The 72,089-nt window shown below is 49.0% G+C and overlaps 1 protein-coding gene across 1 annotated transcript; it reads left to right on the top strand.

Moving 5' to 3' along the window:
* Positions 1-40,126: 40,126 nt before the first annotated feature.
* LOC135568457 (cAMP-dependent protein kinase type I-beta regulatory subunit-like) lies at positions 40,127-67,179 on the top strand (the record flags this gene model as incomplete). Its single annotated transcript, XM_065015241.1, has 3 exons — positions 40,127-40,226; positions 51,638-51,684; positions 67,021-67,179. Coding segments are annotated over exons 1-3 (252 nt in total), but the record flags the coding sequence as incomplete, so codon positions are not given.
* Positions 67,180-72,089: the final 4,910 nt, after the last annotated feature.

Raw genomic sequence — 72,089 nt, 5'->3', positions numbered from 1 at the left:
GGAAACTAACCAGGTGAGAGGACAGTGGGTTGTAGTGTGTGAAAACTAACCAGGTGAGAGGACAGTGGGTTGTAGTGCGTGGAAACTAACCAGGTGAGAGGACAGTGGTTGTAGTGTGTGGAAACTAACCAGAGAGGACAGTGGGTTGTAGTGTGTGGAAACTAACCAGGTGAGAGGACAGTGGGTTGTAGTGTGGAAACTAACCAGGTGAGAGGACAGTGGGTTGTAGTGTGTGGAAACTAACCAGGTGAGAGGACAGTGGGTTGTAGTGTGTGGAAACTAACCAGGTGAGAGGACAGTGGGTTGTAGTGTGTGGAAACTAACCAGGTGAGAGGACAGTGGGTTGTAGTGTGTGGAAACTAACCAGGTGAGAGGACAGTGGGTTGTAGTGTGTGGAAACTAACCAGGTGAGAGGACAGTGGGTTGTAGTGTGTGGAAACTAACCAGGTGAGAGGACAGTGGGTTGTAGTGTGTGGAAACTAACCAGGTGAGAGGACAGTGGGTTGTAGTGTGGAAACAACCAGGTGAGAGGACAGTTTGTAGTGTGTGGAAACTAACCAGGTGAGAGGACAGTGGGTTGTAGACAGTGGGTTGTAGTGTGTGGAAACTAACCAGGTGGAGGACAGTGGGTTGTAGTGTGTGGAAACTAACCAGGTGAGAGGACAGTGGGTTGTAGTGTGTGGAAACTAACCAGGTGAGAGGACAGTGGGTTGTAGTGTGTGGAAACTAACCAGGTGAGAGGACAGTGGGTTGTAGTGTGTGGAAACTAACCAGGTGAGAGGACAGTGGGTTGTAGTGTGTGGAAACTAACCAGGTGAGAGGACAGTGGGTTGTAAAAACTAACCAGGTGAGAGGACAGTGGGTTGTACAAACTAACCAGGTGAGAGGACAGTGGGTTGTAGTGTGTGGTGAGAAACTAACCAGGTGAGAGGACAGTGGGTTGTAGTGTGTGGAAACTAACCAGGTGGGACAGTGGGTTGTAGTGTGTGGAAACTAACCAGGTGAGAGGACAGTGGGTTGTAGTGTGTGGAAACTAACCAGGTGAGAGGACAGTGGGTTGTAGTGTGTGGAAACTAACCAGGTGAGAGGACAGTGGGTTGTAGTGTGTGGAAACTAACCAGGTGAAACTAACCAGGTGAGAGGACAGTGTGGGTTGTAGGACAGTGGGTTGTAGTGTGTGGAAACTAACCAGGTGTGAGAGAGTGTGTGGAAACAACCAGTGAGGACAGTTTGTAGTGTGTGGAAACTAACCAGGTGAGAGGACAGTGGGTTGTAGTGTGTGGAAACTAACCAGGTGAGAGGACAGTGGGTTGTAGTGCGTGGAAACTAACCAGGTGAGAGGACAGTGGGTTGTAGTGTGTGGAAACTAACCAGGTGAGAGGACAGTGGGTTGTAGTGTGGGAACTAACCAGGTGAGAGGACAGTGGGTTGTAGTGTGTGGAAACTAACCAGGTGAGAGGACAGTGGGTTGTAGTGTGTGGAAACTAACCAGGTGAGAGGACAGTGGGTGCGTGTAGTGAGGACAGTGGAAACTAACCAGGTGAGAGGACAGTGGGTTGTAGTGTGTGGAAACTAACCAGGTGAGAGGACAGTGGGTTGTAGTGTGTGGAAACTAACCAACCAGGTGAGAGGACAGTGGGTTGTAGTGTGTGGAAACTAACCAGGTGAGAGGACAGTGGGTTGTAAAACTAACCAGGTGAGAGGACAGTGGGTTGTAGTGTGTGGAAACTAACCAGGTGAGAGGACAGTGGGTTGTAGTGTGTGGAAACTAACCAGGTGAGAGGACAGTGGGTTGTAGTGTGTGGAAACTAACCAGGTGAGAGGACAGTGGGTTGTAGTGTGTGGAAACTAACCAGGTGAGAGGACAGTGGGTTGTAGTGTGTGAAACAACCAGTGGGTTGTAGTGTGTGGAAACTAACCAGGTGAGAGGACAGTGGGTTGTAGTGTGTGGAAACTAACCAGGTGAGAGGACAGTGGGTTGTAGTGGTGTGAAACTAACCAGGTGAGAGGACAGTGGGTTGTAGTGTGTGGAAACTAACCAGGTGACAGTAACCAGGTGAGAGGACAGTGGGTTGTAGTGTGTGGAAACTAACCAGGTGAGAGGACAGTGGGTTGTAGTGTGTGGAAACTAACCAGGTTGAGACAGTGGGTTGTAGTGTGTGGAAACTAACCAGGTGAGAGGACAGTGGGTTGTAGTGTGTGGAAACTAAAACTAACCAGGTGAGAGGACAGTGGGTTGTAGTGTGTGGGAAACTAACCAGGTGAGAGGACAGTGGGTTGTAAAACTAACAGGTGAGAGGACAGTGGGTTGTAGTGTGTGGAAACTAACCAGGTGAGAGGACAGTGGGTTGTAGTGTGTGGAAACTAACCAGGTGAGAGGACAGTGGGTTGTAGAAACTAACCAGGTGAGAGGACAGTGGGTTGTAGTGTGTGGAAACTAACCAGGTGAGAGGACAGTGGGTTGTAGTGTGTGGAAACTAACCAGGTGAGAGGACAGTGGGTTGTAGTGTGTGGAAACTAACCAGGTGAGAGGACAGTGGGTTGTAGTGGTGTTGAGAGGACAGTGGGTTGTAGTGTGTGAAACTAACCAGGTGAGAGGACAGTGGGTTGTAGTGTGTGGAAACTAACCAGGTGAGAGGACAGTGGGTTGTAGTGTGTGGAAACTAACCAGGTGAGAGGACAGTGGGTTGTAGTGTGTGGAAACTAACCAGGTGAGAGGACAGTGGGTTGTAGTGTGTGGAAACTAACCAGGTGAGAGGACAGTGGGTTGTAGTGTGTGGAAACTAACCAGGTGAGAGGACAGTGGGTTGTAGTGTGTCGTGGAAACTAACCAGGTGAGAGGACAGTGGGTTGTAGTGTGTGGAAACTAACCAGGTGGGGTTGAGTGTGGAAGGTGAGAGGACAGTGGGTTGTAGTGTGTGGAAACTAACCAGGTGAGAGGACAGTGGGTTGTAGTGTGTGGAAACTAACCAGGTGAGAGGACCAGGTGAGAGGACAGTGGGTGGGTTGTAGTGTGTGGAAACTAACCAGGTGAGAGGACAGTGGGTTGTAGTGTGTGGAAACTAACCAGGTGAGAGGACAGTGGGTTGTAGTGTGTGGAAACTAACCAGGTGAAACAGTGGGTTGTAGTGTGTGGAAACTAACCAGGTGAGAGGACAGTGGGTTGTAGTGTGTGGAAACTAACCAGGTGAGAGGACAGTGGGTTGTAGTGTGTGGGTTGTAAACTAACCAGGTGAGAGGACAGTGGGTTGTAGTGTGTGGAAACTAACCAGGTGAGAGGACAGTGGGTTGTAGTGTGTGGAAACTAACCAGGTGAGAGGACAACTAACCAGGTGAGAGGACAGTGGGTTGTAGTGGACAGTGTGGAAACTAACCAGGTGAGAGGACAGTGGGTTGTAGTGTGTGGAAACTAACCAGGTGAGAGGACAGTGGGTTGTAGTGTGTGGAAACTAACCAGGTGAGAGGACAGTGGGTTGTAGTGTGTGGAAACTAACCAGGTGAGAGGACAGGTGAGAGGACAGTGGGTTGTAGTGCGTGGAAACTAACCAGGTGAGAGGACAGTGGGTTGTAGTGTGTGGAAACTAACCAGTGTTGTAGAGGAAACAGTGGGTTGTAGTGTGTGGTACTAACCAGGTGAGAGGACAGTGGGTTGTAGTGCGTGGAAACAACCAGGTGAGAGGACAGTGGGTTGTAGTAGGTGTGGAAACTAACCAGGTGAGAGGACAGTGGGTTGTAGCGAAACTAACCAGGTGAGAGGACAGTGGGTTGTAGTGTGTGGAAACTAGGTGAGAGGACAGTGGGTTGTAGTGTGTGGAAACCAGGAGAGGACAGTGAGAGGACAGTGGGTTGTAGTGTGTGGAAACTAGTGAGAGGACAGTGGGTGTGGAAACTAACCAGGTGAGAGGACAGTGGGTTGTAGCTAACCAGGTGAGAGGACAGTGGGTTGTACTGTGTGGAAACTAACCAGTGAGAAAGTGGGTTGTAGTGTGTGAAACTGGGTTGTAAAACTAAGTGTTCCCCTGGGATTTCACTCTGCACATTTTTTTCTCTAATTGTCTAAAAATATCAAATGTTTGTGTGTCCTTGTTTTCCCGAGAAAGAGTGTGTGAGACTGAGACAATCTGTTTTTGTTTCTGTACGCAAATATGTGTTTATATGCATTGAGTGTGTTGGTAAATGTGTGTGTTCAGTGAGTGACAGGCCCCAGTCATGTGAAGAGGCTGGACACAGTGTTCCATGCTCCAGTGTGTCCATGCAGCCCAGCGTTAGCCCACACACAGGAACACACAACATGAACACACTCATTTAGCAGTCATTAACCTAGCATAGAACTGAATAGCCCTGCACTCAGCCCTTCCTGTAGCTATCTGTTGTATACATTCCTGTGTTGTGTTTGGTCTATTCTACTGTGATGGGATCCAGCAGACTATGTATAGCACGTCTTTCAGTACCTTCCATTACTCTTCTCATGCAGTTCCCCTTCACTCTCTCTCTCTTCCCATGCATACCCTCTGTGTTCTCTCTCTCCGTGTTCCCTCTTTCTTTCCCTCCTCTCCTTTCTCTCTTTCCCTCCCTCCCTCTTCCATTCTCTTCTCCCTACTTCTTTTCGTATACCTTCTCTCTCTCTTTCCCTTCCTCTTCCCTCTTTCCCTTCATTCCTCTTCTCCTTCTTATCTTGACATACCTCCCTCCCTTCCTTTCTCCCTCCTCTCTCTTTCCCTTCCTCTTCCCTCTTTCCCTTCATTCCTCTTCTCCTTCTTATCTTGACATACCTCCCTCCCTTCCTTTCTCCCTCCTCCCTCTTTCCCTCCATTCCCAGCAGTGTTTCTGAGCTCTGACTAGGACAGTTTAACTAAGCTGTGTGTTTACAGAGCTGGAAGTGTTGCGTCAGTCAAATGTCAACTAGAGTTATCTCTACGCTGCTCCACTCTGCGCCACGCTGCTCCACACTGCTCCACACTGCTCCACTCTGCTCCACTCTGCTCCACTCTGCTCCACACTGCTCCACTCTGCTCCACACTGCTCCACTCTGCTCCACTCTGCTCCACACTGCTCCACTCTGCTCCACACTGCTCCACTCTGCTCCACTCTGCTCCACACTGCTCCACTCTGCTCCACTCTGCTCCACTCTGCTCCACTCTGCTCCACACTGCTCCACTCTGCTCCACACTGCTCCTGCTCCACTCTGCTCCACACTGCTCCACTCTGCTCCACACTGCTCCACACTGCTCCACTCTGCTCCACACTGCTCCACACTGCTCCACTCTGCTCCACTCTGCTCCACACTGCTCCACACTGCTCCACTCTGCTCCACACTGCTCCACACTGCTCCACTCTGCTCCACTCTGCTCCACACTGCTCCACTCTGCTCCACTCTGCTCCACACTGCTCCACACTGCTCCACTCTGCTCCACACTGCTCCACACTGCTCCACACTGCTCCACACTGCTCCACACTGCTCCACACTGCTCCACACTGCTCCACACTGCTCCACACTGCTCCACTCTGCTCCACACTGCTCCACTCTGCTCCACACTGCTCCACTCTGCTCCACACTGCTCCACACTGCTCCACACTGCTCCACTTTTTTTTTACAACATTAACAATGTCTACACTGTATTTCTGATCAATTTTATGTTATTTTCCTGTCAAAAACAAGGACATTTCTAAGTGACCCCAAACTTTAGAACGGTAGTGTATATCATACTGTCTACCTTATATACCTCCTACTGTATATCCCTTATATACCATATATACCTTATACGGTGGCTTGCGAAAGTGTTCACCCCCCTTGACATTTTTCCTATTTTGTTGCCTGGAATTCAAATCAACCTGGAATTGTATCATTTGATTTACACAACATGCCTATCACTTCAAAGATGCAAATATTTTTTCTTTTGAAACAAACAAGAAATAAGACCAAAAAAAACTGAAAACTGAGCTTGCATAACTATTCACCCTCCCAAAGTCAAAACTTTGTGGAGACACCTTTTGCAGCAAATACAGCTGCAAGTCTTTCTGGGTATGTCTCTATAAGCTTGGCACATCTAGCCACTGGGGTTGTTGCCCATTCTTCAAGGCAAAACTGCTCCAGCTCCTTCAAGTTGGATGGGTTCCGCTGGTGTACAACAATCTTTAAGTCATACCACAGATTCTCAATTGGATTGAGGTCTGGGCTTTGACTAGGCACTTCCAAGACATTTAAATGTTTCCCTTAAACCACTCGAGTGTTGCTTTAGCAGTATGCTTAGGGTCATTGTCCTGCTGGAAGGTCCTAGTCTCCAATCTGTGGAAGACTGAAACAGGTTTCCCTCAATACTTTCCCTCTATTTAGCGCCATCCATCATTTCTTCATTTCTGACCAGTTTCCCTGCAGATGACAAACATCCCCACAGCATGATGCTGCCACCACCATGTGGATGGTGTCTCGGGGTGATGAGACATGTTGGCCAAAAAGCTCAATTTTAGTCTCGTCTGACCAGAGTACCTTCTTCCATACAGTGGGGCAAAACAGTATTTAGTCAGCCACCAATTGTACAAGTTCTCCCACTTAAAAATATGAGAGAGGCCTGTAATTTTCATCATAGGTACACTATTCATCATAGGTACACTATTCACCAATTTGGACTATTTTGTGTATGTCCATTACATGAAATCCCAATAAAAATCTATTTAAATTACAGGTTGTAATGCAACAAAGTAGGAAAAACGACTAGGGGGATGAATACTTTTGCAAGGCAATGTAAACCTTAGATTGTATACCTTATATATCTCATACTGTATACCTTATACTGTATACCTTATATACCTCATACTGTATATACCGTATATACCTTATACTTTATACCTTATACTGTATATACAGTTTATACCTTATATGCCATATATATCTTATATACCTTATACCTTATATGCCATATATACCTTATATACCATATACCTTATATATCGTATACCGGGGTATTTGGAAATGGCCACTGTTTGGTTTTTCAATACAGTTGAAACTATTTCATTTCAGTTTTTCAATAAATTGTTAACTATTTGTAGCTACTTTTGAAGTAAATACCTGCAGTCAACGTTAGGAGATAAAGCATAGCCATCATATTTCTATGTTTGTCATATAATTACTGTAGCCAGCTACACTTCCTAATGTTTTTCTGAAAGTTAATCTTCCATTTTACCAGAGAGAAGAATGCTGGCTACACCTAGGAAAGTAGCAGAGAAAAGTAGCTCCACATCAGTCAGTGTGCTGTCTGCTGACAGAATGCCCGTTCCACATCAGTATTGAAGAATGCCCGTAGAACTCCACATCAGTCAGTGTGCTGTCTGCTGACAGAATGCCCGTTGTATTGAACAGTAGCTCCACATCAGTCAGTGTGCTGTCTGCTGACAGAATGCCCGTTGTATTGAACAGTAGCTCCACATCAGTCAGTGTGCTGTCTGCTGACAGAATGCCCGTTGTATTGAACAGTAGCTCCACATCAGTCAGTGTGCTGTCTGCTGACAGAATGCCCGTTGTATTGAACAGTAGCTCCACATCAGTCAGTGTGCTGTCTGCTGACAGAATGCCCGTTGTATAGAACAGTAGCTCCACATCAGTCAGTGTGCTGTCTGCTGACAGAATGCCCGTTGTATAGAACAGTAGCTCCACATCAGTCAGTGTGCTGTCTGCTGACAGAATGCCCGTTGTATAGAACAGTAGCTCCACATCAGTCAGTGTGCTGTCTGCTGACAGAATGCCCGTTGTATTGAACAGTAGCTCCACATCAGTCAGTGTGCTGTCTGCTGACAGAATGCCCGTTGTATTGAACAGTAGCTCCACATCAGTCAGTGTGCTGTCTGCTGACAGAATGCCCGTTGTATTGAACAGTAGCTCCACATCAGTCAGTGTGCTGTCTGCTGACAGAATGCCCGTTGTATTGAACAGTAGCTCCACATCAGTCAGTGTGCTGTCTGCTGACAGAATGCCCGTTGTATTGAACAGTAGCTCCACATCAGTCAGTGTGCTGTCTGCTGACAGAATGCCCGTTGTATTGAACAGTAGCTCCACATCAGTCAGTGTGCTGTCTGCTGACAGAATGCCCGTTGTATAGAACAGTAGCTCCACATCAGTCAGTGTGCTGTCTGCTGACAGAATGCCCGTTGTATTGAACAGTAGCTCCACATCAGTCAGTGTGCTGTCTGCTGACAGAATGCCCGTTGAACAGTAGCTCCACATCAGTCAGTGTGCTGTCTGCTGACAGAACAGTAGCTCCACATCAGTCAGTGTGCTGTCTGCTGACAGAATGCCCGTTGGTGAATTCTCATCCGAGTGGAGAAGTGCAGCTGAAACAGAATGAGTCTGATGCAGAAATGACAATAAGAAGCATTTTAGATCCGGGTTTATTAAACGCTGCAAGATATTTCTTCTGCGTTTTATTGTTTATTCATGTGTGAAAAATGCAGAATTCTGCTTTAACATGACCCCTAAGTTGAACTTGCTAGTTATCTAAGGTGACGCGTCATCATATTGGGGTAGCTGTCTGCCATGTTTGAGAAGTCAAAGGCCTTTGGATGAGTTATCTGTATCTTGATTTCTTTGTGTTTTTTCTTCTCTGCCCTAGCGACTCCAGACACCACACAGACACAGTGTGTACACATGCTGCTCCAGAGCCAGTACTGTTCTTTTGTGTCCAAACTTTGTTAATTTGCACAATATCTCTAGTTCACATTTGCTTGTACATTTCCAAACTCACCAAAAATGACATTCTGTAGCTCCTACTTATATATGTATATCTTTAGGAGCTGGATTTCCTGTATTTACAATTTGTTTATTTTCCTTTGTGCTCGTTAGCATATTTAGCTAGCAGCCTCCATGGAAATCTGCTATTACTTGTACTACTTTTGTTAGCATTCTGGTAATAGATGTGTCTGTTTGGCGCCCCCTTGTGTACTAAGCCAGTAATACCAGAAGTCCCGGGATGAGAGAAGGACAGTATGACGGTATGAAAATCTGGACACCGCTCAACCCTAATCAGCACACACACATACATAGGCATGCTCATACTTAAGACACACACACACACAGGGGCGCATGCATGTATGGCACACATACAGGCATGACACATTCACGTACACACACAAATGCATGTCAGCTATCTGTTGTCAATTCTACTCTCTGCTTTAACCTGTCCTCTCTCCCCCTTTCCCTCTCCTCCTCTCTCCCTTAACCTGTCCTCTCTCCCCCTCTCCTCCTCTCTACTCTAACCTGTCCTCTCTCCCCCTCTCTACTCTAACCTGTCCTCTCTCCCTCTCCTCCTCTCTGCTCTAACCTGTCCTCTCTCCCCCTCTCCCTCTCATCCTCTCTGCTCTAACCTGTCCTCTCTCCCCCTCTCCCTCTCCTCCTCTCTGCCCTAACCTGTCCTCTGTCCCTCTCCTCCTCTCTGCTCTAACCTGTCCTCTGTCCCTCTCCTCCTCTCTGCTCTAACCTGTCCTCTCTCCCTCTCCTCCTCTCTGCTCTAACCTGTCCTCTCTCCTCCTCTCTGCTCTAATTTGTCCCCTCTCCCTCTCCTCCTCTCTGCTCTAACCTGTCCTCTCTCCCCCTCTCTGCTCTAAGCTGTCCTCTGTCCCTCTCCCCCTCTCTGCTCTAACCTGTCCCCTGTCCCTCTCCTCCTCTCTACTCTAACCTGTCCTCTGTCCCTCTCCTCCTCTCTGCTCTAACCTGTCCTCTGTCCCTCTCCTCCTCTCTGCTCTAACCTGTCCTCTGTCCCTCTCCTCCTCTCTGCTCTAACCTGTCCTCTGTCCCTCTCCTGGTCTCTGCTCTAACCTGTCCTCTGTCCCTCTCCTCCTCTCTCCTCCTCTCTGCTCTAACCTGTCCTCTCTCCCTCTCCTCCTCTCTCCTCCTCTCTGCTCTAACCTGTCCTCTGTCCCTCTCCTCCTCTCTGCTCTAACCTGTCCCTCTCCTCCTCTCTCCTCCTCTCTGCTCTAACCTGTCCTCTGTCCCTCTCCTCCTCTCTGCTCTAACCTGTCCTCTGTCCCTCTCCTCCTCTCTCCTCCTCTCTGCTCTAACCTGTCCTCTCTCCCTCTCCTCCTCTCTCCTCCTCTCTGCTCTAACCTGTCCTCTGTCCCTCTCCTCCTCTCTGCTCTAACCTGTCCTCTGTCCCTCTCCTCCTCTCTCCTCCTCTCTGCTCTAACCTGTCCTCTCTCCCTCTCCTCCTCTCTCCTCCTCTCTGCTCTAACCTGTCCTCTGTCCCTCTCCTGGTCTCTGCTCTAACCTGTCCTCTGTCCCTCTCCTCCTCTCTCCTCCTCTCTGCTCTAAGCTGTCCTCTGTCCCTCTCCTCCTCTCTGCTCTAACCTGTCCTCTGTCCCTCTCCTCCTCTCTGCTCTAACCTGTCCTCTCTCCTCCTCTCTGCTCTAATCTGTCCCCTCTCCCTCTCCTCCTCTCTGCTCTAACCTGTCCTCTCTCCCCCTCTCCCTCTCCTCCTCTCTGCTCTAATCTGTCCCCTCTCCCTCTCCTCCTCTCTGCTCTAACCTGTCCTCTCTCCCCCTCTCCTTCTCCTCCTCTCTGCTCCCTCCCCCTTTCTCTCCACTAGAGCCCGACCAATATGTTTTTTTGGGGTCTGATACCGATTCCAAATTTTTTGGGACACAGATTGGTGTTTTTCATCCTATTGATTGAATATTGGTTATCGGTGGAATTATCGGCCGATACAGATATAATGTTTAAAGGGCCAATATCAGCCGATAATATCTGTAAACCTCTTCTCTGTCCGTTCTTCTCTTCTCCACATATTCTCTGTTCTTTGCCTCTCTCTTTATCTTCTCTAGTTTTCAGACTAGGGGGTTGGTGTCATAAAATCAGTGGAAACTGAGGTGTCTAGAGTCTCTGTCTGTCTCTGTCTCTCTCTGTCTGTCTCTGTCTCTCTGTCTCTCTTTCTCTGTCTCTCTTTCACTGTCTCTCTCTGTCTCTGTCTCTCTGTCTGTCTCTGTCTCTCTCTGTCTCTCTTTCTCTGTCTGTCTCTGTCTCTCTCTCTGTCTCTCTCTGTCTCCGTCGCTCTTTCTCTGTCTCTGTCTCTCTGTCTGTCTCTCTGTCTCTCTCTCTGTTTCTCTCTCTGTCTCTCTCTGTCTGTCTCTCTCTGTGCTGCTGCTCCAGTTTCAACTGTTCTGCCTTATTATTATTCGACCATGCTGGTCATTTATGAACATTTGAACATCTTGGCCATGTTCTGTTATAATCTCCACCCGGCACAGCCAGAAGAGGACTGGCCACCCCACATAGCCTGGTTCCTCTCTAGGTTTCTTCCTAGGTTTTGGCCTTTCTAGGGAGTTTTTCCTAGCCACCGTGCTTCTACACCTGCATTGCTTGCTGTTTGGGGTTTTAGGCTGGGTTTCTGTACAGCACTTTGAGATATCAGCTGATGTACGAAGGGCTATATAAATACATTTGATTTGATTTGATTTTGTCTGTCTCTCTGTCTCTGTCTCTCTTTCTCTGTCTCTCTCTCCCTGTCTCTCTCTGTCTCTCTCTGTCTCTCCCTGTCTCTCTCTCCCTGTCTCTCCCTGTCTCTCTCTCCCTGTCTCTCTCCCTGTCTCTCTCTCTCCCTGTCTCTCTCTCCCTGTTTCTCTCTCCCTGTCTCTCTCCCTCTCTCTCTCTCTCTCTCTGTCTCTCGCTCTGTCTCTCTCTCTCTCTGTATCTCTCTCTGTCTTTCTCTTTCTCTGTCTCTCTCTGTCTGTCTCTCTGTCTCTGTCTCTCTCTGTCTCTCTCTCTGTCTCTCTCTGTCTGTCTCTCTGTCTCTCTGTCTCTGTCTCTCTTTCTCTGTCTGTCTCTCTCTGTCTCTCCCTGTTCCTCTCTCCCTGTCTCTCTCCCTGTCTCTCTCCCTGTCTCTCTCTCTCTCTGTCTCTCTCTTTCTCTGTCTCTCTGTCTCTCTCTCTTGCGCTGTCTCTCTCTGTCTCTCTCTCTCTGTCTCTCTCTGTCTCTCTCTTTCTCTGTCTCTCTGTCTCTCTCTCTTTCGCTGTCTCTCTCTGTCTCTCTGTCTCTCTCTTGTGTGTTATAGTGAGTTTTGTTTGTGTGTGTGTGTTATATAGTGGGTTTTGTGTGTGTGTGTGTTATAGTGGGTTTTGTGTGTGTGTTATATAGGCTTTGTATATGTGTATGAACTTAACCGATGTCAGGCCCTGACCTTAGAGAACCTTTTGTTTCTCTATTTTGGTTAGGTCAGGGTGTGACTAGGGTGGGTAGTCTAGTTTTTTATTTTCTATGTTGGCCTGGTATGGTTCCCAATCAGAGGCAGCTGTCTATCGTTGTCTCTGATTGGGGATCATATTTAGTTCTCCCACCTGTTGTGTGTGGGATCTTGTTTTTGTATTGTAGCCTTTTAGCCCTACAAAGCTGCACGTTGGTTTTGTTACTCTTTATTGTTTTGTTGCTGGTTCACATTAATAAACATGAGGAACACCTTCCACGCTACACCTTGGTCCTTCCAACAACGATCCTTACAACCGATTTCACCTTAACTTACTGTACCATCAACTTACTGTATCCTGTATTCTAGGTGTGTGTGTGTGTGTGTGTGTGTGTGTGTGTGTGTGTGTGTGTGTGTGTGTGTGTGTTTGCATGTGTGTGTGCATGCTCCAGTATTTCACTGGCTATTGTGGCTGTCTGGCAGTTGTTAGGCCACATCTGTATATTACTTTCTCTCTCTCTCTCTCTCTCCCTCCCTCCCTCCCTCCCTCCCTCCCTCCCTCCCTCCCTCCCTCCCTCTCTTCCTCTCTCTATGACACGTCCGCTGTAGACACATCAGGGAGGTAGAGGCTCAGTACTGTCAGCGCCTGATTCATCCTTCTCTTTTTTTCTGGAAGTGGGGAGAAGAAGCCTGTTTTTCCTGCCCTGGGGCACCAAAGAGAGCGGGGGATGGAGAGACAGAGATACAGAGAGAGAGAGAGGGAGGGATGGAGAGACAGAGATACAGAGAGAGAGGGAGGGATGGAGAGACAGAGATACAGAGAGAGAGGGAGGGATGGAGAGACAGAGATACAGAGAGAGAGGGAGGGATGGAGAGACAGAGATACAGAGAGAGAGGGAGGGATGGAGAGACAGAGATACAGAGAGAGAGAGGGATGGAGAGACAGAGCTACAGAGAGAGAGGGAGGGATGGAGAGACAGAGCTACAGAGAGAGAGGGAGGGATGGAGAGACAGAGATACAGAGAGAGAGAGGGAGGGATGGAGAGACAGAGATACAGAGAGAGAGAGGGAGGGATGGAGATACAGAGAGAGAGAGGGAGGGATGGAGAGACAGAGATACAGAGAGAGAGAGGGAGGGATGGAGAGACAGATATACAGAGAGAGAGGGAGGGATGGAGCGAGAGATATACAGAGAGAGAGAGGATGGGATGGAGAGACAGAGATACAGAGAGAGAGAGCGGGGGATGGCGAGACAGAGATACAGAGAGAGAGAGAGAGAGGGATGGAGAGACAGAGATACAGAGAGAGAGAGGGGGGATGGAGAGACAGAGATACAGAGAGAGAGGGAGGGATGGAGATACAGAGAGAGAGAGGGAGGGATGGAGAGACAGAGATACAGAGAGAGAGGGAGGGATGGAGAGAGAGATATATAGAGAGAGAGGGAGGGATGGAGGGACAGAGATACAGAGAGAGAGGGAGGGATGGAGAGACAGAGATACAGAGAGAGAGAGGGAGGGATGGAGAGACAGAGATACAGAGAGAGAGGGAGGGATGGAGAGATAGATATATAGAGAGAGAGGGAGGGATGGAGGGACAGAGATACAGAGAGAGAGGGAGGGATGGAGAGACAGAGATACAGAGAGAGAGAGGCAGGGATGGAGAGACAGAGAGAGATGGGAGGGATGGAGAGACAGAGAGAGAGAGAGGGATGGAGAGACAGAGATACAGAGAGAGAGAGAGGGAGGGATGGAGAGAGAGAGAGGGAGGGATGGAGAGACAGAGAGAGATGGGAGGGATGGAGAGACAGAGAGAGAGGGAGGGATGGAGAGACAGAGATACAGAGAGAGAGAGAGGGAGGGATGGAGAGACAGAGATACAGAGAGAGAGAGAGGGATGGAGAGACAGAGAGAGAGGGAGGGATGGAGAGACAGAGAAAAAGAGGGAGGGATGGAGAGACAGAGAGAGAGAGAGGGAGGGATGGAGAGACAGAGAGAGAGGGATGGAGAGACAGAGAGTGAGAGAGAGGGAGGGAGGGATGGAGAGACAGAGAGAGAGGGAGGGATGGAGAGAGAGTTACACAGAGAGAGAGGAAGGGATGGAGAGACAGAGATACAGAGAGAGAGAGAGAGAGGGAGGGATGGAGCGACAGAGATACAGAGAGAGAGAGAGAGGGAGGGATGGAGAGACAGAGATACAGAGAGAGAGAGAGAGAGAGAGGGAGGGATGGAGCGACAGAGAGAGATGGGAGGGATGGAGAGACAGAGAGAGAGGGAGGGATGGATGGAGAGACAGAGAGAGAGGGAGGGATGGATGGAGAGACAGAGATACAGAGAGAGAGAGGGAGGGATAGAGAGACAGAAATACAGAGAGAGAGGGAGGGATGGAGATACAGAGAGAGAGAGGGAGGGATAGAGAGACAGAGATACAGAGAGAGAGGGAGGGATGGAGATACAGAGAGAGAGAGGGAGGGATAGAGAGACAGAGATACAGAGAGAGAGGGAGGGATGGAGATACAGAGAGAGAGAGGGAGGGATAGAGAGACAGAGAGAGAGGGAGGGATGGAGAGACAGAGATACAGAGAGAGAGAGGGAGGGATAGAGCGACAGAGATACAGAGAGAGAGGGAGGGATGGAGAGACAGAGATACAGAGAGAGAGGGAGGGATGGAGATACAGAGAGAGAGAGGGAGGGATAGAGAGACAGAGATACAGAGAGAGAGGGAGGGATGGAGATACAGAGAGAGAGAGGGAGGGATAGAGAGACAGAGATACAGAGAGAGAGGGAGGGATGGAGATACAGAGAGAGAGAGGGAGGGATAGAGAGACAGAGATACAGAGAGAGAGGGAGGGATGGAGATACAGAGAGAGAGAGGGGGAGGGATAGAGAGACAGAGAGAGAGGGAGGGATGGAGATACAGAGAGAGAGAGGGAGGGATGGAGAGACAGAGATACAGAGAGAGAGAGGGAGGGATAGAGAGACAGAGATACAGAGAGAGAGGGAGGGATGGAGAGACAGAGATACAGAGAGAGAGGGAGGGATAGAGAGACAGAGATACAGAGAGAGAGGGAGGGATGGAGATACAGAGAGAGAGAGGGAGGGATAGAGAGACAGAGAGAGAGAGGGAGGGATGGAGATACAGAGAGAGAGAGGGAGGGATGGAGATACAGAGAGAGAGAGGGAGGGATAGAGAGACAGAGAGAGAGAGGGAGGGATGGAGATACAGAGATACAGAGAGAGAGAGTGAGGGATGGAGATACAGAGAGAGAGAGGGAGGGATGGAGATACAGAGAGAGAGAGGGAGGGATAGAGATAGAGGGAGGGATGGAGATACAGAGAGAGAGAGGGAGGGATGGAGAGAGAGAGATGGGAGGGATGGAGATACAGAGAGAGAGAGGGAGGGATAGAGAGACAGAGATACAGAGAGAGAGGGAGGGATGGAGATACAGAGAGAGAGAGGGAGGGATAGAGAGACAGAGAGAGAGAGAGGGAGGGATGGAGAGACAGAGAGAGATGGGAGTGATGGAGAGACAGAGAGAGAGGGAGGGATGGAGAGACAGAGATACAGAGAGAGAGAGAGGGATGGAGAGAGAGAGAGGGAGGGATGGAGAGACAGAGATACAGAGAGAGAGAGAGGGAGGGATGGAGAGACAGAGATACAGAGAGAGAGGGAGGGATGGAGAGACAGAGATACAGAGAGAGAGGGAGGGATGGAGAGACAGAGATACAGAGAGAGAGGGAGGGATGGAGAGACAGAGAGAGAGATAAAACTGTTTTTTAGAATTTATTTTAGAAAGAGGGATAGAAAGAGAGAAGACTGGAGAAGAGCAATAATGTGTGAGACAGGACATTAGACAAGAGATAGAAAGAAGATATTAACAAGAGAGGGAAATAAATTATAAACAGATTGAAAAAGTGCAAATCAGAAAAATAAGAAAAGTAAGAGATATACGATGTGTTTCAGAGAGGGAGATTACTTTGGCAGTGTAAACATATGGTTTCCATGCCAATAAAGCCCCTTGAATTGAGATTGAGAGAGAGAGAGTGACAGTGAAAAGAGAGGGAGAATGAATACACAGGGTAAGACAGCACATGTTAACTTGGTGACATCATGTGTTAGTCAGATGTTGTGTCTGTCTGATGTGGGATCCCCAGGCAGAGACAGTCCACTAAAACAACCTTGTCACGCTCTCTACTCTCTCTACTCTCTCTGCTCTCTCTACTCTCTCTACTCTCTCTGCTCTCTACTCTCTCTGCTCTCTCTACTCTCTCTGCTCTCTCTACTCTCTCTGCTCTCTCTGCTCTCTCTACTCTCCCTGCTCTCTCTGCTCTCTCTACTCTCTCTACTCTCTCTGCTCTCTCTACTCTCTCTGCTCTCCCTGCTCTCTCTGCTCTCTCTACTCTCTCTACTCTCTCTGCTCTCCCTGCTCTCTCTACTCTCTCTGCTCTCTCTGCTCTCTCTACTCTCCCTGCTCTCTCTGCTCTCTCTACTCTCTACTCTCTCTACTCGCTCTACTCTCTCTGCTCTCCCTGCTCTCTCTGCTCTCTCTACTCTCTCTACTCTCTCTGCTCTCACTGCTCTCTCTACTCTCTCTGCTCTCTCTACTCTCTCTACTCTCTCTACTCTCTCTGCTCTCTCTACTCTCTCTACTCTCTCTGTTCTCTACTCTCTCTGCTCTCTCTGCTCTCTCTACTCTCTCTGCTCTCTCTACTCTCTCTACTCTCTCTGCTCTCTCTACTCTCTCTACTCTCTACTCTCTCTGTTCTCTACTCTCTCTGTTCTCCCTACTATCTCTACTCTCTCTGTTCTCTCTACTCTCTCTGCTCTCTCTACTCTCTCTACTCTCTCTGCTCTCTCTGCTCTCTCTGTTCTCTCTACTCTCTCTGTTCTCTCTACTCTCTCTGTTCTCTCTACACTCTCTGTTCTCTCTACTCTCTCTGTTCTCTCTACTCTCTCTGTTCTCTCTACTCTCTGCTCTCTCTACTCTCTCTGCTCTCTCTGCTCTCTCTGTTCTCTCTACCCTCTCTGTTCTCTCTACTCTCTCTGTTCTCTCTACACTCTCTGCTCTCTCTACTCTCTCTGTTCTCTCTACTCTCTCTGTTCTCTCTACTCTCTGCTCTCTCTACACTCTCTGTTCTCTCTACTCACTCTACTCTCTCTGTTCTCTCTTCTCTCTCTGTTCTCTCTGTTCTCTCTACTCTATCTGTGTTCTCTCTACTCTCTCTGGTCTCTATGTTTTCTCTGGTCTCTCTGTTCTCTCTACTATTTCTGTTCTCTCTACTCTCTCTGTTTTCTCTGTTCTCTCTACTCTCTCTACTGACCTCACTGGAACCTGGCCAAGTACCATGTTCTGCACACATCCTGACCAGATCACATCCTGACCAGATCACATCTTGACCATGTCACATCCTGACCAGATCACATCTTGACCATGTCACATCCTGACCAGATCACATCTTGACCATGTCACATCCTGACCAGATCACATGCTGTACAGGTCACATCCTGACCAGGTCACACGTCCTGACCAGATCACATCCGGTACAGGTCACATCCTGACCAGATCACATCCTGACCAGGTCACATCCTGACCATGTCACATCCTGACCAGATCACATATTGACCATGTCACATCCTGACCATGTCACATCCTGACCATGTCACATCCTGATCAGATCACATCCTGACCAGATCACATCCTGACCAGATCACATTCTGATCAGGTCACATCCTGACCATGTCACATCCTGACCAGATCACATCCTGACCAGATCACATCCTGACCAGGTCACATCCTGACCATGTCACATCCTGACCAGATCACATCCTGACCAGATCACATCCTGACCATGTCACATCCTGACCAGATCACATCCTGACCAGATCACATCCTGACCAGGTCACATCCTGACCATGTCACATCCTGACCATGTCACATCCTGACCAGGTCACATCCTGACCATGTCACATCCTGACCAGATCACATCCTGACCAGGTCACATCCTGACCAGGTCACATCTAAGAAGGCTAACTGAGAGGGCTAATGGATCATGCTATGTAGACCATCTGAAGAGACTGGTCTATTTGAATGGTAATTGTGAGTGTTCCAGTAGCAGTAGTCAGAGCAGAGGAATGGGCTGTCAGGGCCTCTGCCCACATCATTATCCTCTTTGTCCTTAGGGGAATAGTCAGCCCCATGGAGAGCAGTGGGAGAGGTCGTAAATACTATTTAATCGTCTAGTCAGTGTGTGTATGTGTACATGTGTGTGTGTGTGTGTGTGTGAGTGCATGTGTATGTTTACTGTGTGTGTGTGTATGAGATAGAGAAAGTGGGCTTCATTAAGTGTGAGGAGTGGAGGACAGTGGGAGCTGTGGGCCTCAGCTGTCTGCTATTCAGCAGTATTGTAACCCTCCTCAGCTGTCTGCTATTCAGCAGTATTGTAACCCTCCTCAGCTGTCTGCTATTCAGCAGTATTGTAACCCTCCTCAGCTGTCTGCTATTCAGCAGTATTGTAACCCTCCTCAGCTGTCTGCTATTCAGCAGTATTGTAACCCTCCTCAGCTGTCTGCTATTCAGCAGTATTGTAACCCTCCTCAGCTGTCTGCTATTCAGCAGTATTGTAACCCTCCTCAGCTGTCTGCTATTCAGCAGTATTGTAACCCTCCTCAGCTGTCTGCTATTCAGCAGTATTGTAACCCTCCTCAGCTGTCTGCTATTCAGCAGCATTGTAACCCTCCTCAGCTGTCTGCTATTCAGCAGTATTGTAACCCTCCTCAGCTGTCTGCTATTCAGCAGCATTGTAACCCTCCTCAGCTGTCTGCTATTCAGCAGTATTGTAACCCTCCTCAGCTGTCTGCTATTCAGCAGTAGTGTAACCCTCCTCAGCTGTCTGCTATTCAGCAGTATTGTAACCCTCCTCAGCTGTCTGCTATTCAGCAGTATTGTAACCCTCCTCAGCTGTCTGCTATTCAGCAGTATTGTAACCCTCCTCAGCTGTCTGCTATTCAGCAGTATTGTAACCCTCCTCAGCTGTCTGCTATTCAGCAGTATTGTAACCCTCCTCAGCTGTCTGCTATTCAGCAGTATTGTAACCCTCCTCAGCTGTCTGCTATTCAGCAGCATTGTAACCCTCCTCAGCTGTCTGCTATTCAGCAGTATTGTAACCCTCCTCAGCTGTCTGCTATTCAGCAGCATTGTAACCCTCCTCAGCTGTCTGCTATTCAGCAGTATTGTAACCCTCCTCAGCTGTCTGCTATTCAGCAGTATTGTAACCCTCCTCAGCTGTCTGCTATTCAGCAGTATTGTAACCCTCCTCAGCTGTCTGCTATTCAGCAGCATTGTAACCCTCCTCAGCTGTCTGCTATTCAGCAGTATTGTAACCCTCCTCAGCTGTCTGCTATTCAGCAGTATTGTAACCCTCCTCAGCTGTCTGCTATTCAGCAGTATTGTAACCCTCCTCAGCTGTCTGCTATTCAGCAGTATTGTAACCCTCCTCAGCTGTCTGCTATTCAGCAGTATTGTAACCCTCCTCAGCTGTCTGCTATTCAGCAGTATTGTAACCCTCCTCAGCTGTCTGCTATTCAGCAGTATTGTAACCCTCCTCAGCTGTCTGCTATTCAGCAGTATCTTCTCAATGGAATTCTCTCTCTCTGTCTATCTCTCTACCTCTCTACCTCTCTCTCTCTCTCTCTCTCTCTCTCTCTCTCTCTCTGTCTCTCTCTCTCTCTCTCTATGTCTCTCTCTCTCTCCCTCTCTCTCTCTCCCTCCCTCTCTCACTCTCTCCCTCTCTCTCTCTCTCTCTCAAAGCTGTTGGTTTCTATATCTATATGACTTTGCCCTTTGGCTCAGTTATATCACCCTGGTTTATCACCCTTGTTTGTTATGCAAGATGAAACCGGGTGGATACCCACGTGAACCATATGAGCAGTGTGTACTGTTACTGGCAGTGCACTGAAGCAAGACAGTATTAGTGGTGTTGTGGCTTAGGGTGTGTTGATGTGTCTGTATGCAGAACTTCAGCCCTACATGCTCAGTCCAGACCCCCCCCCCCACTTTCTCTACTCAGGTGGTTTGTCCCTGGCTGACTGTGTGTAAATATCTCCCCTGGCCTGTCTATCTGCAGCAGATCACACAGGTCAACACACCGCCCGCACGCTCCTCAGGTGCTCCAGTCTGCCACACACACTCCCCCATCCTGTCTAACACACCTGTCTAACCCTCCACTCTAACCCTCCTCTCTAACCCTCCTCTCTAACCCTCCACTCTAACCCTCCTCTCTAACCCTCAAATCTAACCCACCTCTCTAACACCCCTCTCGAACCCTCCTCTCTAACTCTCCTCTCTAACCCTCCACTCCAACCCCTGTAGGACTGCTACCACCTCTACTAGTGTTTTTAGATGTGTGGGGTGTTGAGTGTTTTTAGAGGTGTGGGGTGTCTAGTGTTTTTAGAGGTGTGGGGTGTCTGTAGTGTTTTTAGATGTGTGGGGTGTTGAGTGTTTTTAGAGGTGTGGGGTGTCTAGTGTTTTTAGAGGTGTGGGGTGTCTGTAGTGTTTTTAGGGGGGTGGGGTGTCTAGTGTTTTTAGAGGTGTGGGTGTCTGTAGTGTTTTTAGAGGTGTGGGGTGTCTGTAGTGTTTTTAGAGGTGTGTGGTGTCTGTAGTGTTTTTAGAGGTGTGTGGTGTCTGTAGTGTTTTTAGAGGTGGGGGGTGTCTGTAGTGTTTTTAGAGGTGTGGGGTGTCTGTAGTGTTTTTAGAGGTGTGGGGTGTCTAGTGTTTTTAGAGGTGTGGGGTGTCTGTAGTGTTTTAGAGGTGTGGGGTGTCTGTAGTGTTTTTAGAGGTGTGGGGTGTCTAGTGTTTTTAGAGGTGTGGGGTGTCTGTAGTGTTTTTAGAGGTGTGGGGTGTCTAGTGTTTTTAGAGGTGTGTGGTGTCTGTAGTGTTTTAGAGGTGTGGGTGTCTGTAGTGTTTTTAGAGGTGTGGGGTGTCTGTAGTGTTTTTAGAGGTGTGGGGTGTCTAGTGTTTTTAGAGGTGTGGGGTGTCTGTAGTGTTTTAGAGGTGTGGGGTGTCTGTAGTGTTTTTAGAGGTGTGGGGTGTCTAGTGTTTTTAGAGGTGTGGGGTGTCTGTAGTGTTTTTAGAGGTGTGGGGTGTCTGTAGTGTTTTTAGAGGTGTGGGGTGTCTGTAGTGTTTTTAGAGGTGGGGGTGTCTGTAGTGTTTTTAGAGGTGTGGGGTGTCTGTAGTGTTTTTAGAGGTGTGGGGTGTCTGTAGTGTTTTTAGAGGTGGGGGGTGTCTGTAGTGTTTTTAGGGGGGTGGGGTGTCTAGTGTTTTTAGAGGTGTGGGGTGTCTAGTGTTTTTAGAGGTGTGGGTGTCTGTAGTGTTTTTAGAGGTGTGGGGTGTCTGTAGTGTTTTTAGAGGTGTGTGGTGTCTGTAGTGTTTTTAGAGGTGTGGGGTGTCTGTAGTGTTTTTAGAGGTGTGTGGTGTCTGTAGTGTTTTTAGAGGTGTAGGGTGTCTGTAGTGTTTTTAGAGGTGTGGGGTGTCTGTAGTGTTTTTAGAGGTGTGGGGTGTCTAGTGTTTTTAGAGGTGTGGGGTGTCTGTAGTGTTTTTAGAGGTGTGTGGTGTCTGTAGTGTTTTTAGAGGTGTGGGGTGTCTGTAGTGTTTTAGAGGTGTGGGGTGTCTAGTGTTTTTAGAGGTGTGGGGTGTCTGTAGTGTTTTTAGGGGGGTGGGGTGTCTAGTGTTTTTAGAAGTGTGGGGTGTCTGTAGTGTTTTTAGAGGTGTGTGGTGTCTGTAGTGTTTTTAGAGGTGTGGGGTGTCTGTAGTGTTTTTAGAGGTGTGGGGTGTCTGTAGTGTTTTTAGAGGTGTGTGGTGTCTGTAGTGTTTTTAGGGGGGTGGGGTGTCTAGTGTTTTTAGAGGTGTTGGGTGTCTGTAGTGTTTTTAGAGGTGTGGGGTGTCTGTAGTGTTTTTAGGGGTGTGGGGTGTCTAGTGTTTTTAGGGGTGTAGGGTGTCTGCAGTGTTTTTAGAGGTGTGGGGTGTCTGTAGTGTTTTTAGGGGTGTGGGGTGTCTGTAGTGTGTCTCGTCTAATCATCATCTGCTACCTCTGAGGGCTTTCCCTCGCGTCGGCGGGCGGCGGCAAACGGGAGGCGTGCCGGGAGAGATGGCGTGGGCTGCAGCTGGCACGGCCAGTGCCTCCGTTCGTCCTCGCCCTCCCGGGGAGAGACAGAGCACGTGCCAACAGCTTTCAAGTCATAAAAATCCCTACTCCTCTCTGAATCACTTTGGTTTATAATGAAACCTTCCTTTATCCTCGCAGAGCCTCTCACACTGCTGCCTATTGTCCAGAACAACCTCTGCTACTGATAAACGCTTTTCCACATGCTGCTGTGTGTGTGTACAAATGTGTGTGGTGTGTGTTTGTTCAGTTACTTGTGTGTGTGTGAGTATGAGCGAGTTGTTCCATCTGAGTAGCTGTGACCAGTGCTGGCCGGTATAAAGGACTTTCATGGCTGCTGTGTGTTAGTAGACTGTGAGTCACAGAGCAGCTTTGTACTTTTAGAATGTTGCTTTATACCACAGATTTGTAGTGTTATGATGATGCTGTTTACCTCAGTCAACTCTCTATCTCTCTCTGGGTGCTGCCAGCCTGGGTTGGAGGGCAGAGCAACCTCAAAGGTGCCCTCCTGGCCTGGGGGTTTCTATGCCCACCTCAGCCCTCTGCACAGCACCCCAACAGCCAGGACCTGGGATATAGTACCGACTACATAGAACAGGCTGTGAGGGGTAGTTTGGTACTGCTCAGTCTTGTTCTTTAGTTTAAGTCGTGACTTTGGGAGATATATTGTTGTGTAACCACATCAATCCACATCCAGACAGTTGTTAGCTCTGTGTGTATGTTACCCAACATGCTGTGCACAAAGAGACAGTGATGGCGGCCCGCGCTCCTTTAAAGCCCTCTAATGTTACTAGTCTGGTAGATGGTAATACAAACCGTCCCCGTCGGCCCAGATAAGAGGCGTCTGCTGAGCAAATCAACACCAGTGACCAGGAAGAGAGGGAGCATGTGTGTGAAGGGGTGGCACCGAAATGCAGCCAAGCTGAAATAAGAACAACAAGCACTCCACTAGCCTGATTCCCTTAATGACTGGAATCCCCCATGCACTGCCTTTTATGAGTGTTTTGGCTCAATAATATACCACACACACACACACACACACAGAAGAAAGGCACGCGCCGATATAGCACTGATGTGTGTGTGTGTGTGTGTGTGTGTGTGTGTGTGTGTGTGTGTGTGTGTGTGTGTGTGTGTGTGTGTGTGTGTGTGTGTGTGTGTGTGTGTGTGTGTGTGTGTGTGTGTTAAAACAAACAGAAGGGAAAGGACAGAGGAAGAGGAGAATGATGGTATGAAAAACAAAGGACAAAAGAGAGTTGTTTCATCACAAACAGTGTTTTTCCTTCTGCAGTCAATCAGTCCATCAGAGGATGGGGATTGGCAGTGTTCTGTCAGACTGGGAGTGTATCCTATGATTATTATCACATCATGCTGTAGACACTTATAGACATTGTCTGGGGATTTCAGTGAGATATGACAGGGCATTAGTCACCCAACTAGTCAAGTAGGACAATATGAGATTGAAATCAATGAGGAGAGTGGAATCTAGTCTAGTGGAATCTAGTCTAGTGGAATCTACTCTAGAGGAATCTACTCTAGTGGAATCTACTCTAGTGGGATCTACTCTAGTGGAATCTACTCTAGAGGAATCTAGTCTAGTGGAATATACTCTAGTGGAATCTAGTCTAGTGGAATCTACTCTAGAGGAATCTAGTCTAGTGGAATCTAGTCTAGTGGAATTTAGTCTAGTGGAATCTACTCTAGTGGAATCTAGTCTAGTGGAATCTACTCTAGTGGAATCTAGTCTAGTGGAATCTACTCTAGTGGAATCTACTCTAGTGGAATCTAGTCTAGTGGAATCTAGTCTAGTGGAATTTAGTCTAGTGGAATCTACTCTAGTGGAATCTAGTCTAGTGGAATCTACTCTAGTGGAATCTAGTCTAGTGGAATCTACTCTAGTGGAATTTAGTCTAGTGGAATCTAGTCTAGTGGAATCTACTCTAGTGGAATCTAGTCTAGTGGAATCTACTCTAGTGGAATCTAGTCTAGTGGAGTCTACTCTAGTGGAATTTAGTCTAGTGGAATCTAGTCTAGTGGAATCGAGTCTAGTGGAACCTAGTCTAGTGGAATCTAGTCTAGTGGAATCTAGTCTAGTGGAGTCTACTCTAGTGGAATCTAGTCTAGTGGAATCTACTCTAGTGGAATTTAGTCGTGTGGAATCTACTCTAGTGGAATCTACTCTAGTGGAATCTAGTCTAGTGGAATCTACTCTAGTGGAATCTAGTCTAGTGGAATCTACTCTAGTGGAATCTAGTCTAGTGGAATCTAGTCTAGTGGAATCTACTCTAGTGGAATCTACTCTAGTGGAATCTAGTCTAGTGGAATCTACTCTCCTGGAATCTACTCTAGTGGAATTTAGTTAAGTGGAATCGAGTCTAGTGGAATCTACTCTAGTGGAATTTAGTCTAGTGGAATCTAGTCTACTGGAATCTACTCTACTACTGAAATCTACTCTACTGGAATCTACTCTAGTGGAATCTAGTCTAGTGGAATCTAGTCTAGTGGAATTTAGTCTAGTGGAATCTACTCTAGTGGAATCTAGTCTAGTGGAATCTACTCTAGTGGAATCTAGTCTAGTGGAATCTACTCTCCTGGAATCTACTCTAGTGGAATCTAGTCTAGTGGAATCTACTCTAGTGGAATTTAGTCTAGTGGAATCTAGTCTAGTGGAATCTACTCTAGTGGAATCTAGTCTAGTGGAATCGAGTCTAGTGGAATCTAGTCTAGTGGAATCGAGTCTAGTGGAATCTACTCTAGTGGAATCTAGTCTAGTGGAGTCTACTCTAGTGGAATCTAGTCTAGTGGAATCTAGTCTAGTGGAATCGAGTCTAGTGGAACCTAGTCTAGTGGAATCTAGTCTAGTGGAATCTAGTCTAGTGGAGTCTACTCTAGTGGAATCTAGTCTAGTGGAATCTACTCTAGTGGAATTTAGTCTTGTGGAATCTACTCTAGTGGAATCTACTCTAGTGGAATCTAGTCTAGTGGAATCTACTCTAGTGGAATCTAGTCTAGTGGAATCTACTCTAGTGGAATCTAGTCTAGTGGAATCTACTCTAGTGGAATCTACTCTAGTGGAATCTAGTCTAGTGGAATCTACTCTAGTGGAATCTACTCTAGTGGAATCTACTCTAGAGGAATCTAGTCTAGTGGAATCTACTCTAGTGGAATCTAGTCTAGTGGAATCTACTCTAGTGGAATCTAGTCTAGTGGAATCTACTCTAGTGGAATCTAGTCTAGTGGAATCTACTCTAGTGGAATCTACTATAGAGGAATATACTCTAGTGGAATATACTCTAGTGGAATCTAGTCTAGTGGAATCTAGTCTAGTGGAATCTAGTCTAGTGGAATCTAGTCTAGTGGAATCTACTCTAGTGGAATCTAGTCTAGTGGAATCTAGTCTAGTGGAATCTACTCTAGTGGAATCTACTCTAGTGGAATCTAGTCTAGTGGAATCTACTCTCCTGGAATCTACTCTAGTGGAATTTAGTTAAGTGGAATCGAGTCTAGTGGAATCTACTCTAGTGGAATTTAGTCTAGTGGAATCTAGTCTACTGGAATCTACTCTACTACTGAAATCTACTCTACTGGAATCTACTCTAGTGGAATCTAGTCTAGTGGAATCTAGTCTAGTGGAATTTAGTCTAGTGGAATCTACTCTAGTGGAATCTAGTCTAGTGGAATCTAGTCTAGTGGAATCTAGTCTAGTGGAATCTACTCTAGTGGAATTTAGTCTAGTGGAATCTAGTCTAGTGGAATCTAGTCTAGTGGAATCGAGTCTAGTGGAATCTAGTCTAGTGGAATCGAGTCTAGTGGAATCTACTCTAGTGGAATCTAGTCTAGTGGAGTCTACTCTAGTGGAATCTAGTCTAGTGGAATCTAGTCTAGTGGAATCGAGTCTAGTGGAACCTAGTCTAGTGGAATCTAGTCTAGTGGAATCTAGTCTAGTGGAGTCTACTCTAGTGGAATCTAGTATAGTGGAATCTACTCTAGTGGAATTTAGTCTTGTGGAATCTACTCTAGTGGAATCTACTCTAGTGGAATCTAGTCTAGTGGAATCTACTCTAGTGGAATCTAGTCTAGTGGAATCTACTCTAGTGGAATCTACTCTAGTGGAATCTACTCTAGTGGAATCTAGTCTAGTGGAATCTACTCTAGTGGAATCTACTCTAGTGGAATCTACTCTAGAGGAATCTAGTCTAGTGGAATCTACTCTAGTGGAATCTAGTCTAGTGGAATCTACTCTAGTGGAATCTAGTCTAGTGGAATCTACTCTAGTGGAATCTAGTCTAGTGGAATCTACTCTAGTGGAATCTACTATAGAGGAATATACTCTAGTGGAATCTACTCTAGTGGAATCTAGTCTAGTGGAATCTACTCTAGTGGAATCTAGTCTAGTGGAATCTAGTCTAGTGGAATCTCTATTTCCCCTGCAGAACTGTTCTCAGCTTGAGATGAAGAGATCTAACAATAAATCAGAGAATGAGTTGATGTTGAAACACTGTGTGTGTGTGTGTGTGTGTGTGTGTGTGTGTGTGTGTGTGTGTGTGTGTGTGTGTGTGTGTGTGTGTGTGTGAGAGAGGCATGTATCGCTTACACACACACACCTCCCCTCCACTCTAGCTGGTGACAGGTAGATATTGTGGCTGTGATAGAGGGAGTAGTCTCATCCACTCTCTGCTCATTGATCACACTGGGGACTGGTACGAGGGCTGATAACAGGCCTTTCTGCATTGATTAAACCCTTAACACACCTTCCTGTATGAACTCATTGTACTGTGTAAACGTAATACATGAAGCCATATACCATCATCATCACGTCTTATCAGTTCCCTTGTAGTCTAGTAGATCTGCTGCTCGATGCCAGTCAGTCAACCAATGACTGATCTGAGTTAACTATCTGCTTTAACTTCCTATCACCTACTTCATGCACCATCTACATTGTTGTACACACACACACTATATTGTGTATTGTCCTGGACAGGTATGTGTGATTTATGGTGTGTGTGTGTGTGTGTGTTGTGAAGACAGACAGTGTGTTGTAGAATAGATGCATGTACAGCACTCCGCCCCTAGAGAGTAGAGGTGGGTGGGAGCCTGCCTAGCCCTGCAGTGAAGTCAGAGTTATGTCAGCCAGATAAGAGACTTTACCTCCAGGGGCGACTCTTCCTCATCCTCCCCCCTACCTGTCTGTGACAGGAGCTTTGTCTCCATAGACCACCAACTATCCCTCCATTCCTCTCTGCTCTTTTCTCCCTCCATCCCTCCCTCCCCAGGTTGCAGGTGAACTTCCTGGCCCCTAGTGTTTGGGCGATAGATTCGGTCTCTCTCTCTCTCTCTCTCTCTCTCTCTCTCTCTGCCTCTCTCTGTCAGAACAGGGCAGCCATTGTTGTGAGGCGCTCTGCGGCGTTCTCCCCCAAGGTTACTGGGCTACAGGGAGCTGAAAGGACACGCTAAGATCAATCACTCAATCTTAAGAAGAAAGGTGATAGATTGAGAGAGTACAGAAAAGGGGGGATCAGAAGGAGGGTGGAAGAGGCAAAGACACATATATAGGAGACATAGAAAAAGAGTAGAGAGACAGACAGAGGAAGTCCGATAGAAAAGAGAGAGGGAGGGAGAAAGTCCGGTAGAGAGAGGGGACATGGAGAGAGACAGACAGAGGAATGGAGGGAGGGATAGAGACTATTACACAGAGAGAGATATGGAGGGAGGAAGACCGGTAGAGAGAGGGGACATGGAGAGAGACAGACAGAGGAATGGAGGGAGGGATAGAGACTATTACACAGAGAGAGATATGGAGGGAGGAAGACCGGTAGAGAGAGGGGACATGGAGAGAGACAGACAGAGGAATGGAGGGAGGGATAGAGACTATTACACAGAGAGAGATATGGAGGGATGAAGACCGGTAGAGAGAGGGGACATGGAGAGAGACAGACAGAGGAATGGAGGGAGGGATAGAGACTAGTACACAGAGAGAGATATGGAGGGAGGAAGACCGGTAGAGAGAGGGGACATGGAGAGAGACAGACAGAGGAATGGAGGGAGGGATAGAGACTATTACACAGAGAGAGATATGGAGGGAGGAAGACCGGTAGAGAGAGGGGACATGGAGAGAGACAGACAGAGGAATGGAGGGAGGGATAGAGACTATTACACAGAGAGAGATATGGAGGGAGGAAGACCGGTAGAGAGAGGGGACATGGAGAGAGACAGACAGAGGAATGGAGGGAGGGATAGAGACTATTACACAGAGAGAGATATGGAGGGAGGAAGACCGGTAGAGAGAGGGGACATGGAGAGAGACAGACAGAGGAATGGAGGGAGGGACAGAGACTATTACACAGAGAGAGATATGGAGGGAGGAAGACCGGGAGAGAGGGGACATGGAGAGAGACAGACAGAGGAATGGAGGGAGGGATAGAGACTATTACACAGAGAGAGATATGGAGGGAGGAAGACCGGTAGAGAGAGGGGACATGGAGAGAGACAGACAGAGGAATGGAGGGAGGGATAGAGACTATTACACAGAGAGAGATATGGAGGGAGGAAGACCGGTAGAGAGAGGGGACATGGAGAGAGACAGACAGAGGAATGGAGGGAGGGATAGAGACTATTACACAGAGAGAGATATGGAGGGAAGAAGACCGGTAGAGAGAGGGGACATGGAGAGAGACAGACAGAGGAATGGAGGGAGGGATAGAGACTAGTACACAGAGAGAGATATGGAGGGAGAAAGTCCGGTAGAGAGAGGGACATGGAGAGAGACAGACAGAGGAATGGAGGGAGGGATAGAGACTATTACACAGAGAGAGATATGGAGGGAGGAAGTCCGGTAGAGAGAGGGGACATGGAGAGAGACAGACAGAGGAATGGAGGGAGGGATAGAGACTATTACACAGAGAGAGATATGGAGGGAGGAAGACCGGTAGAGAGAGGGGACATGGAGAGAGACAGACAGAGGAATGGAGGGAGGGATAGAGACTATTACACAGAGAGAGATATGGAGGGAGGAAGACCGGTAGAGAGAGGGGACATGGAGAGAGACAGACAGAGGAATGGAGGGAGGGATAGAGACTATTACACAGAGAGAGATATGGAGGGAGGAAGTCCGGTAGAGAGAGGGGACATGGAGAGAGACAGACAGAGGAATGGAGGGAGGGATAGAGACTATTACACAGAGAGAGATATGGAGGGAGGAAGACCGGTAGAGAGAGGGGACATGGAGAGAGACAGACAGAGGAATGGAGGGAGGGATAGAGACTATTACACAGAGAGAGATATGGAGGGAGGAAGACCGGTAGAGAGAGGGGACATGGAGAGAGACAGACAGAGGAATGGAGGGAGGGATAGAGACTATTACACAGAGAGAGATATGGAGGGAGGAAGACCGGTAGAGAGGGGACATGGAGAGAGACAGACAGAGGAATGGAGGGAGGGATAGAGACTATTACACAGAGAGAGATATGGAGGGAGGAAGACCGGTAGAGAGAGGGGACATGGAGAGAGACAGACAGAGGAATGGAGGGAGGGATAGAGACTATTACACAGAGAGAGATATGGAGGAGGAAGCAAGGGAATTAAAGGAGGCGTTAGGGGAACATAGAGTCCCTTTGATCCTGTCGTCATGGTAACGTTGTGGGCATTAGGGCTCCTGAGTGTCGCAGCAGTCTAAGGCACTCCATCTCAGTGCATGAGGTGTCACTGCAGTTCCTGGTTCGAATCCAGGTTGCATCACATCCTGGATGATTGGCCCAGTGTCGGCCGGGGTTGGCCGGGGTACAAAAACATTATTTATTTGAACCGTCTGCTCCCGGCCGAGGGGGCGGAGTCCACCTGGGCTACATTGTATTCTGACAGGTGCTGTCTCTCCTAAACAGAACACTAGGCCTTCAACCCATCATTGCAGACCAAAGTCCAACGTCTGGGCCCGGAACATTCATTTGGCACATTCCATTGGCTGACATCATCGTGGAACATTCTCACACACACACACCGACCAGGTGTTACATGTGTCACACTGGATAGGTCATGATACACACCTAGAAGGTACATGCTGAAGTACTGCATGTCCAATAGTGTTTAGCTTCCTGGTTTCCAGTGGGGCTGCTGATTGAAAGAAGGTCCATCTCAATAGACTGAAGTAGCTTTGTCTCCTTGTCTCCTTTCCTTCATCTGCACTGACCTGAATAGTCAAAGGAATGACAGCTTTCCCATCCTGTCTTGTTCTGTCACATAGTATGTAGTAAGGAGACGAGGAGAGGATGCCACTTTAGACTATTGAGATACACCCCTACCAGACATCCCCCGGTCAAGGGACTGAGTCCTCGTCCTCTAGAACTCTGATCTAGGATCAGCTGTTGGAACGTCTTCATAAACAAGCCCCATGTTGTATGTGAGATGGCCACAGATTTGGGATCAGATGTTGTTGTGACTAATCACTACTAAATGGCTTGTAGCTCTCAGGTGCACTGTGGCGTGCCGTGGAGCAGAGTGGGTGGGATGGTGTGTGTGTGTTGTTTTTATGTGCTTGCGTATGTATAGGTGGGATGATGGGTGTATCATGTACACATACACACAAATATCTTCTTGTTTTTTATATGTTAGCAGGTTTGTGTGTGTGTGTGGGGGGGTTGTCCTTGCATTTGCGTGCATGCTTGTCTTTGTTAGTACAGTGTGTGTGTGTGTGTGTCAGTGGCCAGCCAGCTGGAGATCACAGAGCCACCAGCTGGCCAAATCCACCTTCTCAACACAACTTTTATACACCATCATCACATCATCAAATACCTAGGGAGTCATTCCACCCTCACCTCTACCACCCCCACCACCTCTACCACCACCTCTACCACCACCTCTACCTCTACCACCACCTCCACCACCTCTACCATCCCCACCACCTCTACCACATCTACCTCTACCACCACCTCTACCTCCACCACCACCATCTCTACCCCCACCTCCACCACCCCTACCCTCACCTCTACCACCCCCACCACCTCTACCTCCACCACCACCACCTCTACCCCCACCCCCACCACCTCTACCACCTCTACCTCTACCACCACCTCCACCACGTCTACCTCCACCACCTCTACCTCCACCACCACCACCTCTACCACCCCCACCACCTCTACCTCCACCACCTCCACCTCCACCACCTCTTCCTCCACCACCACCACCTCTACCCCCACCTCCACCACTCCCACCACCTCTACCACCTCTACCTCTACCACCACCTCCACCACGTCTACCTCCACCACCTCTTCCTCCACCACCACCACCTCTACCCCCACCTCCACCACCCCCACCACCTCTACCACCTCTAAATCAAATCAAATCAAATCAAATTTTATTTGTCACATACACATGGTTAGCAGATGTTAATGCGAGTGTAGCGACCACCTTCTAGTTCCACCATGCAGTGATAACCAACAAGTAATCTAACTAACAATTCCAAAACTACTGTCTTATACACAGTGTAAGGGGATAAGGAATATGTACATAAGGATATATGAATGAGTGATGGTACAGAGCAGCATACAGTAGATGGTATCCACAGTATATACATATGAGATGAGTATGTAGACAAAGTAAACAAAGTGGCATAGTTAAAGTGGCTAGTGACATAAGAATGCAGTCGATGATCTAGAGTACAGTATATACATATGCATATGAGATGAATAGTGTAGGGTAAGTAACCATTGTTTAAAGTGGCCACATCATTTCCCATCAATTCCCATTATTAAAGTGGCTGGAGTTGGGTCAGTGTCAATGACAGTGTGTTGGCAGCAGCCACTCAATGTTAGTGATTGCTGTTTAACAGTCTGATGGCCTTGAGATAGAAGCTGTTTTTCAGTCTCCACGGTCCCAGCTTTGATGCACCTGTACTGACCTCCCCACCAGGCAGTGGTTTGGGTGGTTGATGTCCTTGATGATCTTTATGGCCTTCCTGTAACATCGGGTTACCTCTACCTCTACCACCACCTCCACCACGTCTACCTCCACCACCTCTACCTCCACCACCTCTACCCCCACCTCCACCACCCCTACCCTCACCTTCACCTCCACCACCACCTCTACCCCCACCTCTACCACCACCTCCACCACCCCTACCCTCACCTCCACCACCACCTCTACCCCCACCACCTGTGGCTCTGTATCTTTGATATCCAGCTTCTTTTATTGTTATTATATATGTATTATATATTTAATATCAGACTGATGGTATGCAGCTGATGAAATAGATACATATGCCCGAGGGAGGGAGGCAAATACAGGGTGAGGGAAAGGGCGAGAGTAAGATAAAAAGATAGGGAGGGATGGATATTTTCCTGTCCCTGCCCATCCCACTAGCTTTTATCTACGAAATGAACCAACACCATGCATTTAAACAACCTGTTTATTGTGCTGCAGAACTAACCAACACAATGCATTTAAACGACCCATTGAGTGTGTTGCCAACCTGGACTCATGTGTGGACGTAATATAGTAATTGTAAATCTATGTTATGTTTTATATAGCACGCATTTATTTGTGGATGTCCATCATCCATTTTGTATGATATATTACGAATTGCAATTCATAAAATATGTTACAAATTTGTGATAGGTATGATATTTTATGAATTCCAATTTTTGGGGGCTAACGTTAGCTAGGTGTCTAGGTGGCTAACGTTAGCTGGGCTAGGGGTAAAGGTTAGGGTTAAGGCTTAGGAGTTAGGTTAAAGGGTTAAGGTTAGGGTTAGGGGAAAGGTTAGCTAACATGCTAAATAGTTGCAAAGTAGCTAAAAGTTATAAGTAGTTGCAAAGTTGCTAATGAACTTTTATTTAACTACGCAAGTCAGTCAGATCTAGCAACGTTTCGTTTACTGGCCCAATGCTCTAACCACTAGACTGACTACCTGCCTAGAATTCTCCGTGATGAGATTGGAACACACAACCTTTGTGTTGTTAGACGTTTGTGTTATCCACCTACCCATCCACTCCAACCAACCACCCTCCTTTCATTATTTGCCGTAGCCTTTTACACTCATACCCATATACATACAGGTTGACAATGGCAGATCTGGGCACTGATAAAGGCCTACATTGGAACGCAGTGGCTGTACAGTAACATGCTGAACATGATGTCAGAGCTCTGGCTCTGTGCTTCACAGCGCTGTATGGGTTCTGACTGACATGATGTCAGAGCTCTGTATGGGTTCTGATTGACATGATGTCAGAGCTCTGTATGGGTTCTGACTGACATGATGTCAGAGCTCTGTATGGGTTCTGACTGACATGATGTCAGAGCTCTGGCTCTGTGCTTCACAGCGCTGTATGGGTTCTGACTGACATGATGTCAGAGCTCTGTATGGGTTCTGACTGACATGATGTCAGAGCTCTGGCTCTGTGCTTCACAGCTCTGTATGGGTTCTGACTGACATGATGTCAGAGCTCTGGCTCTGTGCTTCACAGCGCTGTATGGGTTCTGACTGACATGATGTCAGAGCTCTGTATGGGTTCTGACTGACATGATGTCAGAGCTCTGGCTCTGTGCTTCACAGCTCTGTATGGGTTCTGACTGACATGATGTCAGAGCTCTGGCTCTGTGCTTCACAGCGCTGTATGGGTTCTGACTGACATGATGTCAGAGCTCTGTATGGGTTCTGACTGACATGATGTCAGAGCTCTGGCTCTGTGCTTCACAGCTCTGTATGGGTTCTGACTGACATGATGTCAGAGCTCTGGCTCTGTGCTTCACAGCGCTGTATGGGTTCTGACTGACATGATGTCAGAGCTCTGTATGGGTTCTGACTGACATGATGTCAGAGCTCTGTATGGGTTCTGACTGACATGATGTCAGAGCTCTGTATGGGTTCTGACTGACATGATGTCAGAGCTCTGTATGGGTTCTGACTGACATGATGTCAGAGCTCTGGCTCTGTGCTTCACAGCGCTGTATGAGTTCTGACTGACAGACGTTCTGGAAATTCACCACAGCACACCCACCTGAATGCACTCATGACTCCTTTCTGTGCGCACGAAAAAGATGATCCGTTTCCCTGAATTGTGAAATCCTAACACTGTATATCGTATTTTATGACTTAGAACTGTCTTTCAAATTATGCCCACCTGACCTAGATTGCGATTTATAATGGACCATTTTTCAATTCCATGAACAACAACAGTAATTGTGTGATGGCGGGGATGCAGGGTTGTTTTCCAAACAAAACAACTACAAGTGTTCTTGCTGTATTTCATCAAATGAACTGATATTGGTTGCATAAACACATTTAGCAGCTGTTATTGGGGGTGTAGCGAAATGCTTGTGTTCCTAGCTCCAACAGGAACTGTGTACATTTTGTAGAGGTGTGTGTCCACTTGGAGACACCAGTTAGTCCTCTCACTCAAACCCTTGTCCACTTGGAGACACCAGTTAGTCCTCTCACTCAAACCCTTGTCCACTTGGAGACACCAGTTAGTCCTCTCACTCAAACCCTTGTCCACTTGGAGACACCAGTTAGTCCTCTCACTCAAACCCTTGTCCACTTGGAGACACCAGTTAGTCCTCTCACTCAAACCCTTGTCCACTTGGAGACACCAGTTAGTCTCTCACTCAAACCCTTGTCCACTTGTCACCAGTTAGTCTTCTCACTCAAACCCTTGTCCACTTGGAGACACCAGTTAGTCCTCTCACTCAAACCCTTGTCCACTTGGAGACACCAGTTAGTCCTCTCACTCAAACCCTTGTCCACTTGGAGACACCAGTTAGTCCTCTCACTCAAACCCTTGTCCACTTGGAGACACCAGTTAGTCCTCTCACTCAAACCCTTGTCCACTTGGAGACACCAGTTAGTCTTCTCACTCAAACCCTTGTCCACTTGGAGACACCAGTTAGTCCTCTCACTCAAACCCTTGTCCACTTGGAGACACCAGTTAGTCCTCTCACTCAAACCCTTGTCCACTTGGAGACACCAGTTAGTCCTCTCACTCAAACCCTTGTCCACTTGGAGACACCAGTTAGTCCTCTCACTCAAACCCTTGTCCACTTGGAGACACCAGTTAGTCCTCTCACTCAAACCCTTGTCCACTTGGAGACACCAGTTAGTCCTCTCACTCAAACCCTTGTCCACTTGGAGACACCAGTTAGTCTCTCACTCAAACCCTTGTCCACTTGGAGACACCAGTTAGTCCTTCTCACTCAAACCCTTGTCCACTTGGAGACACCAGTTAGTCCTCCCTCACTCAAACCCTTGTCCACTTGGAGACACCAGTTAGTCCTCTCACTCAAACCCTTGTCCACTTGGAGACACCAGTTAGTCCTCTCACTCAAACCCTTGTCCACTTGGAGACACCAGTTAGTCCTCTCACTCAAACCCTTGTCCACTTGGAGACACCAGTTAGTCCTCTCACTCAAACCCTTGTCCACTTGGAGACACCAGTTAGTCTTCTCACTCAAACCCTTGTCCACTTGGAGACACCAGTTAGTCTTCTCACTCAAACCCTTGTCCACTTGGAGACACCAGTTAGTCCTCTCACTCAAACCCTTGTCCACTTGGAGACACCAGTTAGTCCTCTCACTCAAACCCTTGTCATTTGTTTGTCTTATGTTGCACCTACTCCACATTTTCCAGGAATATTTGTATCATGTTAATGAATGTACAGTATCCAGAGTATTTTCAAATTTCATTATCAAAAAATGCGTTGAAAAGTACAGTAAATGTAAAATGCTCATGAAATCAACACAACAGCGTAATGTTTGTATTCAGTCTTGTCAGGTCAACTGTTGTTGTTAAATATTTTATTTATTTAACCTTTATTTAACTAGGCATGTCAGTTAAGAACAAATTCTTATTTACAATGACAGTCTACCCCGGCCAAACCCTAAACCGGCCTCCTAATGGGACTCCCAATCATTGTGATACAGCCTGGAATCGAACCAGGGTCTGTAGTGATGCCTCTAGCACTGCAGGGTCTGTAGTGATGCCTCTAGAGATGCAGTGCCTTAGACCTCAGGTCTAATCATTTCCCCATAATCTCAGAACGGTTCCCTTTTGATTGCTACCATGATTATGCATAGCATATGCTTTTCATTTCTCTTCTTTAAGAAACATTTCAATTAAGCTCTATGCATATAGGCCAATTCCCATGAGTGTAAAGGATTAAGTAACCTTTTGTCTTATATAACCATACCAAACTAACATATCATACTACTTTTACGTTTACTATGTTACGTCTAGTCTATGATACCAGGCTGGTGCTGCAGAGTCACGCCTCAGTTTCCTCATGTGGCTCTGAACACAGACACACACACACACATACACTGTTAAAATGTACCAGCTGCAACAAACAGGTTTTTTAGTTTTGTTCAGCCACTCTTTTAGACAGTCAGTAGTTTCAGCTGCTCCTTTGATGGCGTGGTGCACAACAAGCAGAACAAGCCACAACACCCACGCAGACCTATTAGGCCTATCCCACAACAGGGCTCTCAACAGAGGGGTAGTGACTTGGTAGTGACACAGGCCAGGACAGACCACTGGGTGGAGGTGAAGGTGGGGGTGGAGGAGGACTGGGGGACCTAAACAGGACAGACCACTGGTGGGAGGTGGAGGGTGAGGAGGTGGAGGAGGACTGGTGGTCCTAAACAGGACAGACCACTGGTGGGAGGGGTGGAGGGTGAGGAGGTGGAGGAGGGTTGGTGGTCCTAAACAGGACAGACCACTGGGAGGTGGAGGGTGAGGAGGTGGAGGAGGACTGGGGGTCCTAAACAGGACAGACCACTGGGAGGTGGAGGGTGAGGAGGTGGAGGAGGCCTGGGGGCCCTAAACAGGACAGACCACTGGTGGGAGGTGGAGGATGAGGAGGTGGAGTAGGACTGGGGGACCTAAACAGGACAGACCACTGGGAGGTGGAGGGTGAGGAGGTGGAGGAGGACTGGGGGTCCTAAACAGGACAGACCACTGGGAGGTGGAGGGTGAGGAGGTGGAGGAGGACTGGGGGCCCTAAACAGGACAGACCACTGGTGGGAGGCGGAGGGTGAGGAGGTGGAGGAGGGTTGGTGGTCCTAAACAGGACAGACCACTGGGAGGTGGAGGGTGAGGAGGTGGAGGAGGACTGGGGGTCCTAAACAGGACAGACCACTGGGAGGTGGAGGGTGAGGAGGTGGAGGAGGACTGGGGGCCCTAAACAGGACAGACCACTGGGAGGAGGAGGTGGAGGAGGACTGGGGGCCCTAAACAGGACAGACCACTGGGGGGTGAGGAGGTAGAGGAGGACTGGGGGCCCTAAAAAGGAAAGACCACTGGGAGGTGGAGGGTGAGGAGGTGGAGGAGGGCTGGTGGTCCTCAACAGGACAGACCACTGTGGGGTGAGGAGGTGGAGGGGGAGGAGGTGGAGGAGGGCTGGTGGTCCTCAACAGGACAGACCACTGTGGGGTGAGGGAGGTGGAGGGGAGGAGGTGGAGGAGGGCTGGTGGTCCTCAACAGGACAGACCACTGTGGAGGTGAGGAGGTGGGGGGAGGGGGGAGGAGGGTTGGTGGTCCTCAGGAGGTGGAGGAGGGTTGGTGGTCCTCAACAGGACAGACCACTGGGGGAGGAGGTGGAGGAGGAACAGGGGGACGTGGAGGAGGGGTTGGTGGTCCTCAACAGGACAGACCACTGGGGGTGAGGAGGGGGAGGGGAGGAGGTGGAGGAGGGTTGGTGGTCCTCAACAGGACAGACCACTGTGGGGTGAGGAGGGGAGGGGGGGGGGAGGAGGAGGGTTGGTGGTCCTCAACAGGACAGACCACTGGGGGTGAGGAGGGGGAGGTGGAGGAGGGTTGGTGGTCCTCAACAGGACAGACCACTGGGGGTGAGGAGGTGGAACAGGACAGACCACTGGGGGTGAGGAGGTGGAGGAGGGTGGTGGTCCTCAACAGGACAGACCACTGGGGGGTGAGGGAGGTGGAGGAGGTTGGTGGTCCTCAGGACAGACCACTGGGGGGTGGTGGTCCTCAACAGGACAGACCACTGGGGGTGGAGGGGGACGTGGTCCTCAGGACAGACACTGGGGGTGAGGAGGTGGAGGAGGGTGGTGGTCCTCAACAGGACAGACCACTGGGGGTGAGGAGGTGGAGGAGGGTTGGTGGTCCTCAACAGGACAGAACACTGGGGGTGAGGAGGTGGAGGAGGGTTGGTGGTCCTCAACAGGACAGAACACTGGGGGGAGGAGGTGAGGAGGTGGAGGAGGGGGTTGGAGGAGGGTGGTGGTCCTCAACAGGACAGAACACTGGGGGTGAGGAGGTGGAGGAGGGTTGGTGGTCCTCAACAGGACAGAACACTGGGGGTGAGGAGGTGGAGGAGGGTTGGTGGTCCTCAACAGGACAGAACACTGGGGGTGAGGAGGTGGAGGAGGGTTGGTGGTCCTCAACAGGACAGACCACTGGGGGTGGAGGAGGAGGAGGAGGGGGTTGGTGGTCCTCAACAGGACAGAACACTGGGGGTGAGGAGGGGAGGAGGGTTGGTGGTCCTCAACAGGACAGAACACTGGGGGTGAGGAGGTGGAGGAGGGACCACTGGGGGTGGTGGTCCTCAACAGGACAGACCACTGGGGGTGAGGAGGGGAGGTGGAGGAGGGGGGGTGAGGAGGTGGAGGAGGGTGGTGGTCCTCAACAGGACAGACCACTGGGGGGAGGAGGTGAGGAGGTGGAGGACAGGGGGGTTGGTGGTCCTCAACAGGACAGAACACTGGGGGTGAGGAGGTGGAGGAGGGTTGGTGGTCCTCAACAGGACAGACCACTGGGGGTGAGGAGGTGGAGGAGGGGGGTTGGTGGTCCTCAACAGGACAGAACACTGGGGGTGAGGAGGTGGAGGAGGGTTGGTGGTCCTCAACAGGACAGACCACTGGGGGTGAGGAGGTGGAGGAGGGTTGGTGGTCCTCAACAGGACAGACCACTGGGGGTGAGGAGGTGGAGGAGGGTTGGTGGTCCTCAACAGGACAGACCACTGGGGGGTGAGGAGGGGAGGTGGAGGACAGACCACTGGGGGGTTGGAGGAGGGTGGTCCTCAACAGGACAGACCACTGGGGGTGAGGAGGTGGAGGAGGGTTGGTGGTCCTCAACAGGACAGAACACTGGGGGGGGTGAGGAGGTGGAGGAGGGTTGGTGGTCCTCAACAGGACAGAACACTGGGGGTGAGGAGGTGGAGGAGGGTTGGTGGTCCTCAACAGGACAGTTGAGTTGTGGTCCTCACAGTACAGATCCTCTCTCTGCCCCCTCCACTTGTCAACATTACAGTTGTGTCTGGGTGGTAGGCAGCTACACTATTTCAAAAATAATCATTTGCATGTCTGAGGGACTGCATTCCTGTTCTTACTCTATGTGGTGGACTCAGGATGTGTGTTGGACGTTGTAGAGTTGATGACAGAGCTCCAGATGGATTGTGGGAGCTGGTGTGGTGATGATGATGATGGTGTTGGCGATGAAGGGTTAGCGGTTTGCTTGTCCAGGTGTGTATTGGAAGTGGTTGGGCTGGGGCTGAGGTGCTGTGTGTGTGTCCGGGTCATGCAGAGTTCTCTGGGCTGTGTGTGTGTGTGGCTACCGTGTTTGTTTGCAGCCTGATCCCCTTCATAAAGGACTGAGATGAGAGCACTAACGGTTGTGTTGAAGGCTGCTCTTTCTCCAATGTCACACATCACTGGTGGAAAACACTTCTATGTTGATTGGTGTGTGTGACGGACAAATGGCAATACTAACCACTGTTTTCTCTTTCTCTCTCTCTCTCTTTCTCTCTCTCTCTCTCTCTCTCTCTCTCTCTCTCTCGCTCTCTCTCGCTCTCTCTCTGTCGCTCTCTCTCTCTCTCTCTCTCTCTCTCTCTCTCTCTCTCTTTCTCTCATAGTGACATATTTGATGCCATGTTCCCTGTCATGCACATTGCGGGAGAGACAGTTATTCAGCAAGGTTTGTGAACATAATGTATAATGTGTTAACTCTGTAATACACACATGTACAGAACACATAGTAGACCTACTGTACACACTGAAACTACTGGAATTACCACACAGACACACTCACACTCACACACACACACACAGACTGTAGTACTGACTGTACTCCCTCTCTTTCTACCAGATGTCAGTGTGACTTCTTCCAAGTCTGACGGTTGTCACTAGTTACCACAGCCACAAAGTATGAATTGGCCTTATCTGTAAAATTCATGAAAACAAAATGAAAACAATTATTGCCTTAATTTAAGGTTAGTGTTAGGCATAAGGTTAGCAGTGTGATTAAGGTTAGGGTTAGGCATAAGGTTAGCAGTGTGATTAAGGTTAGGGTTAGGTTTAAAATCAGATTTTAAGAAGATGCTTTTTATAAAACGGCAGTGCCTTGTGGCTGTGCCAGCTAGTAACGACCCAGTCTAAGCGCAGCAGTCCAAGGTCTCAGTCTAGACATCCCATAGCCTTTCACGTTAAACAGAGAAAATCTGGGTTCCCTATCGAACACAGACTCACAGACAAACACACACAATCACACTTACTGTAACCTCACACACTCACAGACAAACACACACAATCACACTTACTGTAACCTCACACACTCACAGACAAACACACACAATCACACTTACTGTAACCTCACACACACATACAGACAGACACAAACACACATAACCACACTTACTGTAATCTCACACACTCACAGACAAACACACACAATCACACTTACTGTAACCTCACACACACATACAGACAGACACAAACACACATAACCACACTTACTGTAACCTCTTTCTCTCTCTCTCCTCTTCTCTCTCTCTCTCTCTCTCTCTCTCTCTCTCTCGCTCTCTCTGCTCTCTCTCTGCCACACACTCACAGACAAACACACACACGTAACCACACACTTACTGTAACCTCACACATACAGACAGACACAAACACACATAACCACACTGACTGTAACCTCACACACATACAGACAGACACAAACACACATAACCACACTTACTGTAACCTCACACACATACAGACAGACACAAACACACGTAACCACACTTACTGTAACCTCACACACATACAGACAGACACAAACACACGTAACCACACTTACTGTAACCTCACACACACATACAGACAGACACAAACACACATAACCACACTTACTGTAACCTCACACACATACAGACAGACACAAACACACGTAACCACACACTTACTGTAACCTCACACACACATACAGACAGACACAAACACACATAACCACACTTACTGTAACCTCACACATACAGACAGACACAAACACACGTAACCACACTTACTGTAACCTCACACACATACAGACAGACACAAACACACATAACCACACTTACTGTTACCTCACACACACACATACAGACAGACACAAACACACATAACCACACTTACTGTAACCTCACACACACATACATACAGACACAAACACACATAACCACACTTACTGTAACCTCACACACACATCCAGACAGAAACAAACGCACATAACCACACTTACTGTAACCTCACACACACACACAGATGGACACAAACACACATAACCACACACTTACTGTAACCTCACACACACACATACATACACAAACACACATAACCACACTGACTGTAACCTCACACACACACATACATACATAACCACACTTACTGTAACCTCACACACACACATACAGACACAAACACACGTCTTCAGGCAGAAGTTTGCATCCTGTAGCTCCAACTCCAAAAAGTTCTGGGACACTGTGAAGTCCATGGAGAACAAGAGCACCTCCTCCCAGCTGCCCACTGCACTGAGGCTAGGTAACACGGTCACCACCGATAAATCCATGATTATCGAAAACTTCAACAAGCATTTCTCAACGGCTGGCCATGCCTTCCGCCTGGCTACTCCAACATCGGCCAACAGCTCCACCCCCCCCGCAGCTACTCGCCCAAGCCTCTCCAGGTTCTCCTTTACCCAAATCCAGATAGCAGATGTTCTGAAAGAGCTGCAAAACCTGGACCCGTACAAATCAGCTGGGCTTGACAATCTGGACCCTCTATTTCTGAAACTATCCGCCGCCATTGTCGCAACCCCTATTACCAGCCTGTTCAACCTCTCTTTCATATCGTCTGAGATCCCCAAGGATTGAAAGCTGCCGCAGTCATCCCCTCTTCAAAGGGGGAGACACCCTGACCCAAACTGTTACAGACCTATATCCATCCTGCCCTGCCTATCTAAGGTCTTCGAAAGCCAAGTCAACAAACAGGTCACTGACCATCTCGAATCCCACCGTACCTTCTCCTCTGTGCAATCTGGTTTCCGAGCCGGTCACGGGTGCACCTCAGCCACGCTGAAGGTACTAAACGATATCATAACCGCCATCGATAAAAGACAGTACTGTGCAGCAGTCTTCATCGACCTTGCCAAGGCTTTCGACTCTGTCAATCACCATATCACACACATGACTGCCTTGCCTGGTTCACACAGACACACACACACACACACACACACACAGTGATGTTGCACCCTGATCCACACACACATTCTACTTCCGGTCCGTCCTTGGACACATACAGACACAAACACTCCTTCCGTGGCCTCCAACTGCTCTTAAACAGTAAAACCACACTTACTGTAACCTCACACACTCACAGACAACATCTACACACACGTAAACTCAGACTCATATCAAACATCTCCAATTGAAAATCAAATCAAGAGTCGATAGACAAAGCCTCCTTCACTCAAACACACAAACTAATCCTACCGATCCGACTTTGGCGATGTCATCTACAAAATTGCTTATTACTGTAACCTCACACACACACATACAGACACAAACAAACATAACCACACCACTTACTGTAACCTCACACACACACACTCCAGGTCAAGTCACACACACACTGGTCACACACACACACACCACAGGTGTACTCACATCATCCCTACCAACACCTCATTTGGCAGTACAGACACAAACAAACATAAACTTCAAACATCTTACTGTAACCTCACACAGCTGTACATAGTCACACATTTTCACACACCCCACATTTATTTACACACACACACACACACACACCATCACACACATCACTCAGTGTTAATCATTGTACAGACACAAACACACATAACCACACTTACTTGTTAATTGTTTACTCCATGTGTAACACACACACAGATGGACACAAACACAACTTGTTCTCAACCACACCTGGTTAAATAAAGTAAATAAAAAATAAAAATAAAACGTCACACACACACACACACACACATACAGACACACGTAACCACACTTACTGTAACCTCACACACACACACACAGACAGACACAAACACACAGACACACAGATGGAACCACACCACACTACTGTAACCTCACACACACACATACAGACACAAACACACATAACCACACTTACTGTAACCTCACACACACACACAGACAGACACAAACACACATAACCACACTTACTGTAACCACACACACACATACAGACACAAACACACATAACCACACTTACTGTAACCTCACACACACACAGACAGACACAAACACACATAACCACACTTACTGTAACCTCACACACACATCCAGACAGACACAAACACACATAACCACACTTACTGTAACCTCACACACACACACAGACAGACACAAACACACATAACCACACTTACTGTAACCTCACACACACACCAGACAGACACAAACACACGTAACCACACTTACTGTAACCTCACACACACACACAGACAGACACAAACACACGTAACCACACTTACTGTAACCTCACACACATACATACAGACACAAACACACATAACCACACTTACTGTAACCTCACACACACACACAGACAGACACAAACACACGTAACCACACTTACTGTAACCTCACACACACACACAGACAGACACAAACACACGTAACCACACTTACTGTAACCTCACACACATACATACAGACACAAACACACATAACCACACTTACTGTAACCTCACACACACACACAGACAGACACAAACACACATAACCACACTTACTGTAACCTCACACACATACATACAGACACAAACAGATTAAGCCACACATTGGCACACACAGAGACAGACACAAACACACAGTATAGAGTAGATTCAGGCAATTGGCACACATATAGGCGTGTACACACCCTCTCTCTCTCCCCCTTGCTTCCCCAGACAGTGCTCCTGTGGTGGACTCTACAGTATCTGTCCTAATTTGGTGATAACTAGGAGGTGGGTGAAGAGAGAGGGGGTAGAGAGAGAGAGAGAGGGAGGCAGTGGGGAAGGGAGAGAGAGGGGAGGCAGTGGGGAAGGGAGAGAGAGAGAGGCAGTGGGGAAGGGAGAGAGAGAGGCAGTGGGGAAGGGAGAGAGAGAGAGGCAGTGGGGAAGGGAGAGAGAGAGTGGGGAAGGGGGAGACAGAGCAGTGGAGTGGGGAAGGGAGACAGAGAGAGGCAGTGGGGGGGAAGGGAGAGAGAGAGAGAGTGGAGTGGGGAAGGGAGACAGAGAGAGAGGCAGTGGGGAAGGGGGAGAGAGGAGGCAGTGGGGAAGGGAGAGAGAGAGAGAGGCAGTGGAGAGAGGCAGTGGGGAAGGGAGACAGAGAGAGGCAGTGGGGAAGGGAGACAGAGAGAGGCAGTGGGGAAGGGAGAGAGAGAGAGGCAGTGGGGAAGGGAGACAGAGAGAGGCAGTGGGGAAGGGAGACAGAGAGAGGCAGTGGGGAAGGGAGAGAGAGAGAGGCAGTGGGGAAGGGAGAGAGAGGCAGTGGGGAAGGGAGAGAGAGGCAGTGGGGAAGGGAGACAGAGAGAGGCAGTGGGGAAGGGAGACAGAGAGAAGGCAGTGGGGAAGGGAGAGAGAGAGAGGCAGTGGGGAAGGGGAGAGAGAGAGAGTGGGGAAGGGAGACAGAGAGAGGCAGTGGGGAAGGGAGAGAGAGGGCAGTGGGGAAGGGAGACAGAGAGAGGCAGTGGGGAAGGGAGAGAGAGAGAGAGGCAGTGGGGAAGGGAGACAGAGAGAGGCAGTGGGGAAGGGAGACAGAGAGAGGCAGTGGGGAAGGGAGACAGAGAGAGGCAGTGGGGAAGGGAGAGAGAGGGAGGCAGTGGGGAAGGGAGAGAGAGGCAGTGGGGAAGGGAGAGAGAGGCAGTGGGGAAGGGAGAGTGGGGAAGGGAGAGAGAGCAGTGGGGAAGGGAGACAGAGAGAGGCAGTGGGGAAGGGAGACAGAGAGAGGCAGTGGGGGAAGGGAGACAGAGAGAGGCAGTGGGGAAGGGAGACAGAGAGAGGCAGTGGGGAAGGGAGAGAGAGAGGCAGTGGGGAAGGGAGAGAGAGGGAGGCAGTGGGGAAGGGAGAGAGAGGCAGTGGAGAAGGGAGAGAGAGGCAGTGGGGAAGGGAGAGAGAGAGAGTGGAGTGGGGAGGCAGTGGGGAAGGGAGACAGAGAGAGGCAGTGGGGAAGGGAGAGAGAGAGGCAGTGGGAAGGGAGAGAGAGAGGCAGTGGTGGGAGAGAGAGGGAGGCAGTGGGGAATGGAGAGAGAGAGAGGCAGTGGGGAAGGGAGAGAGAGAGAGAGCAGTGGGTAAGGGAGAGAGAGAGAGCAGTAGTGGGGAAGGGAGAGAGAGAGAGGCAGTGGGGAAGGGAGAGAGAGAGAGGTAGTGGGGAAGGGAGAGAGAGAGAGGTAGTGGGGAAGGGAGAGAGAGAGCGAGGTAGTGAGGAAGGGAGACAGAGAGAGGCAGTGGGGAAGGGAGAGAGAGAGAGAGGCAGTGGGGAAGGGAGAGAGAGAGCGAGGTAGTGAGGAAGGGAGACAGAGAGAGGCAGTGGGGAAGGGAGACAGAGAGAGGCAGTGGGGAAGGGAGAGAGAGAGAGGCAGTGGGGAAGGGAGAGAGAGAGGCAGTGGGGAAGGGAGAGAGAGGGAGGCAGTGGGGAAGGGAGAGAGAGGCAGTGGGGAAGGGAGAGAGAGAGAGGCAGTGGGGAAGGGAGAGAGAGAGAGAGAGAGAGAGGCAGTGGGGGGAAGAGAGAGGCAGTGGGGAAGGGAGAGAGAGAGGCAGTGGGGAAGGGAGAGAGGGAGGCAGTGGGGAAGGGAGAGAGAGAGAGGCAGTGGGGAAGGGAGAGAGAGAGAGAGGAGGCAGTGGGGAAGGGAGAGAGAGAGAGTAGTGGGGAAGGGAGAGAGAGAGAGGTAGTGGGGAAGGGAGAGAGAGAGAGGTAGTGGGGAAGGGAGAGAGAGAGAGCGAGGTAGTGAGGGAAGGAGACAGAGAGAGGCAGTGGGGAAGGGAGAGAGAGAGAGAGGCAGTGGGGAAGGGAGAGAGAGGCAGTGGGGAAGCGAGGTAGTGAGGAAGGGAGACAGAGAGAGGCAGTGGGGAAGGGACAGACAGAGAGACAGTGGGGAAGGGAGAGAGAGGCAGTGGGGAAGGGAGAGAGAGGCAGTGGGGAAGGGAGAGGAGAGGTAGTGAGGGAAAGGGAGAGAGAGAGGAGAGAGAGGCAGTGGGGAAGGGAGAGAGAGGGAGGCAGTGGGGAAGGGAGAGAGAGAGAGGCAGTGGGGGGGAGAGAGAGAAGAGGCAGTGGGGAAGGGAGAGAGAGAGCAGTGGGGAAGGGAGACAGTGGGGAGAGAGGAGAGAGGCAGTGGGGAAGGGAGGAGAGAGAGAGGTAGTGGGAAGGGAGACAGAGAGAGGTAGTGGGGAAGGGGGAGAGGAGAGGGGAAGGGAGAGAGAGAAGGGAGACAGAGAGAGGCAGTGGGGAAGGGAGACAGAGAGAGGCAGTTTGGGGAAGGGAGACAGAGAGAGGCAGTGTGGGAAGGGAGACAGAGAGAGGCAGTGGGGAAGGGAGACAGATGAAGAGAGAGAGAGAGGCAATGGGGAAGGGAGACAGAGAGAGAGCGAGGCAATGGGGAAGGGAGACCGAGACAGAGAGAGAGCGAGGCAATGGGGTAGGGAGACAGAGACAGAGAGAGAGAGAGCGAGGAAGGGAGACAGAGAGCGAGGCAGTGGGAAGGGAGACAGATGAAGAGAGAGAGCGAGGAAGGGAGACAGAGAGCGAGGCAATGGGGTAGGGAGACAGAGACAGAGAGAGAGAGAGCGAGGAAGGGAGACAGAGAGCGAGGCAGTGGGGAAGGGAGACAGATGAAGAGAGAGAGCGAGGCAATGGGGAAGGGAGACAGAGAGCGAGGCAGTGGGGAAGGGAGACAGAGAGAGAGAGAGAGAGCGAGGCAATGGGGAAGGGAGACAGAGAGAGAGCGAGGCAATGGGGAAGGGAGACAGAGAGAGGCAGTGGGGAAGGGAGACAGATGAAGAGAGAGAGCGAGGCAATGGGGAAGGGAGACAGAGACAGAGAGAGAGCGAGGCAATGGGGAAGGGAGACAGAGAGAGAGGCAGTGGGGAAGGGAGACAGAGAGAGAGAGAGCGAGGTAGTGAGGAAGGGAGACAGAGAGAGAGGCAGAGGGGAAGGGAGACAGAGAGAGAGCGAGGCAGTGGGGAAGGGAGACAGAGAGAGAGGCAGTGGGGAAGGGAGACAGAGAGAGAGAGAGAGCAGTGTGGGAAGGGAGACAGAGAGAGAGAGGCAGTGGGGAAGGGAGACAGAGAGAGAGAGAGGCAGTGGGGAAGGGAGACAGAGAGAGAGAGAGAGCGAGGTAGTGAGGAAGGGAGACAGAGAGAGAGAGAGGCAGTGGGGAAGGGAAGAGAGAGACAGAAGGAGACAGAGAGAGAGGCAGTGGGGAAGGGAGACAGAGAGAGAGAGAGGCAGTGGGGAAGGGAGACAGAGAGAGAGGCAGTGGGGAAGGGAGACAGAGAGAGAGGCAGTGGGGAAGGGAGACAGAGAGAGAGCGAGACAATGGGGAAGGGAGACAGATAGAGAGCGAGGCAATGGGGAAGGGAGACAGAGAGAGAGCGAGGCAGTGGGGAAGGAGACAAAGGAAGAGAGAGAGAGCATCCCAGCTGCCGTGTTAGCTACAGTACATTACTACAGTACATTACTACAGTATACACTACAGACTACTGATGTCACTGTTCACTGTCTGGACTGGCTGTTTACACCAAAGATATCTATGGTTTAACAGTATATATATATATACAGTATAAAAACTGAGTGTACAGGACATTAAGAACACCTGCTCTTTCCATGACATAGACTGACCAGGTGAATCCAGGTGAAAGATATGATCCTTTATTGATGTCACTTGTTAAATCCACTTCAATCAGTGTAGATGAAGGGGAGGAGATGGGTTAAAGAAGGATTGTTAAGCCTTGAGACAACTGAGAAATGGATTGTGTCTGTGTGCCATTCAGAGGGTGAATGGGCAAGACAAAAGATTGAAGTGCCTTTGAACAGGGTATGATAGTAGGTATCAGGCGCACCAGTGTGCAGTGTTGCTGGGTTTTTCCACAGTTTCCTGTGTGTATCAAGAATGGTCCACCACCCAAAGGACATCCAGCCAACTTGACACAACTGTGGGAAGCATTGGAGTCAACATGGGCCAGCATTCCTGTGGAACGCTTTCAACACCTTGAAGAGTCCATGTCCTGATGAATTAAGGCTGTTCTGAGAGCAAAATGAGGTGCATCTCAATATTAGGGAGGTGTTCTTAATGTTTTTTACAGTCAGTGTATATAATGGACTATCCAGGTATGACTAAACTGTTATCCTGATGTAACACGGTGGCCTAGCCTAACCGTGGCCTAGCCTAACCGTGACCTAGCCTAACCGTGGCCTAGCCTAACCGTGACCTAGCCTAACCGTGGCCTAGCCTAACCGTGACCTAGCCTAACCGTGGCCTAGCCTAACCGTGACCTAGCCTAACCGTGACCTAGCCTAACCGTGACCTAGCCTACTAGCCTAACCGTGGCCTAGCCTAACCGTGGCCTAGCCTACTAGCCTAACCGTGGCCTAGCCTAACCGTAGCCTAACCGTGACCTAGCCTAACCGTAGCCTAACCGTGGCCTATCCTAACCGTGACCTAGCCTAACCGTGGCTTAGCCTAACCGTGGCCTAGCCTAACCGTGGCCTAGCCTAACCGTGACCTAGCCTAACCGTGGCCTAACCTAACCGTGACCTAGCCTAACCTGGCCTAGCCTAACCGTGGCCTATCCTAACCGTGACCTAGCCTAACCGTGGCCTAGCCTAACCGTGGCCTAGCCTAACCGTGACCTAGCCTAACCGTGGCTTAGCCTAACCGTGGCCTAGCCTAACCGTGACCTAACCTAACCGTGACCTAGCCTAACCGTGGCCTAGCCTAACCGTGACCTAACCTAACCGTGGCCTAACCTAACCGTGACCTAGCCTAACCGTGACCTAGCCTAACCGTGGCTTAGCCTAACCGTGGCCTAGCCTAACCGTGGCCTAGCCTAACCGTGGCTTAGCCTAACCGTGGCCTAACCTAACCGTGACCTAGCCTAACCGTGGCCTAGCTCATCTTAATCTGCTGCATTTCAAATGTAGGATCAACCCCGTCGGTGTTACCAAGGAATCTGTGTCTGGGCAGGTGCATAAGGAAGACACCTTCTAATGTTCACGTCTAGGCTAGTTTCAAAAACACTTTCTATTTGCTGTGATTTGAGGTTAAAAATACCCTCAAATGACCCCAGCTCTCACACAACAGCAAGAACACACCATGTCAGAGAAGAGGCTCAGGCAGATCTTAAAACTCAAATGTTACTACAGTATTTAAGTAAAAAGTACAGATGAAGAATCTTAATTTGATCACAGTGTTGCAGGATAATGCAATGCAGGAAATGTAGAACTAGTGGTATTTGAGGTTTAAAATGGCTTCTGAAGTTTGTAATTTCCACTTTGAAATTTCCGATTTGATTTTCCCTTATGAAAAATGTGTCAACCCCAACAAAAAGATCCATTAATTATAAACCATGTATTAATTCACGTTTCCTGTTGCTGCAGGATAATTGTCCTGCTGTAGCAAACTGGCTCAAATTAAGATCCTACATCGGTACAAGTAGAGGCCTACACAGTATATGAAAAGAGTCAATAAAACCTCACAGGAACAGTTTGTTTGCTGTAAAGACTGGTATTCCTCAGTCGTCGGTGTACATACAGCATTCTAGCCAGGTGACACAAAGCAAACGTGAGCCCGGGGATGTAGTCCTTTTGAAGACAGTCAAAGAGCGTTGGCAGCAATGCTTGTTACACTTCCCCTATGTTGAAACAAGGTCTTTCTTACTGTGTGTGCTGGAGTGCATCGACCTGTGTGTGTGTGTGTGTGTGTGTGTGTGTGTGTGTATGCGCGCTCAATTTTGTGTGTGTCTCTGTCAAATATTTGCCTGCGGTCTTGGGGCTCAGGGTTCTGCTAGAAGGGAAAACAAAGAGTTCACAGCCCAGGTGATAAAAGACAGGAAGAGTGGAGAGAATAGAGAGATGGAGTGAGAGAATGAGGGAATGAAAGAAAGACAGAGAGAGATGAGATGAAAGAGGGAGAGAGGGAGCTGAAGAAGGCGGGCCAGGTTGAAGCAGGTTGGATGGAGGGGACAGAGAGGACACAGTCCCGAACCTCTCTCCCCTCTCCAGTGATAAATGTGTGTGATGAACGACTCTAGCCTCTACACACAGTATTAATTAGCTGTATGAACTCCTGTGAACCCTCAGCACGGGGATCCTCCAGCCTTTCAACTCCTCAATCACACACACACACATACACACACACACACACACACACACATAGTTACACACACACACACACACACACACACACACACACACACACACACACACACATAGTTACACATACACACACACACACATAGTTACACATACACACCCACCCACACACATAGTTACACACATACATGCGTACACTCGCACAGCGACAGACACTCTGACACACACACACACGCACAGTCACACACAAATTAAATTGTATTGGTTGCACACACACTTACACACACTCACTGTCTTTCCCCCACCATGCACACACGTGTACCCTCTTGGAAAGAATAGAGACAGATGGTTATAGCCCCTTTCTGAGAGAGAGAGAGAGAGAGAGAGAGAGAGAGAGAGTTTCACTTTATATATTCACTTTGTATGTTGTCTACCTCACTTGCTTTGGCAATGTTAACACATGTTTCCCATGCCAATAAAGCCCTTGAATTGAATTGAATTGAGAGAGAGAGAGGGAGAGGGAGAGAGAGAGAGATGCTATTGACAACCTAGTGAGACAGAGACATGGGGGGGGAACACAAGGTTCCCAAATTTAAGAACTTCTGGCTTGCGTTCTTATTGGATTTCCCTGGAAGTGTTTGTGGTGGTGGACAAAGTGTGTTTATGTCTGTCTGCCTGTGTGTGTGCGTGTGCGTGCATGTGTGTAAGCTCAACCATTATATGTTCTCTCACACTTCTCTTACTCTTTCCTCTACAGGTGATGAAGGAGACAACTTCTATGTGATTGACCAAGGAGAAGTGGATGTAAGTTTCCCATTGGCTTATTCATTCCTCCCCTCTCCACTCCCCTACAACTCCCCAGGTCATTCTCAGTCACCTTACCTGGTCAAATAAGGGTTAATAAAGCAGTGTTAACCAAACCTCTCTACGAGTACCTCCAGTTCTCATTGGAAAGACCTCCAGTTCTCATTGGAAAGACCTCCAGTTCTCATTGGAAAAACCTCCAGTCCTCATTGGAAAGACCTCCAGTTCTCATTGGAAAGACCTCCAGTTCTCATTGGAAAGACCTCCAGTTCTCATTGGAAAGAACTCCAGTTCTCATTGGAAAGACCTCCAGTTCTCATTGGAAACACCTCCAGTTCTCATTGGAAAGACCTCCAGTTCTCATTGGAAAGACCTCCAGTTCTCATTGGAAAGACCTCCAGTTCTCATTGGAAAGACCTCCAGTTCTCATTGGAAAAACCTCCAGTCCTCATTGGAAAGACCTCCAGTCCTCATTGGAAATACCTCCAGTTCTCATTGGAAACACCTCCAGTTCTCATTGGAAAGACCTCCAGTCCTCATTGGAAAGACCTCCAGTTCTCATTGGAAAGACCTCCAGTTCTCATTGGAAAAACCTCCAGTTCTCATTGGAAAAACCTCCAGTTCTCATTGGAAAGAACTCCAGTTCTCATTGGAAAGACCTCCAGTCCTCATTGGAAAGACCTCCAGTCCTCATTGGAAAGACCTCCAGTCCTCATTGGAAAGACCTCCAGTCCTCATTGGAAAGACCTCCAGTTCTCATTGGAAAGACCTCTAGTTCTCATTGGAAAGACCTCCAGTCCTCATTGGAAAGAACTCCAGTTCTCATTGGAAAGACCTCCAGTTCTCATTGGAAAGACCTCCAGTCCTCATTGGAAAGAACTCCAGTTCTCATTGGAAAGACTTCCAGTTCTCATTGGAAAGACCTCCAGTCCTCATTGGAAAGAACTCCAGTTCTCATTGGAAAGACCTCCAGTCCTCATTGGAAAGACCTCCAGTTCTCATTGGAAAAGACCTCCAGTTCTCATTGAGAAGGAAAAAACTTCCTACCTCTACCCCACACATACCTTCCTACCTCATTGGAAAGACCTTCCACCTTCTCATTGGAAAGACCTCCAGTCCTCATTGGAAACACCTTCCAGTCCTCATTGGAAATACCTTCCTAGTTCTCATTGGAAACCTCTACCTCACACACACCTTCCTACCTCTACCTCACACCTTCCACCTCTCTCATCAAATACCTTCAGTCCTCTACCCCACACCTCCACCTCTCATTGGAAAGACCTTCTAGTTCTCACCCCAAAGACCTTCCAGTCCTCATTGGAAACAACTTCCAGTTCTCATTGGAAAGACCTCCAGTTCTCATTCAAAGACCTTCCAGTCCTCATTGGAAAGAACTCCTACCTTCTCACCTTCCTAAAGACCTCCAGTCCTCATTGGAAAGACCTCCAGTTCTCATTGGAAAGACCTCCAGTCCTCATTGGAAAGACCTCCAGTTCTCATTGGAAAGACCTCCAGTCCTCATTGGAAAGACCTCCAGTTCTCATTGGAAAGACCTCCTCTCCTCATTGGAAAGACCTCCAGTTCTCATTGGAAAGACCTCTAGTTCTCATTGGAAAGACCTCCAGTCCCTACTCATTGGAAAGAACTCCAGTTCTCATTGGAAAGACCTCCAGTTCTCATTGGAAAGACCTCCAGTCCTCATTGGAAAGAACTTCCTAGTTCTCCCCACAAGACCTCAGTCCTCACCTCAAAGACCTCCTACCTCTCATCCTCAAAGACCTTCCTACCTCTACCCCAAATCATCCCTCTTTTTGAGAAGGAAAAATCATCATACCTTCCTACCTCTACCCCACACATACCTTCCTACCTCTACCCCACACATACCTTCCTATCTCTACCCCACACATACCTTCCTACCTCTACCCACACACACCTTCCTACCTCTACCCCACACACACCTTCCTACCTTCCTCACCTCTACCCCCCCACACATACCTTCCTACCTTCCTACCTCACACATACCTTCCTACCTCTACCCACACATACCTTCCTACCTCTACCTCACACATACCTTCCTACCTCTACCCCACACATACCTTCCTACCTCTACCTCACACATACCTTCCTACCTCTACCCCACACATACCTTCCTACCTCTACCCCACACATACCTTCCTACCTCTACCCACACATACCTTCCTACCTCTACCTCACACACACCTTCCTACCTCTACCTCACACATACCTTCCTACCTCTACCCCACACATACCTTCCTACCTCTACCTCACACATACCTTCCTACCTCTACCCCACACATACCTTCCTACCTTCCTACCTCTCACCCCACACATACCTTCCTACCTCTACCCCACACATACCTTCCTACCTCTACCTCACACACACCTTCCTACCTCTACCCCACACACACCTTCCTACCTCTACCTCACACATCTACCTTCCTCCTCACCTCACCCCACACACCTTCCTACCTCTACCTCACACATACCTTCCTACCTCTACCTCACACACCCTTCCTACCTCTACCTCACACATACCTTCCTACCTCTACCCCACACATACCTTCCTACCTCTACCTCACACACACCTTCCTACCTCCCCACACATACCTCACCTCTACCTCACACATACCTTCCTACCTCTACCTCCACACACACCTTCCTACCTCTACCTCACACATACCTTCCTACCTCTACCCCACACACACCTTCCTACCTCTACCTCACATACCTTCCTACCTCTACCCCACACATACCTTCCTACCTCTACCCCACACACACCTTCCTACCTCTACCCCACACATACCTTCCTACCTCTACCTCACACATACCTTCCTACCTCTACCCCACACATACCTTCCTACCTCTACCTCACACATACCTTCCTACCTCTACCTCACACATACCTTCCTACCTCTACCCCACACATACCTTCCTACCTCTACCCCACACATACCTTCCTACCTCTACCTCACACATACCTTCCTACCTCTACCCCACACATACCTTCCTACCTCTACCTCACACATACCTTCCTACCTCTACCTCACACATACCTTCCTACCTCTACCTCACACATACCTTCCTACCTCTACCTCACACACACCTTCCTACCTCTACCTCACACATACCTTCCTACCTCTACCCCACACACCTTCCTACCTTTCCTACCTCTCTACCCCACACATACCTTCCTACCTCTACCCCACACATACCTTCCTACCTCTACCCCACACATACCTTCCTACCTCTACCCCACACATACCTTCCTACCTCTACCTCACACATACCTTCCTACCTCTACCTCACACATACCTTCCTACCTCTACCTCACACATACCTTCCTACCTCTACCTCACACATACCTTCCTACCTCTACCCCACACATACCTTCCTACCTCTACCTCACACATACCTTCATACCTCTACCTCACACATACCTTCCTACCTCTACCTCACACATACCTTCCTACCTCTACCTCACACATACCTTCCTACCTCTACCCCACACATACCTTCCTACTTCTACTTCTCACATTGGTCAACTGTACTGCTGTTTGTGTTAAATGATGATGAGCACTAGCCTGGGGTCTTTTCTGACTTCATTGACTTGCGGTCTGGTCACGCTAGTGTGGGGCCCAGACACGCTCTGAACGCCACACAATGACAACAGTCAGAACACCTTTTTGTTTTAGGAACCCGAAGCGACAAAGAGATAGAGTTAAGTGGAGAGATAAAAAAGATTAAAAAACAGATGGAAAATCAAACAGGAAACAACCTTATCGGTTTACGATGAAGGGAGAGGGAGGGAGAGGAGACGTAAGGTAACCAGAGAGGACTGGGTCAGGTGGGTGAGCTCCGCTGAGCGAGAGAGAGGACAGAGGGATAAGGTGTGAATGAGAGGAGAGAGAGAAAGAGAAGGGGTGGTGGAGAGGGTTGGGGCGATGGTGCCCTGATACAGCAGGTCTACCTACTGGTCCGGGTGGTCGAGCTCCACCGGCGTATCAGAGAGCCCAGTCAGACCCAGACAGAGATGGATGGATGAGTGGAGAGAGAGGGATACGGGAGTGGAGGAGAGGGATAAGGGAGTGGAGGAGAGGGAGAGAGAGGGATAAGGGAGTGGGGAGAGGGATAAGGGAGTGGAGGAGGGGAGAGAGAGGGATAAGGGGGAGTGGAGGAAGGCGAGATAAAGGGAGTGGAGGAGAGGAGAGGAGGGATAAGGGAGTGGAGGAGAGAGATAAGGGAGTGGAGTGGAGAGAGAGAGAGAGAGAGAGAGAGAGATAAGGGAGTGGAGGAGAGGGAGACAGAGGGATAAGGGAGTGGAGGAGAGGGATAAGGGAGTGGAGGAGAGGGAGAGAGAGGGATAAGGGAGTGGAGGAGAGAGCGAGATAAGGGAGTGGAGAGGGGAGAGAGGGATAAGGGAGTGGAGGGAGGAGAGCGAGATGAAAGGGAGTGGAGGAGAGGGAGAGAGAGTGGATAAGGGAGTGGAGGAGAGGGAGAGAGAGGGATAAGGGAGTGGAGGAGAGGGAGAGAGAGAGGGATAAGGGAGTGGAGGAGAGGGAGAGAGAGAGAGGGATAAGGGAGTGGAGGAGAGGGAGAGAGAGGGATAAGGGAGTGGAGGAGAGGGTGAGAGAGAGAGGGATAAGGGAGTGGAGGAGAGGGTGAGAGAGAGAGGGATAAGGGAGTGGAGGAGAGGGGAGAGAGAGATAAGGGAGTGGAGGAGGAGGGATAAGGGGAGTGGAGGAGAGGGAGAGAGAGGGATAAGGGAGTGGAGGAGAGGGAGAGAGGATAAGGGAGTGGAGGAGAGGGAGAGAGAGAGGATAAGGGAGTGGAGGAGAGGGTGAGAGAGAGAGGGATAAGGGAGTGGAGGAGAGGAGTGGGATAAGGGGTGAAGGAGAGGGAGAGAGAGCAATAAGGGAGTGGAGGAGAGAGAGAGAGAAGGGATAGGAGAGAGAGAGAGAGAGAGAGAGAGAGAGGGATAAGGGAGTGGAGGAGAGGGAGGGAGAGAGAGAGAGATAAGGGAGTGGAGGAGATTGAGAGAGAGGGATAAGGGAGTGGAGGAGAGGGATGAGAGAGAGAGGGATAAGGGAGTGGAGGAGGAGGAGAGGGGATAAGGGAGTGGAGGAGGGAGTGGATAAGGGAGTGGAGGGAGAGAGAGGGATAAGGGAGTGGAGAGAGGGAGAGGAGGGATAAGGGAGTGGAGGAGAGGGATAAGGGAGTGGAGGAGAGGAGAGAGAGGGATAAGGGAGTGGAGGAGAGGAGAGGGATAAGGGGTGAAGGAGAGGGAGAGAGAGCGATAAGGGAGTGGATGAGAGAGAGAGAGAAGGGATAGGGTAGAGAGAGAGAGAGAGAGAGAGGGATAAGGGAGTGGAGGAGAGGAGAGGGAGAGAAGAGAGGGATAAGGGAGTGGAGGAGATTGAGAGAGAGAAGGGGTGTGGTAGAGAGAGAGGGATAAGGGAGTGGAGGAGAGGGAGAGAGAGCGATAAGGGAGTGGAGGAGAGAGAGAGAAGGGATAGGGTAGAGAGAGAGAGAGGGATAAGGGAGTGGATGAGAGGGAGAGAGAGAGAGAAGGGGTGGGGTAGAGAGAGTGCCCTGATACAGCAGGTCTACCTACCATTGGGACAACATTAAAGGGAATGGAAAAGATCAGCAGTGGCACAGATGATTTATTTTTTAATTTGGGATTGATGGTGAAGGATGAAGACTCATCTTGACATTAGACTACTTTTGTGTTCTCAAATCGTCTGACAACCTTTAGATTTTGGAGTGAACTGGAATGGTGACAGCAGCCATGACTGTGGAGAAAGGTTATGTTCATTAGTGCACATCGTAGCAAAACATTCTAAAAGGTTCTGCAACGGATAATGAAAAAGAGCATTGTACAAATCCAGGTATAGTCCCTCGGCGGCAGGTAGCCTGGCGGGTAGGAGAGTTGGGCCAGTAACCGAAAGGGGACAAAGTCGTTCTGCCCCTGAGCAAGGCAGTTAACCCACTGTTCCGTGCACCGATGTCGATTAAGGCAGTCCCCCTGCACCTCTCTGATTCAGAGGGGTTGAGTTAAATACGGAAGACACATTTCAGTTGAATGTGTTCAGTTGTACAACTGACTTGTTCCAGTCTGTTTCTTTTCTTCATTTGGTGCCTAATGAAGACAACCCAGTTGTTCCTGTAGATGGTTAAACACTGGTTGTTTACCCAAGCATCCCACAACTCCCTCTGCTATCTACCGTGTAAATCCCTGAGGGTTCTGTTTTAAAGACCTGATAAGGGAGATAGTGACTCAATGGAGGCATTCTAGTGGAAGTACATTCCTCTGTTTATCTTTTCCCCTCTTTTGTTTCATTCTGTCTCTCTTATTTACTTGTTCTTACACCATTTTAAAGTAGTTCCTCTGTGATATGGTAACTTCATTTTCATAAATTATGTCTTGTTCTTTTCTTCTTCCGTATTATTACATAAGTCATTGTGTGTGTGGGGCAGTTGTTCCCATATGCACACACACACACACACACACACACACACACACACACACACACACACACACACACACACACACACACACACACACACACACACACACACACACACACACACACACACAATGTACCTTCAACATTGCTCCCTGACAGAATCCAAATGTCTCCCACCACACCCAATCACCTCCCTCCCTTCCTCCCTCCCTCCACAGTAGAGTGAGAGAGATGGATATGTGAGCTACATAACCCTTTCCTCTCTCTCCTCGTCCCCCTGTAATAAACAGCAGTATCAGTCCTCTATCATATCATAGCTGTGCTCCCAGAGGTGGCTGGCTGGGGATCAGCATCACATTCTGGCTGCCACCAGAGAATCTGGAACATCCACTCCCCAGGCCAAGCCCTGTCAGCCTGCACCCATCCCAGCCAAGCCCTGTCAGCCTGCACCCATCCCAGCCAAGACCTCAGAGATGTGGCTCAGTGCTGAGGCTCTCTGTTTCTCTCTTTATACTCCACTATTTCTCTATTCGTCTCTCTCTCTCCCTCTCTCCCCTCTCTCTCCCTCTCTCCCCTCTCTCCCTCTCTCCCCTCTCTCTACCTCTCTCTCTCTCTCCCCTCTCTCTACCTCTCTCTCTCTCCCTCTCTCCACCTCTCTCTCTCTCTCTCCCTCTCTCTCCCTCTCCCTCTCTCCCTCTCCCTCTCTCTCTCCTTCTCCCTCTCCACCTCCCTCTCTCTCTCTCCCCTCTCTCTACCTCTCTCTCTCTCCCTCTCTCACCTCTCTCTCCCTCTCCCTCCCCTCTCTCCCTCTCTCCCCTCTCTCCCTCTCTCTCCCTCTCTCTCTCTACCTCTCTCTCTCTCTCTCCCTCTCTCTACCTCTCTCTCTCTCTCCCTCTCCTCCTCTCCCTCTTCCACCTCTCTCTCTCCACCTCTCTCTCTCCTCCCTCTCCACCTCTCTCTCTCTCCCCTCCTCTCTCTCTCCCTCTTTCTCTCTCTCTGTCTCCACCTCTCTTCCTCTCCACCTCTCTCTCTCCCTCTCACTCTACCTCTTTCTATCTTTCCCTCTCTCTATCTCTCTCTCTCTCTCTCTATCCTGTTAGCTCTCTTTCTTGCTCTCCCTCCCTCTCCCCCTCTCTCCAACTCTCCCTCTCTCTCCACATCTATCTATCTATCTATCTATCTATCTATCTATCTATCTATCTATCTATATATCTATCTATCTATCTATCTATCTATCTATCTATCTATCTATCTATCTATCTCTATCTGTCTCTCGCTCTCTCTCTCTCTCTCCCCCCTCTCTCTCCCCTCTCTCTCTCCCCTCTCTCTCCCCTCCCTCTCTCTCTACCTCCCTCCCTCTCTCTCTACCTCCCTCCCTCTCTCTCTACCTCCCTCCCCTCTCTCTACCTCCCTCTCTCTCTCTGTCTCTCTCTCTCCCACTGTCGATCTATCTATCTCTCGCTCTCTATCTATCTCTCTTTCTCGCTCCCCTCCAACTTAAAACAGAGTGCTCTGCTCAGTGCTGTATGTGTGTGTGTGTGAAACCTCCCATCATAGTGTAGGGTCCATTAAACTGTGGTGATGATGTCTCTCATTAGGCGGAATGTAAATCTACCGTTGACTGGGGGAGAAGTGAAATTGCTGCTGGTGTTAACGCCACACACACAAGTATGCGCACGCGGAAACACACACACACACACATGCTAGTGCACACACATGCACGCAAGCCCACACACAAATGCCTCTGTGTACTGGGACATTCCACTTTGTGGTATTAGTGTCTAGTAATATGTGATTTTATGATAACCCTCAATAGGTCCTAGCCCAAGACAAGCCCTTTATCCATACTGATGATAACCCTCAATATGTGCTAGCCCAAGACAAGCCCTTTATCCTTACTGATGATAACCCTCATAGGTCCTAGCCCAAGACAAGCCCTTTATCCATACTGATGATAACCCTCAATAGGTCCTAGCCCAAGACAAGCCCTTTATCCTTACTGATGATAACCCTCAATATGTCCTAGCCCAAGACAAGCCCTTTATCCTTACTGATGATAACCCTCAATATGTCCTAGCCCAAGACAAGCCCTTTATCCATACTGATGATAACCCTCAATATGTCCTAGCCCAAGACAAGCCCTTTATCCTTACTGATGATAACCCTCAATATGTCCTAGCCCAAGACAAGCCCTTTATCCATACTGATGATAACCCTCAATATGTGCTAGCCCAAGACAAGCCCTTTATCCTTACTGATGATAACCCTCAATATGTGCTAGCCCAAGACAAGCCCTTTATCCATACTGATGATAACCCTCAATATGTCCTAGCCCAAGACAAGCCCTTTATCCTTACTGATGATAACCCTCAATATGTCCTAGCCCAAGACAAGCCCTTTATCCTTACTGATGATAACCCTCAATATGTCCTAGCCCAAGACAAGCCCTTTATCCATACTGATGATAACCCTCAATATGTCCTAGCCCAAGACAAGCCCAAGACAAGCCCTTTATCCTTACTGATGATAACCCTCAATATGTCCTAGCCCAAGACAAGCCCTTTATCCTTACTGATGATAACCCTCAATATGTCCTAGCCCAAGACAAGCCCTTTATCCATACTGATGATAACCCTCAATAGGTCCTAGCCCAAGACAAGCCCTTTATCCATACTGATGATAACCCTCAATATGTCCTAGCCCAAGACAAGCCCTTTATCCTTACTGATGATAACCCTCAATATGTCCTAGCCCAAGACAAGCCCTTTATCCATACTGATGATAACCCTCAATATGTCCTAGCCCAAGACAAGCCCTTTATCCATACTGATGATAACCCTCAATATGTCCTAGCCCAAGACAAGCCAGCTCAGACCATCCAGCCCCGCCCTAACCCTCCTCATGTCTTTGATGGACAGATTAAAAAAGAAAAGCTGTGGACTAAATCAAATCTTATTGGTCACATACACACGGTTAGCAGATGTTATTGGTCACATACACATATTTAACAGATGTTATTGGTCACATACACATGGTTAGCAGATGTTATTGGTCACATACACATATTTAACAGATGTTATTGGTCACATACACATGGTTAGCAGATGTTATTGGTCACATACACATGGTTAGCAGATGTTATTGGTCACATACACATGGTTAGCAGATGTTATTGGTCACATACACATGGTTAGCAGATGTTATTGGTCACATACACATGGTTAGCAGATGTTATTGGTCACATACACATGGTTAGCAGATGTTATTGGTCACATACACATGGTTAGCAGATGTTATTGGTCACATACACATGGTTAGCAGATGTTATTGGTGGAATACACATATTTAACAGATGTTATTGGTCACATACACATGGTTAGCAGATGTTATTGGTCACATACACATGGTTAGCAGATGTTATTGGTCACATACACATGGTTAGCAGATGTTATTGGTCACATACACATGGTTAGCAGATGTTATTGGTCACATACACATGGTTAGCAGATGTTATTGGTCACATACACATGGTTAGCAGATGTTATTGGTCACATACACATGATTATCAGATGTTATTGGTCACATACACATGGTTAGCAGATGTTATTGGTCACATACACATGGTTAGCAGATGTTATTGGTCACATACACATGATTAGCAGATGTTATTGGTCACATACACATGGTTAGCAGATGTTATTGGTCACATACACATGGTTAGAGCGTCTGCTAAATGACTTAAATGTAAATGTAAATGTTAGCAGATGCTATTGGTGACATACACATGGTTAGCAGATGTTATTGGTCACATACACATGGTTAGCAGATGTTATTGGTCACATACACATGATTAGCAGATGTTATTGGTCACATACACATGGTTAGCAGATGTTATTGGTCACATACACATGGTTAGCAGATGTTATTGGTCACATACACATGGTTAGCAGATGTTATTGGTCACATACACATGGTTAGCAGATGTTATTGGTGACATACACATGGTTAGCAGATGTTATTGGTCACATACACATGGTTAGCAGATGTTATTGGTGACATACACATGGTTAGCAGATGTTATTGGTCACATACACATGGTTAGCAGATGTTATTGCGGTGTAGTGAAATGCTAGCGCCAACAGTGCAGTAATATCTAACAATACACAACAATACAAGTAAAATAATGGAATTAAGAAATATATAAATATTAGGATGTGCAATGTAGGAGTGGCATTGCCAGGTTAGTCGAGGTAATTTGTAAAGTGACATTGCATAGGTAATAAACAGCGAGTGGGTGCCGGCTAGTGATGGCTATTTAACAGTCTGATGGCCTTTTTCAGTCTCTGAGTCCCAGCTTTGATGCACATGTACTGACCTTTCCTTCTGGATGACAGCAGGGTGAACAGGCAGTGTCTCTGGTGGTTGATGTCCTTGATGATCTTTATGGCCTTCCTGTGACATCGGATGCTGTAGGTGTCCTGGAGAACAGGTAGTTTGCCCCCGGTGATGCGTTGGGCAGACCGCACCACCCTCTGGAGAGCCTTGTGGTTGCGGGCGGTGCAGTTGCCGTACCAGGTGGTGATACAGCCCGACAGGATGCTCTCAATGGTGCATCTGTAAAAGTTAGTGAGGGTCTTGGGGACCAAGCTGAATTTCAGCCTCCTGAAGTTGAAGAGGTGCTGTTATGCCTTCTTCACCACACTGTCTGTGTGGGTGGACCATTTCCGAATGTCAGTGATGTGCACGCCGCGGCTCCATCAATGTGGATGGGGGCGTGCTCGCTCTGCTGTTTCCTGAAGTCCGTGATCACATCCTCCCTGTAGGCTTTCTCGTCGTTGTTGGTCATCAAGCCCACTATTGTTGTCATCTAGATACTTGATGATTGAGTTGGAGGCATGCATGGCCACGCAGTCATGAGTGAACAGGGAGTACAGGAGGGGGCTGAGCATGCACCCTTGTGGGTTCCCTGTGTTGAGGATCAGCGGAGTGGAGATGTTGTTTCCTACCTTCACCACCTGGGGGCGGCCCGTCAGGAAATCCAGGACCCAGATGCATAGGGCGGGGTTCAGACCCAGGGCCCCGAGCTTAATGATGAATTTGGAGGGTACTATGGTGTTGAAGGCTGAGCTGTAGTCAATGAACAGCATTCTTACATAGATATTTCTCTTGTCCATATGGGATCAGGCAGTGTGCAGTGCGATGACAATTGCATCATCTGTGGATCTTTTGGGGCGGTAAGCACATCACTGTGGGTTTTAGGGTGTAAGGTATGGTGGAGGTGATATGATCCTTGACTAGCCTCTCAAAGCACTTCATGATGACAGAAGTGAGTGCTATGGGGCGGTAGTAATTTATTTCAGTTACCTTAGCTTTCTTGGGAACAGGAACAATGGTGGCCATCTTGAAGCATGTGGAGACAACAGACTGGGATAGGGATTGTTTGAATATGTCCTAAACACTCCAGCCAGCTGGTCTGCGCATGCTCTGAGGATGCGGTTAGGGATGTCATCTGGACCATGGGATCATTCACCTGTGGACCATGGGATCATTATGGGATCATTCACCTGTGGACCATGGGATCATTCACCTGTGGACCATGGGATTATTGTGAGATCATTCACCTGTGGACTATGGGATCATTGTGAGATCATTCACCTGTGGACCATGGGATCATTATGGGATCGTTCACCTGTGGACCATGGGATCATTGTGAGATCATTCACCTGTGGACCATGGAATCATTCACCTGTGGACCATGGGATCATTGTGAGATCATTCACCTGTGGACCATGGGATCATTCACCTGTGGACCATGGGATCATTCACCTGTGGACCATGGGATCATTCACCTGTGGACCATGGGATCATTCACCTGTGGACCATGGGATCATTCACCTGTGGACCATGGGATCATTCACCTGTGGACCATGGGATCATTCACCTGTGGACCATGGGATCATTATGGGATCATTCACCTGTGGACCATGGGATCATTATGGGATCATTCACCTGTGGACCATGGGATCATTATGTAATCATTCACCTGTGGACCATGGGATCATTGTGAGATCATTCACCTGTGGACCATGGGATCATTGTGAGATCATTCAGCTGTGGACCATGGGATCATTATGGGATCATTCACCTGTGGACCATGGGATCATTGTGAGATCATTCACCTGTGGAATGGGACCATTGTGAGATCATTCAGCTGTGGACCATGGGACCATTGTGGGATCATTCACCTGTGCTCCTCTTGAAGCACTGTGAAGATTGTACCCCACTCTCAGATCCCCCCCCCCCCCTCTCTCTCCTTCCCTCCTTCTCTATCTGTCTCCTCCTTCTTTCCTTCTCTCAGTGTTATTAAGTCAACAAGTGGATTGTGTGTCAACAGGTGAAACTGTATCTGCGGACTGAAAGGGGCTCTGTGAGGCTGTGTGTGTGTGTGTGTGTGTGTGTGTGTGTGTGTGTGTGTGTGTGTGTGTGTGTGTGTGTGTGTGTGTGTGTGTGTGTGTGTGTGTGTGTGTGTGTGTGTGTGTGTGTGTGTGTGTGTGTAAGCTAAGTAGGCCATCCAGTGACCGCAGTTCTGGGTTGTGTGTGAGAGAGACCGAGCAAGAGTGAGAGATTTGGGTGTTTAAGTCCACCACAGCTTTCCCACCTCCATCACCCCTTAATCAAAGGGAAATCACACACACCACAGACGGAGAGAGAGAGAAGGGAGGGAGAGAGAGAGAAGGGAGGGAGAGAGAGATAGGAGAGATAGAAGGCTTTTAGTGTCCCTTCCTCTGGCTTAGAGGGGATCAAATGCTCAGGGGGGTCCAGCCATCAGAGCTAAGACCCAGGAAACAAGGAGAGGGGAGAGATGGAGGGATAGGGATTGAGGGGAAGAGGATATTTGGGGTAAGGAGGAAGAGGGGGAACAAGAGGCAAGATATAGAGATATGGATGAAGTAGATCGAAAGGGGAGGGTGAAGGGAGAGAAACAGAAGGGGAGAGGAGGGCGAATGAGGTGAGTGGGTTGGAAAGGGAAACTGGAGAGATGTGGGGAGAAAGGAGGTAGAGGTGTGAGTGGGTTGGAAAGGGAAACTGGAGAGATGTGGGGAGAAAGGAGGTAGAGGTGTGAGTGGGTTGGAAAGGGAAACTGGAGAGATGTGGGGAGAAAGGAGGTAGAGGTGTGAGTGGGTTGGAAAGGGAAACTGGAGAGATGTGGGGAGAAAGGAGGTAGAGGTGTGAGTGGGTTGGAACGGAAAACTGGAGAGATGTGGGGAGAAAGGAGGTAGAGGTGTGAGTGGGTTGGAACGGAAAACTGGAGAGATGTGGGGAGCAAGGAGGTAGAGGTGTGAGTGGGTTGGAAAGGGAAACTGGAGAGATGTGGGGAGAAAGGAGGTAGAGGTGTGAGTGGGTTGGAACGGAAAACTGGAGAGATGTGGGGAGCAAGGAGGTAGAGGTATGAGTGGGTTGGAAAGGGAAACTGGAGAGATGTGGGGAGAAAGGAGGTAGAGGTGTGAGTGGGTTGGAAAGGGAAACTGGAGAGATGTGGGGAGAAAGGAGGTAGAGGTGTGAGTGGGTTGGAAAGGTAAACTGGAGAGATGTGGGGAGAAAGGAGGTAGAGGTGTGAGTGGGTTGGAAAGGGAAACTGGAGAGATGTGGGGAGAAAGGAGGTAGAGGTGTGAGTGGGTTGGAACGGAAAACTGGAGAGATGTGGGGAGAAAGGAGGTAGAGGTGTGAGTGGGTTGGAAAGGGAAACTGGAGAGATGTGGGGAGAAAGGAGGTAGAGGGGGTGGAGGAGAGAGAAGAGGGGGGTGGAGGAGAGAGAGAAGAGGGGAGTGAAGGAGAGAGAAGGGGGGTTCAGAGAGGTGTGTAGTGGAGACAGCCGTCCGGACAGGGAGGGACCTCTGTGTTTGACCCTATAATGGAGGGTAATGATCCACGATGAGGGAGTCGTGTTCACACCCATGTCCACCTCCACCCTGAGCCCTGTCTGTAACTAGAGACCCTAATCCCTCACACTAACCCCTCACATTAACCCCTCACACCCATGTCCACCTCCACCCTGAGCCCTGTCTGTAACTAGAGACCCTAATCCCTCACACTAACCCCTCACATTAACCCCTCACACCCATGTCCACCTGAGCCCTGTCTGTAACTAGAGACCCTAGTCCCTCACACTAACCCCTCATATTAACCCCTCACACCCCTCCTCAGCCTAACCCCTCACCCTCACACCCCTCCTCACACTCACCCTAACCCCTCTTCCTAACCGCACACACACCTCAACCTCACACTAACCCTTCACAGCCTTCCTCACACTTACTGACCTGACTACAAAGAGTTCCAAGTAGGGCCTGGTTTCATATGAGTGGACTATAGCCACGGCCCAACATGTATGGCAGCAGCAGACTAAGGGGACTAGAACTAGGACTGTGTCCTGGTCAGGTAACATGGTCAGGTAAAACACTTGGTCCTAGCTAAGGAGGTAGGATCTTAAAGAGGCTTCTGAAGTTTCTCATTTCCAGGCTTGAGTTTGTCTTAACTAAAAATGGATCAACCCCTACAAAATGCGATAATGCAACACAATAATTCCCATTTCCTGTTGCTGCAGGATTATTAGGATCCTATTCTCTGATTGGCCAATTCAGTGGAGATACTTTTGTTCAGACAGTCCAATCATGCCTTTTCTGTGAAATGTGATGAAATGTGATGATCTTACAGTAAGTGTTATGTTGACCAACAATATGCCCATGTAGCTACATACATGACCCACACACAGTATTATGGGAGGCTGTTACAGCCCACGGAAGCCCCTCTCACAGTATCTGTCTGTCTGTGTGTGTGTCTCTCTCTCCAGGTATATGTGAACGGAGAGTGGGTGACCAGTATCGGGGAGGGGGGCAGCTTTGGGGAGCTGGCCCTGATCTACGGGACCCCCCGAGCCGCCACCGTCAAGGCCAAGACTGACATGAAGCTGTGGGGCATCGACCGGGACAGCTACCGACGCATCCTCATGGTACAGATACACACATGTAGATACACACACACACACACACACACACACACACACACACACACACACACACACACACACACACACACCAGGACAGCTACCGACTCATCCTCATGGTACAGATACACACATGTAGAAACACACACACACACACGACCAGGACAGCTACCGACGCATCCTCATGGTACAGATACACACATGTAGAAACACACACACACACACACACAGAAAGGCATAAACAGACACACAACCGTAGCAGCTACTGACACATCCTCATAGTACATAAGAGACACACATACAGTACACCTGGCACAGCTGTCCTCTGCCTCTGTTCAGACACCAACCTATCTGACTTGACTGCCTCTGTCCAGACACCATCCTGTCTGACTCTACTGCCTCTGTCCAGACACCAACCTGTCTGACTCTACTGCCTCTGTCCAGACACCATCCTGTCTGACTCTACTGCCTCTGTCCAGACACCAACCTGTCTGACTCTACTGCCTCTGTCCAGACACCAACCTGCCTGACTCTACTGCCTCTGTCCAGACACCAACCTGTCTGACTCTACTGCCTCTGTCCAGACACCATCCTGTCTGACTCTACTGCCTCTGTCCAGACACCAACCTGTCTGACTCTACTGCCTCTGTCCAGACACCAACCTGTCTGACTCTACTGCCTCTGTCCAGACACCAACCTGTCTGACTCTACTGCCTCTGTCCAGACACCAATCTGTCTGACTCTACTGCCTCTGTCCAGACACCAACCTGTCTGACTCTACTGCCTCTGTCCAGACACCATCCTGTCTGACTCTAATGCCTCTGTCCAGTCACCAACCTGTCTGACTCTACTGCCTCTGTCCAGACACCATCCTGTCTGACTCTAATGCCTCTGTCCAGACACCAACCTGTCTGACTCTACTGCCTCTGTCCAGACACCAATCTGTCTGACTCTCCTGCCTCTGTCCAGACACCAATCTGCCTGACTCTACTGCCTCTGTCCAGACACCAATCTGTCTGACTCTACTGCCTCTGTCCAGACACCAATCTGTCTGACTCTACTGCCTCTGTCCAGACACCAATCTGTCTGACTCTACTGCCCCTGTCCAGACACCAATCTGACTGACTCTACTGCCTCTGTCCAGACACCAACCTGTCTGACTCTACTGCCTCTGTCCAGACACCAATCTGTCTGACTCTACTGCCTCTGTCCAGACACCAACCTGTCTGACTCTACTGCCTCTGTCCAGACACCAATCTGTCTGACTCTTCTGCCTCTGTCCAGACACCAACCTGTCTGACTCTACTGCCTCTGTCCAGACACCACCCTTCTGACTCTACTGCCTCTGTCCAGACACCAACCTGTCTGACTCTACTGCCTCTGTCCAGACACCAACCTGTCTGACTCTCAAATGGCTCCCAAATGCTTTTACCCCTCAGGGCCCTCAGCCTCTGGAGAGTTTCTGCAGTCTATTGTGTCAGATCATATTGCGTTGGATTGTTCTGTCAACACAGACCACCCTCTCCTCCTCAACCACTGCACTCAGTACAGCAGAGAAACAGTAGCCTGTCTAACACAGACCACCCTCTCCTCCTCAACCACTGCACTCAGTACAGCAGAGAAACAGTAGCCTGTCTAACACAGACCACCCTCTCCTCCTCAACCACTGCACTCAGTACAGCAGAGAAACAGTAGCCTGTCTAACACAGACCACCCTCTCCTCCTCAACCACTGAACTCAGTACAGCAGAGAAACAGTAGCCTGTCTAACACAGACCACCCTCTCCTCCTCAACCATCCACTCAGTACAGCAGAGAAACAGTAGCCTGTCTAACACAGACCACCCTCTCCTCCTCAACCACTGCACTCAGTACAGCAGAGAAACAGTAGCCTGTCTAACACAGACCACCCTCTCCCTCCTCAACCACTGCCTCAGTACAGCAGAGAAACAGTAGCCTGTCTGACCTGTCTCCTCAACCACTGCACTCAGACAGGTTGGTGTCTGGACAGACCACCCTCTCCTCCTCAACCACTGAACTCAGTACAGCAGAGAAACAGTCTGTCCAGACAGACCACCCTCTCCTCCCAACCACTGAACTCCCAAATGCTTTTACCCAGACCAGGGCCCTCAGCCTCTGCAGAGTTTCTGCAGTCTATTGTGTCAGATCTCCTCCTCAACCACTGCACTCAGTACAGCAGAGAAACAGTTCTGTCTAACACAGACCACCCTCTCCTTTTCAACCATTCACTCAGTACAGCAGAGAAACAGTAGCCTGTCTAACACAGACCACCCTCTCCTCCTCAACCACTGCACTCAGTACAGCAGAGAAACAGTAGCCTGTCTAACACAGACCACCCTTCACACAGACCACCACCCACCAAGTGTGGGTTTGTTCTCATGTGGCTGGACTGGCTGCCTTCTCCCTCCTTCCCAGAGAAAGATGGAGGAGAAGAGGGAGAAGGGGAGGGAGGACACACCTTACAGGGAGGAGGACAGACTTGACAGGAATGCAAACATACACTTCCCTGTCCTGGACCTCATCTGTGGAGGAATGTCTAAATGTTTCAACTGGGGAAGCAAGGTGCTCTGTCCCAGCCATTCGTGTGTGTGTGTGTGTGCGTGTGAGTGTGTGTGTGTGTGTGTGTGTGTGTGTGTGTGTGCGTGCGTGCGTGTTGCATGCTTGTGTGTGTGTATGCATGTTTGCGTGTGTTTGTGCTCTGCTGCTACAGGTAGAGAGACGTAATGTAGAGAGACGTACTGCCCTACCCTGCAGCTACACACTGACCAGCTATAGGCATAGGCAATCAACATACCCCAGTTTACAGGAGGAACACACATGCACATGCATACACACACTGTACACACACACACCAGACTCTTTGTTTTGGACTGCGAGGCTGCCAGAATGACACTTTATTAAAACAGCTTTCAAAATCATTGACAGCAGTTATTAAGAGCAAGTCCACATCATTGAATTCTACTTCTCTCTCTCTGTCTCTCTCTCTGTCTCTCTCTCTGTCTCTCTCTCTCTCTCTCTCGCTCTCTCTCTCTCTCTCCCTCTCTGTTCTTCTCCGTTCTCTAGCTACATTTATTTCTCTCTCTCTCTCTCTCTCTCTCTCTCTCTCTCTCTCTCTCTCTCTCTCTCTCCCCTGCTGCTACTGTTTGTTTGAGTCAGAGGAACAGAAGAAAGAGAGAAAATGAAGGCATCTGGAGAACAGAGAAGGACCGAGAGGGAGTGAAGAGAAGAAGAAAGAAGAGAGAGAGAAGACAGAAGGCGAGAGAAGAGAGAGACTGAAGAAACGGAGAGAGAGAGAGAGAAATAAATGTAGCTAGAAACGGAGAAAGACAGAGGGAGAGAGAGAGCGAGAGAGGCTGAGAAGGCGAGAGAGGGGAGAGAAATAGAGAGAAAGCACTAGGGTGGTTACTAGGGAGGCTTTGCCTTCCATGGAGGTATGTGCTCTGGAAGTGACATAAGTGCCAACTGAGCTGAGTGTTCAGCTAGTTTACATGTTCAGTTTTAGTGCAGGCTTGGCTACTGATGGGACTTTCAGTTTTAACACCACTTTCCTAAAGATCTGATGCCTGGTTACAGCACTGCTGTAGACTAACAGAAGCTGTCTCAGTGGTCTCAGGTGGACCCTGTGTGGACCCTGCCACCCCTCCTCCTCCTCCTCCTCCATAGGGTCCGACTGGATAAACACTCATTCCATTGTCTCTGCCGTTTGAACTCACACGCACGAATGCACACACACACACACACACACACACACACACACACACACACACACATAAACACAGACATACAGGAACAGACACACACACACAGGAGCACACATGGAACAGACACACATGGGAACAGACACGAGATAGACACACACACACACAGAGACACACGGGAATAGACACACACACACAGGAACACACACATACAGGGAACAGACACACACACAGGAGCACACACGGGAACAGACACACACACGCACAGGAACACACACATACAGGAACAGACACACACACACACACACACACACACACACACAGGAACACACACATACAGGAACAGACACACACACACAGGGAACACACACGAGAATAGGCACACACACAGGAACACACACACGGGAACAGACACACACACACACACACACACACACACAGGAACAGGAACAGACACACACACAGGAACACACACGGGAACAGACACACACACAGGAACAGACACACACACACACAGGAGCACACACAGGAACAGACACACACACACACACACACACACAGGAACACACACATACAGGAACAGACACACACACACACAGGAGCACACACGGGAACAGACACACACACACACAGGAACACACACATACAGGAACAGACACACACACACACAGGAACACACACGGGAACAGACACACACACACACACAGGAACACACACAGGAACAGACACAGCCGTAAACAGCCAAACTGAGTAAACGATAAACAGAAGGTAGGGTTGTTAAAGTGGCTATCAATAGATAATAACAGAGGGTACAGGTTGCCTAGAGTACAGGTTGACAGGTTGACAGCCCGTAGAGTACAGGTTGACTAAAACCGTAGAGTACAGGTTGACTAGAGTACAGGTTGACAGGTTGACAGCCCATAGAGTACAGGTTGACTAAAACCGTAGAGTACAGGTTGACTAGAGTACAGGTTGACAGGTTGACAGCCCGTAGAGTACAGGTTGACTAAAACCGTAGAGTACAGGTTGACTAAAACCGTAGAGTTCAGGTTGACTAAAACCGTAGAGTACAGGTTGACTAAAACCGTAGAGTTCAGGTTGACTAAAATCGTAGAGTTCAGGTTGACTAAAGCCGTAGAGTACAGGTTGACTAAAACCGTAGAGTACAGGTTGACTAAAACCGTAGAGTTCAGGTTGAC

The sequence above is a fragment of the Oncorhynchus nerka genome, unplaced genomic scaffold, assembly GCF_034236695.1.
Source record: "Oncorhynchus nerka isolate Pitt River unplaced genomic scaffold, Oner_Uvic_2.0 unplaced_scaffold_1576, whole genome shotgun sequence".
Classification (NCBI taxonomy): domain Eukaryota; kingdom Metazoa; phylum Chordata; class Actinopteri; order Salmoniformes; family Salmonidae; genus Oncorhynchus; species Oncorhynchus nerka.
Note: the sequence above shows the minus strand (reverse complement) of the source record. Positions and strands in the feature narration are given on the sequence as shown.